The sequence below is a fragment of the Canis lupus genome, chromosome 19, assembly GCF_011100685.1.
Source record: "Canis lupus familiaris isolate Mischka breed German Shepherd chromosome 19, alternate assembly UU_Cfam_GSD_1.0, whole genome shotgun sequence".
Lineage (NCBI taxonomy): Eukaryota > Metazoa > Chordata > Mammalia > Carnivora > Canidae > Canis > Canis lupus.
Genome location: NC_049240.1, coordinates 48,249,954 through 48,322,042, shown reverse-complemented (window position 1 = coordinate 48,322,042; position 72,089 = coordinate 48,249,954). Strand labels below are relative to the sequence as shown.

General features: G+C 39.7%; 1 long non-coding RNA gene and 2 pseudogenes across 1 annotated transcript; 1 reads left to right on the top strand and 2 right to left on the bottom strand.

The window, feature by feature from the left end:
• The first annotated feature begins 7,860 nt into the window (after positions 1–7,860).
• LOC100688034 lies at positions 7,861–8,072 on the top strand (annotated as a pseudogene).
• Positions 8,073–43,676: 35,604 nt separating this feature from the next.
• On the bottom strand, positions 43,677–48,732 carry LOC111091188. The gene is made up of 3 exons (XR_005373824.1): positions 48,693–48,732; positions 44,420–44,486; positions 43,677–43,762 (listed from the first exon to the last, which is right to left on the bottom strand). It is a non-coding gene; the product is annotated as an uncharacterized LOC111091188 (long non-coding RNA).
• An 11,200-nt stretch (positions 48,733–59,932) lies between these two features.
• LOC119864399 lies at positions 59,933–60,402 on the bottom strand (annotated as a pseudogene).
• Positions 60,403–72,089: the final 11,687 nt, after the last annotated feature.

Here is a 72,089-nt window from a genome sequence, read left to right as displayed (position 1 = left end):
TCGTCCGACCACATGAACAAAATCTATAGCATAACCAGAATTATACATCGCCAGTCCTGAGATTGCAGTGGAGATGTAGCCATGCAAATACCTTCCAAAGAATCAAAAAATCATGACAACCGTTACCTAACCACTCAAACCATACATGGCTTCTGCTTACGCAATATCCAGACATCTAGTTTCCAAATCCAGTCAGTGAAAGGGACGGGGTAACCCTGTGGCTCTTTGGGTGATGATTGTGAAGGTGCTCCAGAGTCTCCTAGCTTTCTTTTTTTTCTCTTTTTTTTTTTCTCTCTCTCTCTTTTTTTTCTCCTAGCTTTCAGACCACATCCATGCACCTTGGCCATTGTCATAACTAAATGTTTCTCCTACTCAGTTATCACTGAGTCAAATTTCCATATGGCAGGATGGTAGGACTTACCTGGCTATCTCCCTATAAAACAGGTCTATAGTGCTGTGCTGCCCTTTGATTCTTGGGTTTTCTTTCAAATGCACGTGTACTCAGTTTAGTAGATGAGATCATTATTCCTTAGTCCCTTTCCCTGACAGATGACAAACGTTTGCAACCAAAACTGAGCAGTCCTTCCATGTTATTTCTGGCTTCACCAGTGACATGCTCTGGAACTTTCTTCAGGTCACTCACTCCTTCTATGGACAGAGTCCTTCAGTGCTAAACTGGAGGTTATTAATTACACTAGCTCGTATTCAGGGAACACTGAAGCCTGCACGGGCAAGTTCCTATGGACAAGGGAAAGTATTGTCATTATTGTTGTTGTTTTTGAAGAATACAGCTGCAGAACTTGAAGATTTAAGGTCTCCCTGTGGATTTCACTGTGGCCTCCAGAATCTGAGATTTAATTTTAAAAGAATTAAATTCCCAGTCTGCTTTACAGGAGTAACTGTGAGAACGTATGCTGACAGACTGTTGTCTTCAGAGGCAAAATCCAGACACACTAAGACAATGCCATAGCTTGAACAGGGGTGACCCTTTCCCATTCATCTTAATGGAGTGTTAAACTTGAAGCCTAATTAGGTCCACTTAAATGCCAACATTATTATACTTTTCTCTGCTTATCTTCATACCAGAAACAATCAACTAATGCACTCATTTAATCTGAGTGCGTGCAACGATCACATCCAGACACCCTGTCATTTTGATAGCCTCCTTTGCAGTCATAAAAGTACAAGTTTTAAACTTGCACTCGGTTGTTTTTAATTATCCACATAATTAGATTACTTTCTATTACCTTGAAATTTTAGAGGTGAGATTGTATACACATATATATGATGTTTGTAAGGCAGTGGGGCCCGATCACTATTCCCATAATGAGAAGCTGGTATCAAACTTGCTCCCAGGATAACAAACTAAGATGTGTTAAATGAAAGATCCCATTCCTGCCCTTCAGAAAAGGCCCTCAGATTTATAGTTTATCCTTTGTGTATGCGCCTGAGCTTTCTACATTCCCTTTCTGATTCATCATTGCCGTGCTGACTCTATTTTAATTTTTAATCCTATGACAAACCTTGCAAAAAACACGTATTAAAAATATGTAAATCCACGCTTGCCTATTTTGTACCTAGGAGGATCTAGATCTAGGCCCTTAATTCAAAGTCCTTGACTACCTTATAAAATATCTCGTAAAAGTGTATTTATTTACTCATGGTTATAAGGAGATTAGTCTGTTTTTCTTTAATGGTCTCTGCACCAAGATGGCACACAAGAAAATTTTTGGAAGTTCGTCATCCAGGCTTAGGGATAAAGACACCAGTGGGTGTCTTCAAAATAGGACAAATTTCTCACCTCTCTGCCTACACACCTCCCATACCTCGCGTGCCCTAAGCACCTAAACATCCAAGAATATGAGGCTTGGAGGAACATTTCCTAAAGGTGTCTGTAATAGACGTTGCTAGTGCCCACTTTGGTTTTCCAACCATTCCTAGACACACAGAAAACTAAATTTCTTAGCCCCTTTGCAGTTCAGTGGGACTATGACTAATTCTGCCCAGAGGATTGGGACATGGAAATCACTTTGGGGGGAAATACTTAAGAGCCAATGCATGATCCCTAATACTCTCTTCCTCTGCTTAGACAAACCCTAAAGCCTCATGTCGAGAGGAAAGGATCGTGAGATAGAAACTGCCCAGAATGTTCAGTTTCCCCATGGAGGACCCCTGGAGAGAGCCGTGGGCCAGCAGAAGGTTTGCATGACTAAAAATCATAGTAATATTTTGGTTAACTGGGGTACCTGGGTGACTCAGCGGCTGAGCATCTGCTTTGGGCTCAGATCATGATCCTGGGGTCCTGGGATCAAGTCCCCTATGTCTCTGCCTCTCTGTCTCTCATGAATAAATAAAATCTTTTAAAAAATAAAATAAAATTTTGGTTAGCCATTGAGATTGTGGTGTTGTTTGTTGTTACAATATTACCTAGGCTATCTGGTCTAAAACAATGTGTCAGAATTAATTTCCAAGTCAACTCTCTCTAGATGGATTGCCAGATGCAACCTTCATCATTACCTTCTTCTAGCTTCAAATACAAGACCGTGAACAAAGTTTCAAGAGTTGTTCTGGACCACCCACCAAGCTCCAGTTTCCCTCCTCATTGTTGATTCCCTTGTCTCTTATACTTTGATCTTGAAAGAAGTGAATTAAGTTACATCACAGGCTGCTCTTTTCTACCAAGGAAGAAAGGTAGGAGACTGTCGTCACTCACAATGCTCAGGGCATTTTCCAGAAACAAGAGAATGGGCATCCAAATCCAGGCTAGAGTCAAAGAGGGTTTGGGGAAAAAACCCCAGGTAAAACCTTAAAATTCAGGTTTGCATCACCCAAGTAGGCACCAGTGCAAATGCCCATTAGCCAGCTAGAGAACTAAGGCACTATCCAGAGAGCCACAGAAGGGGACTAGAAGAACCATAGTACATAATCTTCAAGGTGGGGCTTATGTTAATAAAAATATCAACTTATATCTGAACTGAGCTAACTAGCATTTTTTTTTAGATGTATTTGTTGATTCATGAGAGACACACAGAGAGAGGCAGAGACACAGTCAGAGGGAAAAGCAGGCTGCCTGCGGGGAGCCGGATGTGGCACTCGATCCCAGGACCCCGGGGTCACGCCCGGAGCTAAAGGCAGACGCTCAACCACTGAGTCATCCCTGGTGCCCCTTAGTAGCATTTTCATTGCACCTTTTAGATGGTACTTGCAAACATCTCTAAACTTTTAAAACAGTTGCTCTGAAAATTTTGAAAACTAAATAACTGACTTTTACTTTGACAGGAATGTGTATATTGTGTTTACATTAAATCAGGTCACATGGTCCCAAATGGTTTCTGATTCCAGAAGTTTATCTCCTACTTACAGACTCAGTTATGCAAACTCCCTAACGGATCCATGTATGCTGATGAGCTTGGGCAGGGACGTAAGAAGGAAAAGTGAGTCTTACAAACCTTAGTAAAGAAAGGAGTGAATGTCTGAGATGCAGATAAAGGGAAAAGCTACTGTTGGTGAGAAATGGGTGAGCCACATGATCCGGAAGCCCTGTGGGTTAACTAAACAGTAAGAGTCTGTTTGCTGGCACAGAAGATTGCAAGCCGGGAAGGTCATGTGCAAAGTGGAAGGCATACTCACACGGGAATTATTTGGGGCTGAGAAAGCAACTTAGCTCTGTGACCTTAGGAAAGCCAGTCTTCCCTTCAGGAGGCATAAACATACGTATCTCACAGGGCTAGTATGTGGATTAAAATTTGAATAAGACCGTGCATGTAATATTCCTAGTACAATGACCATATATAGTAAGTTTTCGGTTAATATCAACTCTTATTATTTGGGGTACCTGGGTGGCACAGTCATTTAAGCATGTCCAACTCTTGGTTTTAGCTCAGGTCATGACCTCAAGCTTGTGAGATCGAGCCCTGCGTGGGGCTCCATGCTGAGCAAGGCACCTGCGTAAGATTCTCTGTCCCTCTTAGGGCACAGTCGGTTGAGTGTCCAACCTCTGGTTCCTCATCAGGTTGTGATCTCAGGGCCTGATCTCCAGGTCATGAAACCCTGTGTTGGGCTTCACGCTCAGCACACAGTCTGCCCGGGGTTCACTCTCCTTCTCCCTTTGTCCTTCGTGCTTCTGTTCTCTTTCTCTCTTTAAAATAAATAAATAGGGACACCTGGGTGGCTCAGCGGTTTGGTGCCTGCCCTTGGCCCAGAGCATGATCCTGGAGTCCCCGGATCGAGTCCCACATCGAGCTCCCTGTATGGAGCCTGCTTCTCCCTCTGCCTGTGTCTCTGCCTCTCTCTGTGTCTCTCACGAATAAATAAATAAAATCTTTAAAAATAAATAAATAAATAAATAAATAAATAAATAAATAAATAAATAAATAATCTTTAAAAATAAATACATCTTTGAAAAAAAAAGTTCTCTCTCCCTTCTTCCTCTCCCCACCTTGCTCTCTCTCCAAAAATAAGTAAACTAACTCATATTAGATTTGCATACTATGCAAATTTTTAATTTTTTTATTGAGGTATCATTGACATATATATTTAACTTATATTAATAAAACCATATGTACATAGCCAAGAAGAATAATAGTATAGGTGAGGCCCCTCAATAATTGTGTTTCTCTGAGTGAGACACAAGTCTGACATTTCTTCATTTGATCCCACTACCTAGGTGGCTCTCGGGGTATGAATATTCCCATGACATATGAGTAATATAATGGAATTTTGTGAAAAATTTTCACCATTTGGAGTTTTATCCCCAAATACTACATAAGGTCCACTCTCGTGTATTAAGGAATCCTTATATCGTAATTTGTGAAGGATCACTCACAGTTTACTAAGCATAATTTGTATCTGTTCCCTCTTCCACCATGCAAAGTAACATGGTGCTACGAAGAATACAGCACTAGGGTCAGCAGACCTGAGTTCAAATTTCAGCTTCACCATTTACTGGTCCTAACACAAAAGCAAGTCCTAACCTCTTTGAACTTCCATTCTCCACGGTAAAACTGGGGTAACTTCAAAGGACTGTGGTAAGGATTGAATCAAATTAACACACACAATGTGTGTACACCGAGCATAATGCAAGCAAAAATATGAACTCTCTTCCTAACTCATACACCCCGATAATTCTGATACAGCGTTATCAGAACATTGTATTATTCATGTGCACGTCTCTCTCACTAGATTATGAGTTTCTTAAAAGCAATAGCTAGGATGTTTTGTCCTTTGTACTCCATGCAGCTAGAACAGAGTTAGAAGCTTGGCTATGGTAGAAAGAGAAACCAAGAGTGATTATTAGTTTCCAAATACAAATGAAATAAACACAACTATATTATCTCCCAGAAGCTTGAAAACCTCATCTGGAGGGGCGCCTGGGTGGCTCGGTTGGTTAAGCATCTGCCTTTGGCTCGGGTCATGATCCCAGGGTCCTGGGATTGAGCCCTGAGGCAGGCTCCCTGCTCTGCTCGCATGCTGTCTATCTCAAATAAATAAATAAAATCTTTTTTTTTTTTTTTTTTTTTTAAGTGTAGGCTTCTAAACTTTGTAGTGTTGAGCTTCTTCCTGGCTCTCTCCTCTATCTACATACTCTCCCTACTGAGCTCATCCATTCACTCATTGGATAGTGAGGACCACCCAAATGCCAACAAATCCAACATCTTTATCTCTGGCCCTAACCATTCCCCAGAAATCCAAACTTGCATAACCAACTGTTACTTGAGGTCTTCATGCATATGCCAAATAAAGCTTCCAAACTTCGCAGATATAAAAGAAAAAATATGGTTCCCTCTTCTCCTTCCCAACTGACTCCTGCCCCAGGAATCTCCATCTCGGTAGGCAGCACTAGTCTCCTCAGAGACTGAAACGAGAGTCTAGCACAGGGCTTCTCAAACTTCAATGCACATCTGAATCACCCCGGGGTCTTCTAATTCAGTAGGTTGGAGTTACAGCACACGATTCTGCATTTATAACAAATTTCAAATGATGCAGATCTGCAGCTCCTCAAATCACATTATTGAATAGCAAGGACCTTGGAGGTAACTCTTGGTGTCCCTCTTACCCTAACGTACATTCCCCATACATATTCAAACAATCGGTAATGTTTAATTAACCACATTTCTCCAGAATCTATTTTCCGACTCACAACACCGAGTCAGTGATACATCACCTTTCCCCTGTAACCACTGGCATAGGTTCCCAACTAGTCACCTGTTTCTACTTTGTCCCCTGCCCTGTAGGACGTTCTGTCCACTGCAGCCTTCAAATACCAATCACATCGGATCACCACTAGCCAATAGTTTTTTTCTATCACACCTACAATTAGATCCTATCAACGACTCTAGGTGGCCCCTACGTGTCCTTCAGCCTCGTCTGGTGCCACTGATGCTCTGTCCCAGGATGATCCAGCCACACTGATCTTTCATTCCTTGAGTTGGCCAAGCTCACTCCCACCTTGAGGCATTTGCACGAGCTGCTCCCTCTGTGTGAAAGGCTCTTTGCCCTGGGTCTTTCACGTGGCTGGCTCCTTCTTATTCAAATCACAGCTTAAATGCCATCCAGAGTGATCTTCCTGAACACCCAATCCAAAACAGCCACTCTGTAACCCATCTCTTGATATAAAATCCTTGCCTTGTTTCTTTGCATTTTACTTCTATGAAATATTTTTCTGGATTACTTATCCACTCATGTTCTGTCTCTCATCCTCCCTCCACCTCCTCTCACGCACACTAAGGGTAAGCTCCATGAAAGCAGAAACCATGTCTGTCTTGTTACCAGTTGTGATCCCTGCATCTAGGTCAATTCCTGGAATGTAGTAGGCACTCAACCACCACTTGATGTATGATTGCATGAGTAAATGATTGAATGAAAAGTTCTAGAGTCTACTGCAGAGTGAGAGGGGACATGCAGCTGCCTGGCACCTGGACCTTCCACTTTGTCCTGCGGAATCCTTCCTAATTTCTTCTCTCAGTCCATCCAATTCCACATGGTATACTTAAAAGTGAGGATGATCAACTGGGGAGGGGGGGAGTGGGTAGGTTGTCAAAGGACCTTGTGTTTCATAGTCTCTGCCACAAGCACTAGAATCAGCTTATTTCAAAATAAGCCAGCCAGGTTCCCGAAAAGAGCAGTTCCTCGGAGCATGGACTTCATTTCCATGACTCTCCACTGGTCGCTTTCAAAAGCTTTACTTAACTCTACACCCACTTATTATTTTAAAGGTTGGGGTATTGGGGGTTGGAATGGAGCTTACTCACAGTGATTTGAATATGTAGTTTGATAGGATTATTATAAAGAACATATATGGAGGGGATCCCTGGGTGGCTCAGTGGTTTGGCGCCTGCCTTCGGCCCAGGGCGTGATCCTGGAGACCTGGGATCAAGTTCCTCACTGGGCTCCCTGTGTGGAGCCTGCTTCTCCCTCTGCCTGTGTATCTGCCTCTCTCTCTCTCTCTCTCTCTCTCTCTCTCTCTCATGAATAAATAAAATCTTTAAAAACAATTTTAAACATATGGGGGAAAAAGCAACATATATGGAAATAAGGTGAGTCTAATAGATCACAAAGCATAGTCGCCCTACCAGAGGTATCTAAATTTCCTGGGAGCTTGCTAAAAATGCAAATTCTCAGGCTCTGCCCCTGACCTGAGCAGAAACTCTGGGGATGAGCCTAAGTGATCTGTGCTTTAAAGGTTCTCCAGATGACTCTGATGCATGTTAAAATTTGGGAGCTATCAATTTAACCATTCACATATACCACCATGACTTTCCATTGCTCAGGAAAGCTGGTGACCTCAAGAACACTTAGTCTATTCCTCACTCCTTGCAGCTTGCTGCACCAGCTGCATGCTCTCCTGTGACCCTCACAGCCATGCCTTGCAAAATTGATAAAGTCAAGGACTTTCTGCTCACAGCCAGGCCAAAGGATGCCAAATCCGTCAAGATCAAAAAAAAAAAAAAAAATACAGATAACGTGAAGCCTAAAGTTCAATGCAGCAGATATCTTCATCACAGACAAAGAGAAGGCAGAGAAAATGAAGCAGTCCCCTGCCCCTAGGTTTGGCAATGAAGGAGCTGAAATGAACCTGACACACTGATTTCAACTCTTTTAAATTGTAAAAATTCATTAAAAAAAGTGAATTGTTAGTGCAGGCATTAAATAAGATCCAAAAGAGTGACACAGACCTGCACAAGTTGAGTTTAGTGAGCAGATATCCTGGAATGTTTGATTGACCTTAGTTTATCCAAGAAACAGGATTCAACAAACCTCCTTTGCCCAACTTCCTTTTACCTTCTTTATCATTCTCCGTCAGTCCCTTCAATTTAGCTGATAGCACCCCAGTGAGACCACTGGTTCTTGCTATCTGGGGAAAGAACTAACTAACACCTGAGTCTTAAACTAACTCTTCTGGGTCACTATCCTGTAAACACACACACACACACACACACACACACACACACACACACCACCTATTCAGTTGCTAAAAGAAATTCCAAGTATGCAGTCATATCTGAACTATATGTCTGTCACCCAGTTGCTCAATGAACCAAATCTCAGCAACCTCAACATGTATTCAATTCAGGCAGAGTTGATATTCTTAGCATCACAACCACAGTATCTACCTGCTTTCAGTTTTGATCCTAGAAATATTTCTGTGTCAGCCATCACCAGTTTCAAGATGAGAACTTACATAAGTTAGCGGTGAGTGAATTACTTTAAAAAAAAAAATCAGCTGGTGCTTGTGTGTATTGATTCCCAGTGTTGGTGGCTAAAATCCATGGAATCACTGTGGATCCATGTTTTATTAAAACAAAAGCAGATATTGTAGATTCCATTGCAGGTCATGGTTTGCGTGAATTACTCTAGTCACATGTAGAGACAAAGCCCTTTTTCTACTACCCACCCCCAGTATATTTGTTGATTCCTATTAAATTTCCCAGTTGTCTAAAAGAGAAGACATTAGTATTAAGACGAGTCATAAATTAAGGTTGACGTTATCACAGGGGACTTGTGTACCTAAGAAAAGCATTAGTGAGGGGTGCCTGGGTGGCTCAGGAAGTTAAGTGTGTGATTCTTGATTTCATCTCAGGTCATGATCTCAGGGTCATGGGATCCAGGCCCGCATGGGGCTTCACGTTCAGGGGGGAATCTGCTTACGATTCTCTCTCCCCTTTTCCTTCTGCCCACCCCTTCTCTAAGGTAAATAAATAAATCTTTTAAAAAAAGAAAAAGAGAAAAGAAAAAACATTATTGAAAAATGAGAACATGTTGGAAAGGTGTTACTTAGATCACCCTAACATATTCTAGAATGTCATTCATTCTTACATAGATTTTGTCTTCTTATGAATCAGACTAGGCTCCCTCCCTATGTTGCAGAAAAATGAAACTCACAGAAATATTGATCTCATTCCTCAATGTCAGTACTACGAAAAGATCTACTTCGATTTAAATGTTGCCATAATTGTAATACCACCTCACAATTATATCAGACTTGATTACTGAGGCCTTCATATGCTTATAGTACATTGTTAATTTTAATAATTATTATGAACCTATGAGGAGAATGGAACAAAAATTATTCTCCCCAAAGTATCAACATGTGAGAGGCATTAAAAGTAATCAAGACCACATAACTAAGCCACATGGAGTTGAAGTGAATTCCGGATCTAGCATTTTTTCTCTCATGTAATACACACTTGACTACAGTTCCCAGGTATCCTAAGGATGGTAGAAGAAATCTCTGTTCAATAATGTAATGTCGCTCCACTCTATCCTGATTATGGGCTTTTTTTTTTTTTTTTTTTTGCCATAATGACAAATGCTGTTTTAAAAACTATATTCACTGACTGAATGAGAAATCACCTTCTGAAAACCCAGGCCCATCCCATACTTTGCAATGTGTCTTATCATGCTAATGTAAAATGTTGTGGGTGGCAACAGCAGGGAGGATAGTGAAAGACATTCATCACATGAAGAAACAGCCCATATTGATTTTTCTTCCCATCGTAAGAGACAGGTAATACAATTTCATTGCCTATTCAATATGAAAATAGGACTTAATGGAGTTATGGTTTATGATTTGGCCATTGTGTCATGCTTCCCCTCCAACAAGCTCTTCTCCATCACAAACTCTATCCCACGACTCGGGGTCACCAGATAGCAACTTCTGCCCATTTAGCACCAAATGCCATTGGTTCCTCAGAACATGAAACAGAATTTATCAGAGAGATGAGTGAGAGACCAGCATCTACAAGGTACTTATCTCAAGTCATCATGCCTGTGAAGAGCACTGGAATACATGCCCACAGGGGTCGTCCCCCAGGAGCATAAGGGAAAAGACCACACGGCCCCAGAAAATATGGTTAGCAATCTGAAGGTCATGGCAATTTGAAAATTTATTAGTTGTGGTAGAGTTTGTTCCCAGAAAGATGTAGTCTCAAAAAAGCAGAAGATATTAGGTTTTTCACTTTTTGGCTTATTTCCATGAAACCAGTTGCTAATGTTGTTGGGAGACAGTTCTCTGTAGGTCTCTCATTTTCTGCATATCTTGCAAGTAGAAGCACTGACTTCTTTTGTCCCAGATGATCCGTGCAAGGATATTTGTGTCCTGAACACTCAAGGAAGATGGAGATCTCATTGCCACCCCCAAGTAATGGGCCAGCAAGCTGGTTTCCCAGAATGGAACTTTCATATTCTCTGGGTGAAGGACTTCTATCCCATAATACAACTTAACGGTACATGTGGGAGTCACCTGGCTCCTTAGTGTCACTCAGTAAGAAGAGTAGTTTAGGACAAATATGCTGATATTGATGCTGCTAGCTGAATTGTGAATAACAAAATCCTTTATCTCTGCTCTAAATCTTTCTTGCTGACTTGGCCTTGAAATGCCAATAGTTATAGTTAAATAATAATCATCATAATAATAGTTATAGGAGTTGTGGTCATTTGCATTTGCTTTTCTAGTTGAGTTTGCTAAATTACCGATTTGTGATGTTAGTCACACTCCCTTGCGGCAGAGATGAGTACTGGCCTTTACTGTTGATCTTTGGTACTATTGGCCTAAAAAAGGGAAAAAAAATTAATGAGAAAATATTTATGGCAAAACTTGGTTCAATACCTTTAAAAATGCTAAGAACATATTCAATAATCTACACAGTTGCCTGTGCCAACAAATTAAATTTCAATCAACAATAGCCAAACTATGGAAAGAGCCCAAATGTCCATCTGTCATCAACTGATGAATGGATAAAGAAGATGGGATATGTACACACACACACACACACACACGAATATTTCTCAGCCATAAAAAATGAATGAAATCATGACATTTGCAACAGTGTGGATGGAGCTAGAGAGTATTATGCTAAGTGAAATAAGTCCGTCAGATAAAGACAAATACCATACGACTTCTCTCATATGTGGAATTTAATAAATGAAACAGATGATCATAGGGAGAAAAAAGAGGCAAACCAAAAAAAAAAAAAAAACAGACTCTTAACTCTACAGAACAAACTGAGGGTTGCTGGAGGACAGGTATTTGGGTGGATGAGTTTAATAGGTGTTGGGGATTAAGGAGGGCACTTGTCCTGAGGAGCACTGGGTGTTGTAGATAAGCGATGAATCACTCAATTCTACAAATACTGAATACTGAAATACCTGAAACTAATATTACATAGTGTAATATTATGTATGTATTTTACTCTATGTCACAACATACAATATGTCAACTAGCTGTAAATTAAATAAAAACTTGGAAAAAATAAATTTCATGCATAAGTTACTCTGACCGACCCCAACCTCCTATAAAGCATAGGAGTTCCCAAGGGATCTCTATCCCTTGTTCTCCATTACTTTGATGTCTACCTTGCTCTGCCTTATTCCATCTCTAACTTAGGATTCCTGCCACACTAACCATTTAGCTCCTCTGGCTCTCTTTTGATGAAGAACAATAATTTTCACTGGTGTCGCCCTTTACCCCCACAAGACACAAAAAGCCCCACCAGTATCCACAATCCAAGAGCCAATCGCTAGGGGCCAAGCTCCCTGGAGGGGGGATCTCATACCACAGTGGCCACTGCTTCTTCACACCTGCATCCCAAGTGGCATAGTCCTTTCTGCTGCAAGGTCTGTAGAGGAAGGGAGATGGGTCTTCCACAACTGTGACACACTCAGTGCTAACTCAGTGCCACCTGGGCAGCAAAATTCTTCCTAGACATATTTAGAATTGGCTTTAAACATGAACCATCATGTAGAATCTTCCTTTTCTCATCTTCATTGGCTCTTGGGTCAAGCTCATCATGCATTCAGCTTTCTGTTCTCTCAGAATTTGGTCTGTCTCACATACCCTGGACCCTCTTCACAAATAGTTTTGTGGAGCCAATTTTCCAAGGGACCAGACATGCCTGAACCCCCATGGATACTTGCCACAGGCATCTGCATGGCTCATTTGTTCACCTCCTTCAAGTTGGGCTCAAGAGTCATCTAGCCAGGGAGACCTTTCCTAACTACCCATTTAAAAATGTTGACATTTACTCCCATCCAAGCTATCCCCCCTCTCTCATTCCCTGCCTTATTTCACTCCGTTGCACTAATTACTTCCAAATGTGTTATAAAATAGATTTTTGCATTATTGTCTTCTCCTACAGAAATGTAACTTCCAAGAGGGCAAGAGTTTTTATCTCTTTAGCTCACTGATATGCTTAGAATGGGGCCCAGCACCCAGTTGCTCCTCAATAAATATTTAAAGAATGAATGACTGAAGCCTAGACTCAGACCACATGTGTGATGTGCTACTCTCACATAAATTCTATTGGCCACATTTCCACCCAATCTGACATCCAATAAACAGACTCTGGATGAAAAGCTAGCTGTGAATAATGATGCAAAAAAGATATGCCCCACAGGAAGGACCAGGTAGTTGGATAAATAATGCTGACCCAGTCTCTTCTTCCAGTTGTCTTTGCCCTTTGAAATCACAACAGGACAGAAAATATAGGAACCTTTAGCCTGACTCTTCTGTTCTTTCTGATGATTAGCCATTTTTAAGTCCATACAGTTCTTATAGCCAATAATAGAACTCTTTTAACCCCTTTCTTTTTTGTTGCCATTTAAAATTCCTTCAGAAATAAATTATGACTATTGAAACTTTAATGTAATTCAAGAGATGCAGTTAAATGTCATAATGAGCTAGGACAGATTTTGTCTGTGTGTTAACCATGGGGGAAATCAGTGAGAATTTGCCCATTTATTATGTAGGAGTAACAGAGCAAAATGAAAAAGAAAGTCTTGATTTGGATTTCAAGAATCTATGAGGCAATACTGATGGGCAGGTAAATTGCTACAAATTTTCAGAAAAACGTTTGGAATACCTCAAATTCTTTTAAAATACTTCTATATTTGAATGTATTCCTTATACTTTTAAATATATGTGGAAGGATGTTCATGGAAATGTTATTTATAATAAATAAAAAGTACAAGCAACCTAAGTATTCAATAATAGGGGAATATTTAAATGAGTAACATTCTTATTATTCTATATAATAGAATATTATTTAGTGACTTAAAATTGTGATTCTTGAAGATCTTCTGAAGAAATTCCTCTAGCAACATAACACTGACATCTGAAAGCTAGATATGTATTATAAGGGCCACTTTTCAAATGATAAAAACAAATCCATAGCAAAAATGAAAATGAAATCTGCAAATATGCTAATGATTATTATTTCTTCATCCATTTAGGCTGCTGTAACAAAATACCATAGACTGGGTGGTGTATAAGCCATAGACATTTATTTCTCACAGTTCTGGAGGCTAGAAGTCTGAGCTCAGGGTGTCAGCATGGTCCAGTGAGGGCCCTCTTCTGGGATGCAGACTTCTTCACAGGGCAGAAAGGAAGAGGGAGCTCTGGGTGGTGCCTCTTCATGAGGGCACTAATCCCACTCATGAAGGCTCTGCTCTCATGACCTAATCACCTCCCCAAAACCCTACCTCCTAACATCCTCACTTTGAGCATTAGTATTTCAACATATAACTTTTGGGGTACAGAAACATTCAGACTCTAGCAACTTCTGATTGTGGAAGTAGAAGTCATCTTACGAGTAGTATATAGCCTAACACATCAAAGTATTCAGTTGGCATCGCGCACCATGTTCTTAACTGACGTTGACAGATAAACAGTTTTGTGACAAAAGATTTTCTGACAGTGAAATACACTTAGATGGTGATGCAAAATAAACAAAGTAGTCATAATGAGAGCTGGCATCTCACAGGCTCTGATTTGAATGAGGTGCTATGCCCAACATTTCAATCCGCTATGAAGTACCATTATAATATATTACAGACGAGGAAACGGAGGCTTCTAAGAAACCAAATAACGATTTCAATATTACATGACCAGTTGGGGCAGTGTGAGATTTGTTACAGAATTCTCTAGCTCCATAGGTCTGCTTTGAAACACTGATCCATTAAAGACAGCTGATAATGACCCACCCACGACCCACCATGCGTGAGCTTGTAATTTACTTTTGATGGAGACCAAGAATTATTTTCAGGTAGTTTAGCATTCCTGATAGTGATTACCATTCAGATGATTATTATCTTTTAATTCTTGGTCAGATCTTCACTGCCTCTCCCTAGAGTAAATATTTCAGTGTCTTAAAAAATAGAGAATACTTAAAAAAAAAAAAATAGAGACTACTTTGTCTTAGACACTGACAGAAAAAAAATCTTTAAATCTTTATAGTATCAATCAATTGTAATTAAACCACAATTATGTAATTCTAGGAAGAGAAAAAATTCTATCAGAAAAGACACTCTTTAAACTAAAACTAGCACAAAATATGAAGCCAGAAAATGAGTTGATTTTTTTTTTCTTTTTTAAGTAAAAATTCTAGGGCAGCCTGGGTGGCTCAGTGGTTTAGCGCCGCCTTCAGCCCAGGGAGTGATCCTTGCGACCTGGGATCGAGTCCCACGTCAGGCTCCCTGCATGGAGCCTGCTTCTCCCTCTGCCTGTGTCTCTCATGAATAAACAAAATAAATAAATAAAGTAAATTCTATGCCCAACATGGGGCTTGAACTCACAACCCTGAGATCAACAGTCATTTGCTCTGCCCCTGGGCCAGTCAGGCAGCCCTAGAATTGATTTTGTGATAAATGAAAATATCAGCAAACTACACCGAATGTACCGAGCCTTTATAATGTAAGACATTTGGCTTCAAATTACCTATCCTAGAAGAAAATTCTCAATCAAAAAGTGTTCCTAGACAAAACTCCCAAATACGTAAATTAAGAGTTCTACAAATTATATTTAATATGAAACAAAATTGATCAAAATTAAGAGGTTTAGCTCAATTTTTAGGAAGGCATAATTTCTAGAAAAATGGACATAAAAAGTAAGGTCTAGAATTGCAAACTTAAATCTTAAAGACAATGCTGCCACTTTACTGCCACTTTAGTTGGTAAACATTTTAAGAACTCCACAATTTTAAACAATCCTAAAAGGACAAGTCCAGGAGTTACAAAATGTTTTATGCTAGTTTGTGCTAAGGAATCTGTATGTTTAGAACTCAGTGTTCTGAATATATGTTGTTATATTCCGCAGATACACTTTAAGAAAAAAAAATCATCTCTTGTGTCTTCAGTCTGCTATTTTGTTAACAGATAATATCCTCAAGTTAAAATATAAAGAACGTTCCTAAAATAATGACTCTTCCCCAGAGGTACCCTCTGGAAGGTAGCAGTCAGTATGCAATCAGATAGCTAGGGTTATTTCAGCTGCCTGCCAAAATATCGCTCATGACTAGTAAAGTATGCTGAAAAACACCATTACATCAATGACAGAAAGGGCACAATTGTTCTTATTTCTGGAATTCTTCTGATGTGAGTCAATTCACTGGGTGGGATTTCACTGGAAAATGGCTTTAGGAATGTTTTAAATGAAGGGAGGACAGAACCAAGCTTTCAAACACAGACATAATGGAAAATCATACAGACTTCACCCAGCAAACAACGAACGACAGAGATCAAACTCAAAATCTATAGCTACAAAAACTCCAATTTTCTGCACAATTCTGATTTTTTATGAATTTAACATTTTTTCTTCTTGACAGCCCAAATAAAAACATTTCACCCTCCATATACAGGAATATAATTAGATAACGTTGCTTTTGATTTCAGACCTGGAAATGTCAGATTAAAGGCAGAGAGAAAATAGAAGATTATTTTAAATATTGTTTTCATATTTGCCCCCAAATCTAAAAAGCCACTAGGAATTTGCATAATTTGAAGATGCAGAAATAATCCATAACAGAAAAGGACTTTCTGGCATGTTTTTAAACACCTTTAGACTCATAGGACTTTAAACCCAAACAGAATATGCCATCATCACGAAAGGCCCCTCTGCCTGGGCTGGTGATACACACTCTCTCTCCTGTAACTCCCTCCAGATGGAGACAAGGTGATCCAGTTTATGATATTGGGTACTGCCTGCTAAAATCAGTTCTTCTGTTCAGCTTTGATTCTCTTATAGGTTTGGTTTGTCCTTCCCACTAAGTTAAGCTAAAGAGCTATCTTTTAGCTGTCTTCATATTGCCCCAAAGGGAATGGATTAGAGCCTCATCCACAGTGAACATTCTCTGTTTATTTAATTCCAGATAGGTTCAAAATGTGTTTTTTTTTTTTTTAATTAAGAAGATGAGCTTTCCATGCCTACATAGACATGTTCCCTATTATCCGGGGTTAGGACTAGAAAGATACTTATTTGATAAATCTAATAAGTGTGCTAACAGTTAATAGGGTAACACTTATGGTAACATATTTTTCAGTAATTTCAAAAGTTTTTTTTTTTTTCTCCATAAAAGGAAATCTTGTTCAGAAACCAAACAAGCAACAGTGAATCTCTTCTGGTTGAAGTAAATGGAGAGGACTGGGTTAAAAAAAAAAAAAAAAAAAAAAAAGATAATTGCAGTTAAGGAGAGGTAGAGGCATAAAGGAACTGAATGAAGCCAACCAATTGGCTGTCCACCCACTCTCCACAGAGGCCACTGGGAACTTCCAGAACCGCTTTAAAGCCACTGGTTTAGTCTGTTGTGTTAAATATTTTAATAATAAAAAAATTCTCTGCTTCTCCCTCCTGCCAATTTAGTGTCAGAAATTGAATCCTATGTTTTCAAATTCTATTATAAATACATGTTGAATAAATGAACTGACCAAGTGAATGAATATTTATAATCAAACTGAACAAAATCCTTGTTATTGTTATGATATTTGCTCTAGTTGGCTTGAATGGAATATGAAAATCTAAATGTAATTGGAATTAGATAAATGAACAAAGTGAAAAGTATCAACTAAGTCTGAATGCCAACATCTGAAGTTTTTTTCAATTTATTTTATAAAGTAAAATAAAAATTTGTACACATGGCTTTCTTTCCTACCTAAAGTAATGAAATGGATTCCAAGACATAGGTATGTTTCTGCTGCCTCGAATCCATGCCTCCCTCTTTTGGTAACAACTGCTCAATTTTCCCCCCTTTGGGAACTATTCCTTCCTATACATCCAGACTTAGTAATCTTTCCATCAAAATGTTCCACATATACCCTACCCACTTACCGCATGCCCAGTCAAGGTGTGGGCACATTACCTAGGATAGGCTAGTCGGATCCTCTGACCCTGAAATATGCAGCTTTTCTGGGATGGTAAGATGTAGGAGCAATGAGTGGAGCTGTCCTGTCCACCATGGGGCTATGAGCAGACTCTCCAATAGGTTCAGTTCCTTGCATCTCTGCAGCTACGCTGGTCTGGAACATTCTGAGCCCTGATTGTTTTGCCTCTTTTCTTCTATGGGCTGCATCGTGTCTTTCCAATAACATCCTTCCTTCCTTCATTTATACATGTATTTATTTTTCTTTGTTTGTATTTAAGTTAGCCAGAGTCCACTTCTGAAATCCAAGAATGTTAAGGGAGATAGGCACTCAAAGCAGTGATAACACAGAAATTAACTTAAAGAAACTTAGGTCAGGGGTGCCTGCCTGGGTGGCTCAGCTGTTGAGCGTCTGCCTTCAGCTCAGGGCGTGATCCTGGAGTCCCAGGATCAAGTCCTGCACCGGGCTTCCCGCATGGGGCCTGCTTCTCCCTCTGCCTGTGTCTCTGCCTCTCTCTCTCTCTCTCTCTCTCTCTCTCTCTGTGTGTCTCTCATGAATAAATAAATAAAATGTTAAAAAAAAAAAAAAACACCAGACCCACCCAGGATCAGCCTATACTGTGGTATGACTTCCCTCCAGAGTTCTGCAAAATCTCTTTTTGTGATGGAAATCAGTGCTACCCTCTGTACTCACATTTTCCCTTTCCCGTTGGTCGGAAAAAAGATGAGTTATAATTAAAATCAAGAAAATACTGTAAGGATAAGTACAATGTATCCTGTTTTCATAAAAGGTCATTCTTGCAAGCTAGCAAAGCTCTTTACAACAAATACCTAATTGATGGTCACAGCCTCCTCTGTAGGAATTAAAACCCTGCTCCCGGTTTACAGACGAAGAAAGCAAAGAGTCAACAGAGTTTCAGTTGACCATCTTAAATCTGGAACAAGAAATTCCAAGCACATCCATTTTAGAACGCTGTGTGTCAGAGGGCCAAATTAGCTCAGTTAGTTGTAGATTGTTTTAATGTTGACCTAGAAATATGTGTAATACATTTATAATGAAAACAAAGTGAAAGACATATTCAAGCAGCTAAGAGTCAATCCTAAAACAAATAGCTATTACAGTGGTTTTCCGCATAAGTTCTTTGGTGACTAGTTGATGACTTCTGTGAAACTCACACGTAAGTGTGGCAAGTCTAATTTACGGCGCAATTACAGAAAACTGGAATAGAGTCTTCACTTAAGACCAAGTTATACATACTAATAAATCAAAGCTGATAAGAGATGATCAAAACGCCAACTTTATGTCACTTAAACATACTTCCCAGCATCACCCCGACCATGTTTACCAAAACAGTGTCCTAAGTGAGACTGGCCCAGAATAAGTGAGGAACCTTACACGCCTCACTCATTGGGCAATGCCTATATTTAACAGGTAATCATCCTCTCTTACTTATTCAAAAAAATAATTATTCCAGGTACCAGGCGCTGTGCTATTCACCTCATCAAGTTACTCATCCATGAAACTCTAGAACTCACTCTCTCAACTTGGACAGCCTATGGAGGCCAGGAGAATGCTGATCAATACAAGAACTGGAAGCTTCTCCCTAACTGATTTAAGGGTAAACCTTGGTGCATTTTCCCTTATTTAAGGGTAAACCTTGGTGCATTATTCCCTTATAATTATTTGGTGAAAAGAGTGAATTTCCCCCAGGAGGATATCTTCAGTCACTGGAGACAGGCTCCTATGGAAAGTGCCCACGTCATACAGGAGGTAGAAGGCCAGGGGACCTAGTAAAGTCCCAGTGATGATTTTCTAAATGCCACTGGACTTCCGAAATATCACTTAGGAGGCACAACACACATGGGTTCCCACAAACAGGGAAACCCTCTTCCCAGCCCTGAATACAAGAGACAAATACAGGCCACCCCCTCAAGTGTGCAGAGGAAAGGGAAAAGAGCATTTTTCAGCACCTTCCCTTTATCAGGCACTAAGTGAGCCCCTTTTGACGCAACATCTCAATCTTCAGCGGCTCCTCGTTCAGTGCAAGTGTGCCCGACCGCCGATCAAGAAACTGAAACCCCTGAATGATGTACCATATATTTTGTTTTCTATTTGTTTCTCTGTAGAGTCTAAATTCCCAAGGGCACAAAATCAGATTCTTGGAAAATATACCGCTAGTCTGATCATGAGCCTCTTCCCTCCCAGCGCTGAACCAGTTGAACAATGGAGAAGGCTCTGTCCACCAACAGCAAAATGGGGGCGCTACCCCTCCCCTCACCGACCCCTGAATTAAGCTCACCCACTGATGACAGACTGTAGACCTTTCCCACATGAAGGAAAAGACGAGAACATGGTAAACACACAGGGGTAGTTTGATGAAAGGGAGACAAGACTCTTGAGGACCTCACTACTCTGAGTGTGATCCATGGACCAGCAGCATTGACCCCTGGAAGCTTCTTAGAACACAAAGCCAGCCCCCCCTCTAGGCCTACTGAACTGAAATCAGCATTTTCATAAGATGCCCAGGTGATCCATATACATTTAAAAATCTAACACCTAGGAAATAAACCTCAGAGTATTAACCCCAGCACAGATACCCGGACCAATGGTTGTCATACTTATCAGCAATCAGACAAATAAATCCCTCTTCCTTCCAATTTGGTACCAAGAATGTGAAGAAACAGAGCAGTTTCCTCCTTCTGAATTCTTCCAAGAGAGGACAGAGTGACGGGTTTTAAAATATGAACTTGGGATCCCTGGGTGGCGCAGCGGTTTGACGCCTGCCTTTGGCCCAGGGCACAATCCTGGAGACCCGGGATCGAATCCCACGTCGGGCTCCCGGTGCATGGAGCCTGCTTCGCCCTCTGCCTATGTCTCTGCCTCTCTCTCTCTCTGTGTGTGTGACTATCATAAATAAATAAAAAAAAATTTAAAATATGAGCTTGTCTGTTGCTTATTAAAGGCAGCAGGAACTTGGGGAGCATGAGAAAATGAATCTCTACCTCTGCTCTTAATTTCTCTATCTTCTTCCCTCATCTGTAGGAAAGGAATAAGAACACCTGCTGTATGGGCCATTGTTAAACTTGAATAATACATATCAAAGTCTTTAGTAAATATAAAATGTTATTTTTTAAGGTTTTTTTCTTGTTACACAAGGAAACTGACAAATCAGCGGTCCCCCAGATTTTAGAAATTCAACATATCATGCCATTTTTGGATCACAGACAATTTTACAAATATTTTTCTATTTTCATGCTGGTCAAAAATGTGCAGCAGTGATGTTTGCCTGCAAATCAAATGAAAAAAAATTTTTTAAGATGTTAATAGTGAACCAGCCAGTTTCTATGAGATAAAAAAGGAAAAGCTGAGAAGGAAAAGTTTGAAGACTGGTTACTGTGTTTTGAAAAACAAACACACTGTATTTAGATGTATCCAGACTATATTTTTTTCAAAGGTAAGAGAATATATATATATTTTAGCTTTGAAAATTCAAAACTAATGTCCAACTCACTCTGCCTGCAACTTACCAAGAGGTGTCAAGTAGAAATGGTTGTCTTAAAATCTGCCCTCAGTAAAACAACTGGTTACACCTTCATTTGATTAGCTCATTACCTAATGAGCTATTTACACAGATGCATACATTTTAACTTGTCATTTGTTTCAAACTGATTAAATAGCATATTCATATTTCAAAGATTATGAAGCTTTTCCTTGGGACTGTCTTTTTATCTAAAAAAAAAAAAAAAAACAATGCTAATGGTTTCCTTTTTCCTATATTCAAACGACTATTTACTACCACTTCTTGATGTGGGCTTTCAAAATACAAAGAAAGTCTGGCAAGTTTTCAATGTCCTTTTTTAAATCTGTTCTTAAGCGCTTGTATAAACGCATAAAGAGTACTTCTTTGGAGAATTGATAATGTCCCACGTTCAGTATTTGTATATTAAGGACTGCCAGTTACATTTAGTATATTCATTCACTGGGATCTGTCCTGCATGCAACTTATTCCAGGGAAGCAAAGTGATCAGAAGAAGTCAACGTTAACATAACAATTCCTTTTCTAAAAAAAAAAAAAAAAAAAAAAAAAAAAAAAAAAAACCGGCCTAAGACATTATGGGTCCAAATTTCAAAGCAAGTTACTGTATTTGCAAGTTTTAAGTCACACTTGGCAGTTTTTCCAAACACAGTGGTCAGGAACTGAAAAAAATAAACATGTGTTTCCAGGATTTTCTTTTCACATGCCACACAAAAAGCAATGTTACAACTATGTTTTCACTCCCTTTAAAAAGGTCTCCTTAAGGAAGAAGGCTTTGCTGATTTGTGTTATTTTAAGGTAGATCTTACAAAACAACATTAAGAGGCAAGATAAATATTACTTTCGTTGCATAAATGGAAGTTTAACTTCCCCAAAGGGATTTCTTGAAAAATCTGATCTATCATTATGCAGTGATATTTTGTACTTTAAGTCTCATACTTAAACTCAGAACACTTAGCACATTCCATCTTCCAGTCGCCTTAAACAAAGAGAAAATAAAGGAATCAATCTACGTACAATTCTTAGACAGCAAGTCTAAAGCCATTCCCATTTTGCTGAAAGGATAACTGAGGTAAAGTAAATCTGTTGCTTTCCTGAGGCTCATCAAAGTCTTAGTAGCAGCAGAAGGATGAAAATTCACAGGTGTGGTTTTTACTCAAGACAGAGGAAACAATCAATCATAAAGCAAGATTTCAGCAGTCCATAAAGGCCTGCAACCCAAAAATATCTCCATTACTGGTAGACCAGGTGGCCTAAATCTCCTCTTGTTGCCTTGAAAATTCTGACCTATTAAAATGTAAATATCATATTTTGTAGAAATAACAATACCAACCATCAAGCCATTAGGAAGAATTTATTTCTCAGTTTCCCAGCTAAGATCTGGAACTACAGAAAATGGAATCCAGGACAGAAAGGGAGTTGGGTGGAGAATAAAGGATGGCAAGTACTCAGTGAAGAATCCTCTACACTGAGGATACTGGATACTAGTGCAGACCTTGGGCTGCTGTCAACAGTGAGTATGGCCCTGCTACCTAGATGAGGAAGGAGAAAATGAAAGAATGATAGGATAGACTCCGCTGAGCAGGATGGACAATATCAGGAATGTCTGCAAGGGAAAGGATGATTGGAAATGGCTATAAAACACAAGCGGTAAAAAATGTTCCACCAGTTGCACTCCTTGCTACCTAACCCAAGTGAGCTAAAGACATGTCTGCACAAAAAAACTACCCAAGGATATTTACAGCATCTTTAATCTTAAATGCTGAATTTGGAAGCAACCAAAATGTCCTTCAGTAGGTAAAGTGATAAACTGTGATATATCCAAATAATAGACTGTTCTTTGATGCCAAAAAGAAATGAGCTACTAAGCCATGAAAGACACGGAGAAAACTAAAATGCGTATGACTAAGAGAGAAGCCAATCCGAAAGGCTACATACTAGGATTCCAAGCATATGACATTCTGAAAAAGGAGAAACTATGGAGACAGCAAAAGGATCGGTGGTTGCCATGGGTCAGAGGAGAGGGAAGGATGAATTGGCAGAGCAGAGAGGACTTTAAAGGTAGTGAAACTACTCCGTGTACTATCCTGGCGGATACATGTCATTATACATACGTCCAAACCCACAGAATGTACACCACCAAGCATGAACCCTAGTGTAAACTCTGGATTTGGGGTGATAATGATGTGTCACTGTAGGTTAATTGGTTGTAACAAATGTCCACTCCAGTACAGGACGTTGATAGTGGACGAGGCTGGGATGATGTGGGGGAAAGGAGTATATGGGAACTCCCTCTACTTTCCACTCAGTTTTGCTGTAAATCTAAAACCGCCCTAAAAAAGAAATTCTATTTTTTTAAAAGCAACTGTATAATAACTTTTCTAGGACAGTCTTTCTTAATCTCTACTTTGTCTTTTGTTTGTTTTCAATCTTAATTATTGTTGTTTTTAAGTTATGGGCTCCTTCAAGACTCCAAGGCAGCCACATATTCTCTTCCCAGCAAAAATAATAGCACTTCCACACATTCTCACAACACAATGCATACAATTGCAGGTGTTCACAAATTCTCTGAAATTCATCCATAAAACTAATACTAGCTAATTTTATGCACTTACATTAAGTACCAGATACTTTGTTAAACGCTACGTCATGCTGTGCCACATTTTGTCCTGACAACAACCTTATGAGGTAGATATTACCAACCCTGTTTTCTTATGAGGAAATTTAATTGAAGAAAGTTTTTTAACACCTGCTGGGTAGCCAAGCAGGGACTCCAAACTTGGACTGACCCCCAAGGGGCATGTTCCTAACCATTCCCTACAAGCGAATCTTGCTCTGGCAAATTGTGGATCCCAGCTAAACAGCCCTCATCTAACAATGGGTCTATTTGCTTATTCCCAAGATCCTATTCTTTTGTCAATAAAATACTTATCTAGACCAGCATATGTAGATCATACAGAGCTGGACCTACATTGGAATAGAAGGTGATGATTTGCTGCCGCTCCAACTTCCACAATGAGTCCCACTCCCACTTATCCTGCCACTTACCAGGCCACAGGTGATGGGCAACAGCAATGTTTCTCTGTGTTTACCTGAGAGAAGATTTGATCATTGCCACAGAAATAAACTGGTTCAGCTCAACGTGAGGCTCAGCATTGGTGGCTGATAAAGAACATTCTATAATCAATAGAGATTCATGCTAGCTAACATGCAAACCATATATATTAGTAGAGATTTGCAAACTCTGAGTAAACTGGGTCAATGTGAATAAATGAAATAGAGGACAAAAGAAGTCCAAATCCCTTAATATGGAACAGAGGGAGCCCTCACAACTCCTTTCAACCCCAACTCTCTGGCTTTGAGGTATAGGGTCTTTCTCTTAAGCTAAACCAACAGAGTTCTCCTCTTGATGTCTCGGAAGGATAGCAAGTACAAGGTGCATAAAACGATATATCAAAAAAAAAAAAAAAAAACGATATATCATTCCCCCTTCTGAGTATGTTTCTAATTCTAATTGTAAAATCTCTGTCCACCCAGTCAAAAAGCCAGAAAAATAAATGTCACTCTGGGAGCCTTCCCCTCTGTCATCTCTATTTTTTAAATTTGCATATGTCCTGGTGATTCAACCATCAAAATATCTTTATAGGTCCCCTGTTATTTGCCAGGAGTATTACAATAGCTTCCCAACCCCATCTCCAAATCTCTTTGCAACACTGTCAAATGAGCTATTCATTCTAAAATATGAAACTATTATTCAATTACTCAAAATTTTCAGTGTTTCCTCATGTCTTTTATATGGTATCCAAACTCCTCAATATGTTATAGTGGATCCTAATCCCCACAAATCTCCACTCTGTGCTCTACCCACACCCAACCATGCACACCATTTTTTTCTCAGTGCATTTTTCACAGAGAATTCGCCTACCCATAACACACACCACCCGCAAAATCCTGTTGTCTCTCCTACACCCAGCCAGAGCATCGCACCAAATTCATTACAACTTACATAACTCCAACTTCTTCAAGATTCAACTCAAGTAGTATCTACTCTTAGAAGTCTTCGAAAAGTCCAACCTGGGTCAGGATATCATGTTTTAATGGCACCAAGTGGGAGGGGCACCCAAAAAAGAAGGGAAAAAAACTAATCTGCAATTCTTTGGCTTTTTTGAAAGCAATAAATATTTATCCCAGACAAAATAAAAACTTTGCTGGTCTTCATTGCATTAGCTCTAGTTTAACGTTATCTTTGTTTAATTACAAAGCATTCCAACATAATCTTTTCAGTGGCACACCCTGGGTACACCTCCTTAGTGCTCCCTTATGTAAGATACACTCCATAATAGCTGCTTTTCTTGAATATCACCCCAACTGGAGTGCAAATTCCTCCTGAACAGGAACTGAGGCTCTTCTTGCTTACACACAATGGTCATCGTGATGCCTGCCAACAACTAGATGTTCAAGAAATCCTTATATGCAAAAGGAAAAAAGGAGGGAGTAAGGGAGGATGATGGGAAGAAGGTAGAGAAAGAACAAAGGGGGAGGAAAGAGGACATTTCTTCTAACCCAGTATCTTGTACTTGTAACTTTGAAATTGAATTCTCAAAGCCCCTTTGGTCCTGCTAGCTTTGTTAGCAAGATACAGAAAGGCAGCTTTGAACTCGGTCAACCTTGAAGTCAGGTAAAATCAGTTCTTATCAAGCCCAGTCTTCTCTAAGGAGGAGCCTAACCTAGAAAGGCTTTTAATGTGAATCCAGTCTCAACTTGGAGTTCCCACAGATATAGAACTAGTTGCTATCTACCTCCTTCCCTGACCTGCCTACTTCCTACTATGAACCTCAAGAAACTCCCTGGACCACCAATCTCAGGTACAAACCAGCAGATCCCAAAGGCTGGGCAGCTCTACATATCAACTTTCAGAAGAATCCTAATCTGAGACAATCCAGTAAATGGTTCTAACTGCATTATGTTCTGCTCACACCAAATCTATGGGCAATGGCCTGCCCCTTCTACCCTATGTGCACAATGACAAAAGGCCACAAATTCAATAGGTCATGGGGCCCTTTTTTTCCCATTAAAAAAATAATAAAGGGCTAAACTGAGACATATGCTAAATGAGAACCAAACTATTTTGAAAAGTTATAATGAATTCTTATGATAGGAATTATATTATGCATAATATAAACATCTGTATTTAAGGAAGATAATGGTTTAGCTCCAGGAAATAATAGCTAAGCAGTGATGACTTAAGCAAATGTTTTACAATTAATGGAAATAAAAATTACATATTATTACAGTTAAGGGATATTGGGAAAATGGGACAGGAGGTAACTCATACCAATGGATCCTGATGCAAGAGAGAATTAAAGTTTCTATAAAACACTCTCCCCCAATGAGGGAAACTGCAAAAATATCAAACTTCTTGAGTTCAAAGATGCTAAATTCTACTATTTAAACCCCATTTCATATGTAGTTACAGCATAACCATGTCTACCTTCAACAGAGTCAATCTGCCTCTTAAAAATGAGATACTTAAAGACAAACTGTTGGCCTGGTGTCTTGGATGGCAGATCACAGAATTCCAAAGCCCTTAAGATGCTGTAGCACTAGTTCTTACTAAGTCATAATTAACTTCATTGGGAGTTACATGATAGCAACTTAGAACAGAATTTGGCTGAACATTTTTAGTACTCTTCCACTCGGTAATTACTACTTCAGTGGGAATCTCAAGTAAGAAACAGAGGGCAGAATTTGGCCCACAAAGAGAAGCACATCAAGGAACTGGCCCAATTTATAATGCCAATAACAGAGTGTATTAAAATCTCCCATGAAGCATCCCCATTAGCTCGTTGATTTTATCAGGAATGTAAACGCCACCAAGATGACTACTCAGATCCTTTACCAAGTCTCCAGGAAGGGCAGCGTGTAGGGAAGAACATGGCGAGGCAATGGCTCCATATACCCGATAACCACCCTAGAAGGGCAATTATGTACAAACGAAGTAAAGAGTTGGACTGCTGTTTGGCAGTTTAACCACATAATAAATTCTTATTGATGCAAGAAAAAGGAGCCATCACATCTCTAGTCTGAGCATTAAATATCTGAAGAATAAGATTTCGGCCGCTGAGACTTGGACTTGTGTTCCAAAATGAAAACCCAATACTGGGTTCAGAATGATAGCTATAATGATAGTTACACATCAGAAAACTTCAAATTATACAATATGTAATTTTTTCACTACCATTAATTGTGGAACATAACATGTCCTGAAACTCAATCGTGATTCTCCTTCAAAAGTGTTTATATAGAGCATGACCTAATTTTTATTATAAAAATGGAGGCTTTTTCTTTTTTTTTCTTGCTTGCTTGCTTGCTTGCTTGCTTGCCTGCTTTAAATTACAGTATTTACTTGGAAACTAATTTTAGGGTATTATCCATTTGACATTTGAGTTTAAAGGACACTCAAAAATCACAAACTGACGCAGAATATAAGAAGACTGTATTTTTAAAATATATCCTTGCCTTCACTACCTGAGTTCCTCTCAGTGACTCACCTGAGGCCCTGAAGAAGATAACAAATTCATTTCCTGAGGGCCAACCCACAATCCCCTTGTTGTGGTGTCTTGGCCAGACTTTCAATTGAAGGCCATTAACACCACTTCCCCAACAGCCTAACCTCTTTTTTGTTATGAAGTCCTCATTCTTTACTACCACCACCTTACCCCTCAGCAGCCACTACTTCTCAATGGCCACAGCATTGAGAAACAAAAGAAAAATCATACCAATATGTCCTACCAAGTATGGCAGACTGTTCTCCCATTGGCCAGCCCACCCGTCAATGCACCATGTTTGTTAACATTCAAAAAGACATTTGCGCGGAGAACAAATTGACGGAGCCCATGTTTATATCAGAAATTTCAGAAACGGCAAGAGATTTATTCGTGGAATCTTAACACCCATTCAGACTGTCATAAAACACAAAGGACCAGATTCAATAAAAACTCTGTCCAATTTCCACAACACAAAAGTCTGTGTGAGCCTTCAAAACAAAATCAATTTTTCCAGTTTTGCAAAGGGCTGTTCAGACTTCAGTAGCATGGAAGCCAGCTGGGGCATTTCCTTACTCATCCCCTAAATTAGTTTCAAAAGTAGTTTTGAGGACCACATTTGATCAGAAGAATTTGCATGCTTTTCTCCTCTCTCTCAGCCCCCCCCCCTCTCTCTTACATATTTCAGAGTACATCACATGGAGAACAAACAACAGAACTGCAGCATATGTCTCATGCAGTTAAGAGCTTTAAAACTGGCCCGTAAAACAGAATTCTTTGGTACACAGTGAAAAATATTTTTTGATTCCATAATCCATACTGCAGTAAAGTTGGGTATAATCATTTTTAAAAGTTGCTGTGTCCATGGACAGCTGTTCTTCATACATACTGGGAATGTTTCCTTTACATTCCTAAGGACATAAGAGTTTGACATCGAGCCAATACCTCTAGAAATGGTGAAAGCTAAACACACCCCATACTGATGCTTTTACTCTTCCAACAAACTTTCTCCCACAACTAAAATGTTAAAACTTTTACCCCACAGCCCACATTCTGAGATTAGTCCAATAACTAATGTTCTGTCCAAGTAAAATACATTTTGTCATAGCTTGAAAATGTTACCTTTCACAGAAGTATAGTATTTCTGACCAGCAGGGAACATATGTCAACATTATCTATTATTACCCAATGTCAGGACCAAAAAGGGAAGGTGGGTGGTGGATGTTAATAACGACTTAAGCGATTTCTAAAAGAGGCATTTGAGAAGTACAAAGCCAGAAGTTTCAAATGTTTTGTCTTATTTTCGCTGTGTCAGCAACCTGCCCCCCCACCCCACTCCCCCCACCCCCCAGAACAAACCTAATGCTGCCTCCGACCCAACGCCTAGTTCTCTTTTCAATTTTAGCCAACGCATTGCTAAGCTGGAAAGTTTGAAAAATACCCTAGAAAACTTCTCCACCAGAAATGAAAAACAAAAACATATGACCAGCAATGATGAAAGCAACTCCCACTCGCTAAGAAAAAGATTTTCAATCACAGAAGCACACAGCTTTTGGATTTGAAAATTTATTTTCATTTTTCAAGCTACTTGTCTGGTGTTTAGATTTGGGGGTTGGATTTCGTGTTTGACATTGGAGGAGCTGGGGGAAATGCTAGTCGAGAGTGTGATCGTATTTAAGCAATTTTCTCAAAGGTAAGCAGAAAGTGTTCCCCTCATGCAGCAAGGCTGCAGAGGAGACGATACCTATACCCAGTTGAACGTGGGTTTTCCCTGCAGGAGGAACTGAAAGGCACAATCCATGAGAGTCTAGAGGAGCAAATGTGTTTCCCACCTCTCCTAAAGTTGGATCAAGATGTGGCAATACTCTATTGTGAACTTGTGGCTCACCGTGCCCTATCCTGGGCAGCCAAAACCATTATATGAAAAATGTACTTGAAACCACCATGATGGGGAACAATCAAGTTCCCATTCTCTTTGGGGGCCATGTAGTTCTATCTAGTGTTTCTCAAGGAAAAGAGACTTGACTTCTCACCTCACTACATGAGCTTCTTGGAGAAAACTTCACTTTGGGTCCTAGAAAAAAGACGCATGTCCTCATTCAAGCCTAGAACAGGAAGTACTGGGGGAACATGTCCCCTGAATCCAGGGGATTTGTACACTTTCCCTTAGGGGCAGAGTGTCGCATTTCTAGGTCTATTGAAAAATAGGTTGTCACTCACTCATTTGCTTGCTATTAAAAACAAATCCTTGTCTTTGAAGAAATCATTCAAGAAAGATTATAAAATAAAAACATCTAAATAAATCCCTCATGATAGGAAGCTCAACTCAAGGCAGAGCACGTGTCACAAGACCGTGGAGGAAGGTGGCAACGCTTACTGTTTTGACTCTTAGAGGAAGTTATCCTAATTTGTTCTTCCTCATCTCATTCAGCTTCTGAGGACAGAAGTCATAGAACTACAGGTTCCTTCTAGATAGTGCATCGCTAAGGCAAAAGGAGATCTTAATCCTGTTAAGTATTCCACCTCACTTGTCAAACAGTATTTTAGCTGCAAAATGGCAGGAGTCCGTATGCATCCCAAACCTGAATGATAGATCTAAAACAATCGAATGATAAAGGATTTTCCGCTGTTCCTGTGACGTGATGTCGACCAGTTCACCATGTGGAGGAGAATGCTTTGATGCAGTCCTCCCAGGGCTGTAGGATACGGTTCCTCCACGCATCAGTCCTCCTCCCTCACCCACTCCTCCCGGAACCATGTTTAGAATATAGTCCATTGGGTTCAGCACTTGTGGGCACTCATGGGAGAGGATAAAGTTAACTGGCCACCTCTCATTCAGAACATGGCTTCTGAGAAGCTCCACCTAAGCTAACAAATCACAGGTATTGAACTTAGATAAATAGTGTCCTTTAGAAGAATCTTTGAATGTTGAGATGGGAAAAAAAAAACCTTAAAGTTCAACCCCCTTATTTTTAAAGATGGAAACTGGAGCCAAGAGACCATGAGCAACTTGCTGCGTCACAAAACTTAGTGGGTACTCTGATTCCACTCCATTTCAGCGTGACATCACGGGAATAGAAGTTAATGGAGTTGGATGCTGGTATCCCGGATCCTGGCCCCCTGGGGGCAAGGAAAGTTAGGTGGCAGGTTGGAAAATTGTGAGGGGATCTTCTGGGGCACTATCTCTAGATTACTGCTTACATGGGCTTCTTCATCTATGATTTGGGTCCTTTTCTGCAGCTATGTTATCAATTAAAAAAAAGAAGGAATGAAAGAAAGAGGAAAATAATTAAAGAGTCATATATATATATAATTATTATTAGTAGTAGTAGTAGTAAAAAGCTCTACTTAGAAAATTTAAGATAAAATACAAGACTACACACAAAGACTTAAGATATCATTCCATTCCCAACACTGGAAAATAAGAATTGAGCATTCCAATAAGGAAAAACACACGTCTTCAAAATAATAATAATTTTCATTTGAAATGTACTCATCAGGTTATACAATATTCTATTTCATTTCCCTTGATGTTCAAGACAATCTGTTCTCAAAGAAGAAAATTTGTGTCATCACTTTATAACTATGAAAACTTCAGTTCAAAGAGATTGATTAACTTGTCAAAGGTGACAGCTAGTCGGCTGGCACAACAGGAAGAAGCAGCTGGCTATTTTGACCCCTGCATATCTAGGTGGTCTCTCCACTAAATATGTTGCCAGTAATAGTCATATCTTGCTTTTGTGGAGACATGGGACATTTTCATTCATTCCACACACACATACCAAAGACTAGGTGCTTTAGGGATCGCAAACATGGAATAGAAACCTATCTTCACAAAATTTGTTTTTTCATAAGGAAGTGAAACAGCTTAGTTTTTAAGATGTAAGTTCAATCACCAAAAATTAATCTTATGGGACAGTTTTGTCTTCAGTTGCATTTTGAGATGGCCGGTGTCTAAGAAAAGCTGAAGAAGCACTTTAGGTTAAGACTGCCGAGAACCTAGTTCCTTCTTGAGCCTAGAAACATTTTTAGGGGTGGAAGCAGGGGAAGATAAGATATTTTAATTGTTTTGATATGCTGGTGCATGACTCATGAATAGACTTTATGACCTACAGAGAGGTTAAGATACATTAATGAAAATACCAGTACCAATTTTTTTTTTCCACAATTTGGAGTCTAAAAAATGTAAATGATGCCTAATCTCTACCACAGTCCATTTGAGATTTTTAAAAAGGAAAAATAAAAGGCTTGGAAGAGACAAGAAACAAAATTAAAAGATGAAATTATGTCTGGGCCTTCTTCCTACTGATGTCATCTGACCAGCTAACCTAGCTGAGCTTTGGAAGCTTTGCCAGTTTTAATGGTGAGCACATTAATTTGTATGATAGCCTCTTGGGTGAATAGGTTACATGTTCTGCTTCAGAGTTATCCTGGAACCTTTTCCTGGTTAATATCATCACAATTCTTGCTTCTTATATTGGCCTATGATTAACAGATGACATTTGCCTGAATTTGGATTGAGTGTTAATATGCCATATTAGACTGCAACTGACAGGCTCCCTTTTTCAATTTATTTGAGGCCTCTTGCAGAAGAATAGTAAAACATATGATGGATCCAGATACAACTAGCCAAAAGTAGACCAGAAAAAGAATCATGCCAAATTAATATAACTGAAATAATCAGGGCATTGTAGAATTTAGTCAATTATTTTTCAGTCCTCTTATATTAGCAATTTAGAGCACCACACAGTCGGTATGTTTGGTTGCCATAAAAGGAATAGCTGCATTAAAATATCAAAATAATAAGCCATAACCAAACTAGCAAATGACTTAGTGTAACATTTCTGAGGAAAGGGGTACTAATACGAACTAACAGCCTAAAATCCATACATACAGACTTAACAATTCACTTCTAGAAATATGTTCTAAGACAGCAGTCAAAACTATGGACAAATATTTGGTTACGTGGAACATTTGTGCCAATCGTATTTATAATCTTGAAAAAGACTGGCAAAAACCACCTAATACTCAACAATAGGGGATTGATTAAATAAAAGACAATATATATTCGCACATGAAAAGGCATTTAAGATAAAGAAATAAATAATAAAAAAGAAAAGAGTTTTTTTTAATTACAGTAAGAGTTACATTTTTCTTTAATGTGTATATAATCTGACATGCATAAATGAGACGTCTAGAAGCATGTGAACCAAAATACTAACAATCGGTATCTTTTCATTGTGGGATTATGGGTTGTTTCCTACTTTCTTACTTTTATATACTTACACTATCTAAATTCCCTACAATGGATATGATTTACTTTGGTTAAGAGAAAAAGATTTTTTTGAATAAAGATGAAATCACCACCACCATGCTACAGAAGCATTTGTCAGTGCAGCAATAACAAAAAAAAATGTTAAGGCACATTATTTCTCTTATGTTCTTTACCATTCAAAGTGCAAACCCCTTTCCAACAAAAATGAAAACAAAATACAATGATTGTTTTTAATTACTCTATTTTTCTGTGGCCAATCCTATAATGTGAAATATTAAAATTATCTAAGAACAATATTGAAGGTATCAGTTTAAACATAGCAGTGCTGTTCAGTGGGCTACAGCCTTGATATTTAATCTGCTATTATGAGTTTACATAATGTTTCAGTGTCTCAGTTTAATTACTAATAAAAGGGGGACAGGCTGTGAGTCATACTCAGCTCGTTGAAGAATATTAGACCAATCAAACCAAAAGAATGCTTTAATTTCATTTGGTCCTGGTTCCTGCTTTTAGCGCAGGATTAAAAATAAATATAGAGAAAGAGATGGAGAAAGTGAGTCACCTAATTTACATCTAACATAATGCAAACAAGCATTTCTTTAATAGGTGTTCAGTACCTGAAGTGCTAAATTACAGCAACTTTGAGAAGCAACTTTTTAATGGAAAATCCTAGCATTTTTAATCTTACTGCAGATTTTTTACCTTGTCAACTCAGAATTCATCTGATTTTGAAAAAGAAAAATCTTTTACTTGGAGACAAAGGTAAGCCACAGTACACCTCAAACTAATTAAAGATGAATCTCTTCTGGAACAATGGTACAAAGAAAAAAGCAAATTATATTTTATAACTCAGACAAAACAGTCATCCACCAAAAGAATATTGCCTTCTTTTAATTATTAGAATAAATCATTCCATGGAAAACTGTTTGGCACATAGTGAAGATAAGAAGATGATAAATATAATACAAAACAATAAAAGGAGATAGATTCTCTATTCAAGCAAACTCATCCTAGTTGCAACGAAACCCTGAGGGACCACATACCAAGTTACCTCAGAGGCCTCAAAATGTCAATGGTACTTCACATAAGACCTTCATATAACCTAGACTGATTAAGATTGATCCAATTTAATTTTCAATAACTAGCCCTTGGGAACATTCTAACTAACATGAAACATTGAAACTCTTTTTTCCAAAAATATTTGTAGCTGTTAGGAGAAAAGCCATAGTAGGCATGTTATTTACTAAGTATGAGATGAGTAAACATGGAGCTGGTGGTTTACGCTTGAGCAGATAGGGTAGTGAGCACTTGGTGTGGTAGGGCAGGAAGTTGGAGCACAGCCTAGGATTTGCTTGAGTTCCATTTCTGAGTAGCCTCTCTTTTTTCTAGGGCCATTCATGGTACTGAGTACTTAGGTGAATTTCTAGAAGCTCTTTATACCTTTGATTTTGAGCCCCACAGCAGGTACTTAGAAACTATATTTGCAAGAACTCTGGTTACTTTGTTTTTTTAAGGAAGAAGGGAAGGAGGGAAGAATGGAAGGAGGGAAGGAGGGAATAAAGGAAGGAGGGAAGGAGGGAATAAAGGAAGGAGGGAAGGAGGGAGCGAGGGAGCGAGGGAGGGAGGGAGGGAGGGAGGGAAGGAAGGAAGGAAGGAAATCTAATATTATTATTTATTATTCCCCCTGAATCAGCTAACCAGATTCCCTCCTGGTCTTTGGATGAGGTCTCTTTCCTTAGACAGATCTACCCAATCTATGACAAAGGTTTCCTGGCAGTGCTGAGAGGACTGCTTACTTTTCACTTTTCCTTAGGTCAAGAGACCCATGCTCTAGTTGTAAACTTACAAACTAATCTGGTGAGCCTAAGAAACTCATGCGACTTCTCTGTGACTCATAGTTCTAGTCTGTGAAGGAGGAGATTAACTTATTCAACAAATAATCATTGAGAGCCAACAATGTCCCAGGCACAGTTACATGTGTTAAAGAGCGCACACTATACCCAAAGCTTCCAATCTCCTGGAACTTACATCCTAGTAAGGGGAGCAGAGCCAGAAAATTGGAAAAGAAAATCAATAAACAAAGTCTCAGAAAGTAACATGTAGAAAACAACACAGGCAAATGTGAGAGAATATGCAGCAAGGAGATGAATTCTAGGCTCTTACTGCATCAAGGCAAGAGATGACCGTGGCTCTTGGAAGAGTACCGGACATATTTGGGATCGCAAAACGATAAGATTTGCTAACAGATTAGATATAGGGTGGTAAAGGCAACAGGAATCAAGAAGGAGTCCTAGTTTTTCTTTCCAGTACCTGCACAGATGAGGTTGGCATTTACTGAGCTGGAGAAAAATGGTGAAGACCAGGTCTGAGGGGTTCTGGGAGTTGGTTGTTAGATACTGCCCTACGTGATCTCAGGTTAATTCCACTTATAACATTCTGTGATTCTAGGTTGTGATTAGACAGACCATTCTGAGAGATGAAAGATGGTGAGAAATAAGTTATATCCATGCCAAAGAGTGACTGGGGGAGGATAGAAATATTAGCCAAGAGAATCTAAGACATATAGAAGATGTGTGTGAATCCTGTTGGTAAAATCATGAACTCGGGTGTTTAACTCATTGAGTATTTAGATTTTTTTAAAAAGGGGGCAAAGAAGAAGATTATTGATATAGAGCCAAAGTCATTGGAGACCTAGCACACTGCCTTGGAGATCCATATACGATATACAGAAGATGGCGCACACATCTGAAAGACAGGAGGACAAAGCAAAGATGGCAGAGACCTCTCTCGGCCACTGATTTGTGCAAGAGACCTTGTTGCCTCTTTATTTTTTTAAAGTTTCTATTCATTTATTTAAGTCATCTCTATGCCCAACCACCCAACGTGGGGCTTGAACTCACAACCCCGATATCAAGAGTCACACACTCTTCTGACTGTGCCCCACTTCTTTCTTCTTAAAGAATAAATGGGTTAGGAGACTATAGGAATATGCCTGGGTGGGTTTAGTGTGAAACCTGCCATTTTATTTTGTGAGGGCTGGACTTATCACTTCAGAAGTGTGAAAACAGGTGTGAAAAACATCCCCCCTTCCCACCACCATTTCTTCTAATAAATGCATTATTTTTTAAAACCCTTTACTAGGACAAAAAATGATTCTAACTATCCCATTGTCCTTATTCCCCATGCCTATGCTTCACCTTCTCTGACAGAATTGTCTAGAACTCCTGGGATCAGAAATGTGGTGTCAGAGTGATACAGGGTTAATTGCCATGTAACGCGCTTGCCTTCCACTTTGCCTCACGTTGCTATACTTAAAAAGACTGATTTGCATCATCTGTTTCAGAAGAAGATGCTCCTGAAATGTTGTGAGGAAGCATGAGGAATATTTCTGCCCCCTTAAAAGAAACCAGGTTGCCAAAGCCACCACCACTGGCTCAGGATAGATGACAAACTGTTACTCTTCCCATTTACAACCAGAACCAGATAGAGCCAAGGATCATGGGAGATGTTGCAAGCAAAAGCCTTTTGTAAATGGCAGTATAATGTGCAAATATAAGATGTGACTTCTGTGTTCTTATTCAATCATGAAGAAATGGATGTTGGCTGTCAGGGGGTGGAATTCCTTAAGGCTGGATCATAAATGTGCTATCACAACCAAAGCTAGTTTTAAACAATCTAAGTGATTGCTATTGCTGGGAAGAATGGTGGCTTGACATGTACAGCATCAATCTGACCATAATGGTTTCACTTCAGCACCAGATATTTGGCATTTAATAGCACTGGAAAAGGTAAAGGGCGGTTTTTTCACGCCTTTTTATACTTGGTAAGTGATAGGTTCCACCCAGCTAGAGTTCCAATTTATTTTAAATAATAGATTTTACCAAAAACCTCACCTAAACCCCTATCGTGATCTATTTCTATTTAATTTTAACTTCTTCTTTAGAGTACAGAGGCCGATACACCCACTAAAATGATCCCCTAGCATACTTACCCTTGCAAATACTTTTATCTCATAAATTTGTTTTATACCCTTCTTTCTTACCCACAGAAAATGCTGGCTCTGTTATTTTTTCCCTTTCCTCCTAATACCATCCATTCTCTGCTTCTATTCTAAGTTCATACACATACAGGTCTCCATTAGAACAGAAATATGCTATTCAGTACTTTAGTCTTTCCATCTCTTCCTCGATCATATTTTAAAAACACTTTCTTCTTTTCTTGCTGTGGCAGTAAAATGAGAATATAAAAAAGACATCCATCACCCACCACATATTTGTAAAGTAAAAGCAATATTTAGCATATTCAGCTTTGTTTTAACTAATGTAGTGAACACTTGTAAATGCATGTCCTCCTTTATGATTTGCCAGTGGCACATGAATTTTTTTAACATGAGTTTCTGTAAGATAAGGACCCAATCTCCATAAAGCCTTCAGCGCTGTAATTCGCTGGCCCAGGAAGCCACCACGTTGGCATTCCAATCACTGACTTCCAATGCGTTGGGGAACTTTCTTTATAGATAGCAACTCATGGGCATTTTCAAGGCTCAGTTTAAAAATATGACCAGATACATTGTGCTAAGGCCAATGCACACCATCCTGCCTCCATATCTTTATGACTAATTCAACAGCCGAAAAGTGTTAACGCTAACTTTATTTTGCATTTGCTTATTAACCATTTTCTTTATCCTGGACAAAAAAAAAAAAAAAAAAGAAAAAAAAAAACTTCTTGTACACAACTGCATATTCTTTTTCTCCTTTTAGAAATTCTTTTGAGAGACCATAGCGATTGGGAAGAAATAAGCAATTCATACCCACTTCAAGCATATGCAAGTTTTTGCCATCTTTTCCAACTCACGACTTCTGGAAGTCAAGTCTATATTGAGCTTAAAAAACAGACAGACAGATAGACAAAGACAAAAGCCAGAAAGCCATGGTCAAGACACTCAGATCAATAAGGCTTCCTAAATTCACCGCCCTTCAGAACAGAGTTAAGAAATTCCCCTCAAAGGACATTCTAGCCATTAAGTCCAAAACCTTTTCAAAATAAAAGGACCAAAACGAAATCAAAACACAAAAACTCCACGGCTTTATTTAAGAAGTGCTATTTAAGCTATAAAGGATTTCCTGTTGCTCTTGTTTTAAATAATTTCATAGGATTCTTTTGTTCTTGGGTTACTCTATATCCAAATAATCACATATGTAAATGGCTCGGTGCAACAGTGGATGCCACTGACAACGTAAACCTTATTGTTTATCCAGAAGCATTATATGCTCATGCAAAAATGGCATTAAAAGCTTGTGGTCAGATCAAAAAACCACAACTGTAATTGTTTATTTATATAGCTCACCATTATTCTGTAGCGCAAGTTTACATTTTTAAAAATCTCTAAACACTGCTGAGTTGGTCTTCCGAAGAGTGAAAAAATGCAACTCTCGCCTAAATGATTAAAGACAAACAACTTAGGTCGATGCATGCAGCAAGATGCTTTAATATGGAAATTATTTACTTTGCTCTGGCTTATAGTTTTCATTTTGATGCTGCCCTTGAAACTCCATGATAACAGGGCCATTCAGTGGAATTTCTGCATTTTTCTCTGTAGTTGAGGGCAGCTGGTTTCTTTCCTCTCTAAGCAGAAAGCTAAAGTATATTTATCACTCTAACAGTGACTCAAAACAAACAGGAAGTCTTCATCAGCCGGCTCCTGGGCATAGCTGATATTAGGTACTGGCAGAAAGGAAACAGAGACCTCATTCTCTGGAAGTCCAACAGAATGTACATGCAGATGCGGGCGATAACAAAGTTAGGGATGCTCCAAATGACCACCGTGTTCTCCCAAGATGAAGTGCTCTCTCCACGCTCGCCAGTTTTCAGAGTCTGCGAAAATTCCTCAGGAGTTTTCCTTTCCATTTCGGTTTGAAAGAGTAGTTTGAACTGGATACCACGAGCCTTGTGAACCTATGCGCCAAAGAAAACCTAGGAGGGAGCTATTCTGGGAGATTTGGCTTTGATCTGGTTGCTAGGAAAAAGCCCTGCTTTTGTCTGCAAGTATTCTGAATGGCTCCTTCAGTCAGAATGAGGCCTGCAGGTCACTGTCTGAATTAAGTGAAGAGGATTTTTTTTTTTTTTTTAATGCTAAAAATGAAGTTGTCGCTGTGTGCCATAATAAAGCTGCAGAGAGGGGACCGTGCCGCTGAGCGATGGCAGCGGCTCCTTGCTACAACTTGGACTCCAAGGTAGACTGTGAAAACCACCCAAGCGTGCTTGCAGATCAAATGCATGCAAATATTCCTCAGTGGCGCATATGTTCCTAGAGACCTTAGCCTTCACCTTCTTTTTCAAATAAGACCTGTTTCGGATTCAAAGCCCACTTTGTTTTGATTAATATAAATGTTAGCTATCAAACCATTTTTTTCACCTTATAAATAAATGGAAAGGTCAAACATTCTACACCTAACTTTTTGCAGCTAAACCAAACTCGAAAGGGGTGAGACTGCAAACTACTGATACTGAAGCAAAAATGATTAGGCAATACACTTTGGGAGGTCCTTTAAGAAAAAAAAAATTTTTTATTTGTTGACTAATCTCCCTGTTTATGATAATGCCCCTACCTTTGTAGAAGGACTTTACAGCCATTATCTAATCTTCTCAGATCCTGGTGAGGTAGAAAGGGAGCAAATCTTATCTCCATTCTCCAGATGAGGACACAGAGACGCAGGGAGGTTGGGTAACAAGCTCACATTTTAAGTGGCACATTCCGTCCAGATGCAAAAATGACAGGAGGATTCGGGTTTTGCTTTTCTAGGAATGGGGCTGGATTTTCACCCAGTCACTCACGCGTTCTCCAGTCCCCTTGAAGATTAGCGTTTCTACAGTGACTGTACTGAATCTCTACACAACCTGTTGGAAAAACACAGAGCCATCTGGCCCACATGAGGACCCAACCCTTGACCCTAGTTCCTTTGGCATCTGGTGTCCATGAACTGAACCGCAGACTGAAAGCCTAAGTGGCCCAAAGCAGAATGGGACCAATCCAAAAAGCTCCACTACTCCCTTCAAGATCATTCTGGGCTAGAAAAGAGGGCATTGTATTTCATGAAGTACTTACTTTTGCTCTTTCTCAAGTTTACATTCCAAGCAAACCCCAGCATGCGCAACGTAAACGCAAAAATAAGAGAGTTAAGACGTAAACCACGTGAATGAAAATGTAATAAGAAAATGTTTAGTAAGAAAAAACCTAAATTTACTAAATCACTAAAATTCAGTAAGAAAAAAATGAACGAGGGAAAACTGTACCGAGGCCGGGACCTTCAGGACCACAGCATCTTTATGGGTATGTAGCGTCTCCTCACTTGTATGAGTGCTATAGGCCTAGCCAGTAGAATTAAGGAAAAGTTAAAAATGAGAGAGATCCTTTTCCAATAATAATGTTAGATATCCCCTCTTTTGAGCTCTCGCTTTTTTCTTTTTTTTTTTTTTGCTTTATTGAGATATAATGGATAACCCCTTTTAAAGGATATTATTATCCTTATTATTATTAATATCCTTATTATTCCTCAGGAAAGGTCCTAGGGAAACTATAAGCAAAACGACTGGGATGTTAACCAGATGCAACCTGCACCACCAGGTGAGGGGAGATTATCTCCCGAAAACAGGCTGGGGAAGCCTCTATTCTCTCAGAGCACCTTCTGGAGGTTTCAGACACAGGAAGGCAGCCTCGCCTATCTTTTGGAATGCAAAATTCTCCGCAGAACACCAAGCAAAAAGCTCTGGAAGCTCAAAACAGACATCCCTGCCCCCCCCCAAAAAACCAGAAGTGTTTTCAGGGCAGCATATTCCCTCCCAGTCTACCTGTTTACCTACTCAAATTTCTTCTCAAACTGCATATACGGTTGTAGGTCTGTGAGTTGGGGGTCTGTGAACACTACAAAAATGTCCTTCATCTAGCTCAGAAAGCCACAAAGCTGACCTCGGTTTGGGTACGAAATGCACGGATCCTGCACCCTCTCGATACGGGATTACCAAAGGCTTTGTGCCCAACTCCGAATGTGGAGAGGGACTGAACTGTCACCCTGGATCCACCACGTGGCAGCAGGCTAGCATACAGATGGGCCAGACCACAGGACCGTTCTTGAGGCTTTGCAGAAGACCCACCCCCAAGGATCCCCTATGCAGTGGGACCCAGACCCTGGGGCTTGCACTACCCTTACTTACTCACCACCGCCTTGTACAAACATTCCGGCAACGCAGGACGACTTGACATTCATTTCTCACAGTGTCACCATGGTTAGAGCTAAGCAAAAGCCAAAAATGAATTAGGTAAATATAGGAGGTTCAGGGACAAATATCATCAGGTGAATTTATTTGCAAATTACTCTTTTGAAGCTTCTCATTTAAGATTCTCTTTAGAGACCTAGTAGAGAATTTTATCATTCTTAAAGGAAAGCAAAGCAGTATTTGATTTCAATATTTGGTGCATAGCCAATCATACAAAAAATACTTAATAAAAGAATCCTTTTTGAAGTTATTATGCATTTATTACAGGATTATCGATTTCAGTAATGAGAATTTTATTGTTAGTATTGGGTTGACATGAGACAATTTTTTTCCTGGAGATTTCTCTATCATTTAATTGAGTCACCTTATTCCTTCTGCCCCAATACACAACTGTTCCTGTTATTCTTTGAATTAATTTGGATAAAAGCCTTCTGCAAAAGCCATCTTTCTGGATCCAGAACCTCGTCTCTGAGCATTTGTTAACACATTATATTATACTAAAGTGAATCCACCCACAAGAAATTAGACAATCTATCCTGGTTTTAATATTTTTTGAAGGCTTACAAAGTGCTAATCACTAGAGCAGTGATTCCCTGCCCTGGTCTTGCAGTAGCCTGGGGTATCTCCAATTACCTCATAGATCTTAAAAAAACAAAATTCCAAAAATTTTTCAGAAGAGAATTAATCATAGTTGTATTTAATTTGAAATATAAATATCTGCCACTGCAGATAGGAAGTGTGTGTCACAGTAGGATTTGGTGGGCTGGAGCCTTGGTAAAAGAAAAAAAAAAAAAGCAACAATAACCCATTGAAACTCCTCAAAGCTCCAAATCATAATGCTTCCCCCCAAAAAAGAAATACTATTCTTATTCCAAGGAACATAAATTCCAACACACACCTTCTTACAGGCACAAAAAGGAGCTAGGACAAAACCCATTCCAGGACATTTCCTCAAAAAGAATACAAATAAGGTGTGTCACACATTTTCATGAATAAAATAAACATGATAATATCTAATAATACCATTGCACTATTATATGTGCCTAAATTACAGTTGTACTAAGAAATGAGAAAATCCCTGGAATAGGACCAGGATTGCTTTTTAATTGTCCATTAGAAAAAGCAAAGAATAAAATCGCCTGCAATGATTTCCTTTTGAGATCATTCACCTTATTTTTTAAATACGAAATCAAAAACATATTGAGACGCATGGTGAGGCTGAGCAATAAAACCGAAGCAAACTGTCTCCTCTCCTCAGCTCAGACTCAGCAGCTACAGCAAGCCCACAGTGCCAGCTTGAGACTGGCAAGGCAACTAGCATTGCACAAAACAAAATCTTAATTTTTCAGTTCCAAGCTGATTCCACTGAGAACATCTCTCTCACCTCACCTCTTGCTTGCTTGCTTTCCCTCTTTCTTTCTTTTTTTCTGAATTGAGATCTTTCCATTGAAGGATGTTCTTTCATTATGTGAGATGCCCCCTAAGCCAAGGAAAAATGATGACACTTTTATTTCACAGGAAGACTCCTCTCCCAGGGCCATATTCCGTGAATGAATGGCTTGTAGGACACACCACTAATAATAAACTCCACCACTGTGCCAACACAAGTGTGAGAAATGCACAGGGAGGCAAAGGCTGGCCAAAGGGATCCTCTCATACCTGCAGCGGCTGACTCCTTCCAAGAAAGCTGTTGAGTCTGCTTGCTTATGTACTCACTTATTTGCCAGGAAGGTATTCCTTTTAAAAAGTAAAAATAAATAGTTCCTACAACCTCCTTCTTGTCTTGAAATCACTATTTCTACCAGAAAATAAACTCGTAAACTCCATCTGTTAAGATACTGGAGAACTCTACTGGACAAAACATACCAATATTTGTTGAAGGAGCAATCCTATGCTGGCTAGAAAAGGAGCTGGGAACAAGGAGGTCATTTCCCATTCAAATTTAAATGTCACCATGAAATACTGTTGAAAAATCAAACACATCAAGAGTGATTGCACATGTCACAGACTCATCTCCTCTGACCTCCCTAACACTTGTAGGAGAGTGTTACTGTCACTGAATTGTCTGGATTCCAAAGAGCATTCTGGTTGAGCTCTCACCCACCCTGTGGATTAACTAAGACCATTTTTTTCTCCTTGTAAATCTCAGACTCATTCCCCCTTCTCACCTCCCCACCCTATAACACAAAAGTCTTTCCGTCCACCTATCCACCCTCAATTACATGGTATGCAAAGAAGAAAGCAACTTGCTTAATTGTTGAAAGGGAACCTAATTAGAAAATATAGTCACATAACATATCCCACAATCTACCTCATTTACTGGATAAAACATAAGCTTCTACACATTACTCAAGCCACCTTCACTCCCATTCTTTTCATGCATTCTTCATCCATTTAACAAATATTTATTGAGCACCTACTACATTCAACGCACTTTGCTGGGAACTGAAGCTTGCAGCCCTGGAGAAGACAAAGCCAGTCCTGTCCTCTGAAGCCAAAATTCTCCTGGAGAGAGACGGACAAAAATAGAGATTGTTTTAAATAACGTTGGGAAATTATAAGTACTACAACGAAAATAAAATTGGGTAGAGAGATCAAGACTAACTTGAATAAAATTTTCTAAATATGAAAATAGTAACCTTCTTAACAAGTGAGGGAAGAAAAATAGTCAGAGTTATAATATTTCAGGCTGGTGGTCCAGACAAGGGCTCTCAAAGGCTGAGATATTTGAGCTGATTTTCTGCTGGTAGAGCCAGTCAAAAAAGAAAAACACAAAAAAAGAGTAAAATGCACTAGAGTGAGAATGAGCTTGGTGGATCCAAGAGACAGAAAGGAAGCAAGAAGGCTGAAGCATAATGAAAAACCAAGTAAGGTAAGCCTGGAAAGTTGAAGGACTTGGAGGCTGGAATTTGTTCCAAGTGCAGCAGGCAGGATATCAGAAGAGGAAGTGACTTGATCTAATTGAGGCTTTCAAACAGCAGAGTGTCTGCACTCTGTAGAGCCTGAGGAAGGATCCAAGCAGGGCAGATTCGATATATTTTAGAGTAAGAACAAGAAAAGGGATAAAAAATAAATAAATTACTCATGTTTTGTGTTGAGTTGATGGTAAGCCCTAACGGATGGAGATGATTGACGGGGGTTGGGGAGGTGGGGAATACTTACTTCTATATTCTTTCTTCTAGGTGTGGAAGGTGGAGATGCACTGATTCAACTTCATCCCTCAGCGGTCCTTGAACACATGAAGAAGTGGGCTTGTAGCAGCTTTCCTTATGTTCTAGTATCCTATTTGAATCACAATATTCTAGATTGCTGACATGCTGTTCTACTCCATTTTACATCAGTTTCAAATCCTATTTTAATATCTAAGATTTTGCTGATTAAAACTCTCTTCCTAATGATTATGCCTTATTAATATCCATCCCTTCCATTTTTGTTGATCTTTTACTCTATTTGATACTTAGCTCCTATAGGATTGAGACCAGACTCCTCGGCCCTCCTCTCTTTTTCAGCCCCCACATGCCTGCCTCCCAATGCAACGCATTCCCATGGCCCCCTGGGCCCTGTGTCACCCAAGTCTGAGTTCTGCCTCCACTTCCCCCCCAACCCACCCTCACAACTGTTTTCTAACAGACTTTCCTTCTCCATATCTCTACTTGCCACACAATCCGGCCAATCTTTTAAGGCCTAGATCAGGGACATCTCTTCAAGGACCCACTGTTGACCCCTCCCCAATCAGAGGTGATGTCTCTGTCCGATCCCCTAGGAGGCAGTGGAGTATAATGGTTGACTTGTCCAACTCCGGGGTCGGACTCTCAGTTCACAGGCCCACTTCTGCCTGCATCCTGGCTGCGTGTCCCCAGGGAACACATTAATACGTATAGATCTCTGCTGATTCATCTGGAAAGTGTATGTGGGGCCAGGGGTGAAGTAAGAGTACCTGTAACTCAAAGTTGTGAGGATTGAAACAACACACCCAAACTGTATCATAGAGCACCCCCCCCCCACCCCCCGACACATAGTAAGGACTACCTGGTGCTAGATGGTTTTGTTATTTTCATTTCAGCATTCTTCAGCTCTCTTGTAAAAATAAGTCTACCTTGGGTTGTGGTTGCCTTTAACCCATCAGATTAAAAATTGATGCTTAGAAGATATCTTATGAATATTTATTGATGAAGGAAGGTGGAACATAAAATTAAAAATTCTAAGGATTTTCATCTTTTTTTTTTAATTTTCATTTCTTTTCCCCAAACACTTTGATTTTTTTTTAAAGTAGAAATGACATCTTTTATTTTAAAACTCCGTATCACTCATACTGTGCATGTATACGCATATACACATACTACATACACCATGAATATATAGTACACGGTCTATATTTTAAATATTTTTGAACTTTCTGAATTCATGAACTCTTGTGCTCAATACAAGTAATGCATATATCATGCTAAATTCACCAGGAATGCCGCCTTTAAAATGAAAAACTTTCTCCTCATTTATCCTAAACAGAAGGAATTACAACGGGGCATCACTCCAGCTCACAAAAATCTTTAGGCCTCTGAAGACCCAGAGTTAGGCAGGAGGTTCTTGTAAGTGACATGTGCTCTCTCATCTACATCAATTAATGTTTATTGGACAAAGCACGCGTGCTGTGTGCTTTGTACACATTTTCTAAATGTGAAGACACTACGTCTGCTGTCTTACACATCAAGAAAGACATCACTCATGGCCATAGTAAATATTAAAACACACCCAGATCTCCATAGGTTTATGAATAGTATTGTATCTCATCTCACATGAGAAGAAAAGCCTTCAATGGGTAGGTAGACCTTGACGGGCTTTGTGACATAACAAAGAAAGTCTAGTGGAGAAATAAAAGTAAAGAGTGTGGATTTGAAACGAAATTAAGGATCAGTTGTGGCTTACTTTTTTTAAAAAACTAAACACCACATGCCAAATATGGGGTAAAAATGATTAAAAGATAAACTTGGAGTCTCTACCTCTTTCTCCACAAAGCATCACTTCATCTAGCAAGGATTTCCTATAGTTTCTAGTAAGCATAATGTTATTGTACTTTGTGCCTAGATTATTCCATATCCAAATAATTATAGATGTAAGTCATACAACCCTACCTGCCGATCATATTTCCCTAGTAATGAGCTAGTATCAAAGCTCCAGAAAAATGATGCCTTAATACACACCCATTGTAGTTTTTGTCTGTTCATTTTCTTCTTTTCTCTTTGTTCACCCTTCTGTCCTTCATTTCTTCCTTCCTTTCTCTCCTTTTTTTCTTCTGAATTTTCCAGCATTTGTGAATAATTTGGTCAACCCTTCCAGTTGACAGTCTGCACCTCAGTCACTAGTCAGCAGCTATATTCTATTTCACAGATTGAGTTATTTAACTGTGCAACTTATTTAACTGTGCAAGTTCTTGTCTCCAATACACGCTCTTCTTTTCTCGGTTGAGTTATAACACATACTTTTTTCATCAACCTCTAAAAAAAGTAACAAAGACTCCATTCTTACACATGAACTCAAGAATCCAGGATAATTTTTCACGGAGCATCCATTTAAACTCTCGATATTTTCATGTCCCAATCTAACTGCCTATAGCATATCCTGAATTCTGATTAAAACAAAATAAAACTTGTCCGATCCCATCGGTAGAATTCCTGTCTCTAGGTGCCTGGTTGACAAACTACCTGAAACATACTCGAACTGAAACAAGCGGGTAAGAAAAACCAAGATAACTATCGTCTGTTCTGTTTCTTAGTTTCTACATACTTCTGTATACGTTCAGTGACTCCCATCCAGTAGAATCTCCATGGATTATACATTTCAATTAAATAAAATGTTGGCCTATGTCTTTCTGTCTCGTGCATTATTTCTCTGCTTAGCTACTAACTGCTCATTTTCCATTAGTGTTCAAGTTAACTACATGGCAGAACCATAATCTCAAATATATAACTATTCACCTTTATCTGAAAGTGAAGGACCTCTTCTAATTTTGCATTCCACATTTACTCCTCAAAATAGTTTTAAGAACATACCCACTCTTAGCTCTCCTTTTTGATTATTTTTTTTAAATCTCCCTCCTCAATAAAACATCATATATTTAAATGAAGGACATTTATTTTAATTCATCAAAATTGATGTTGGCCACTACATTTGTTTGCCTTTTGTCTACCACAAAACTGGAACTTGGAGAGTCATAAGAGATTTCTGGAAGGAAAGACATTATTTGATATAGTAATATTGTAATAATAGAGCTCGTTCTCCACCTGCTTCAAAATTGACTCAGAATTTAGAAAATGAAGTGCAATTACTTTAAGTGGAAATTTAAATAGAAAATAAAGAAGTTCAACCACTTGATTTCTAAGTAGTAAGCTCTGACAAAGCTGGATTTTGCCTGTTTTATTTACTGCTGAATCTCCATGCCTACAACAGTGCCTGCCACATGAAGTTACTTCAATAAATAAATGTTAAATAAGTGAGCTTCTTTACCCAGAAAAATGTTGAAACTTGTTTACTAGCTGTCAAAAGTAGGTTCCTTCATGCATAAAATAGCATCAACTGTGTAATTTGCCCCCACTTCCTCCTTTTGCAGAAAGCCAACAAAAGAACTGTAACTTTTTACCTAAGGATCAAAGGTGTCAACCTATTGGCTCACACGACTTTAAAGTCTTGGATAACAGTCTTCAGTTATTTTTAGATAATTTCTTTTGTTTCAAGCTTGAAAAGAAGTATTAACAAAGATCAAAAAATAAATCACTGATTCAGAGCAGGAAAATGCATATTAAGAAGTTCAAAATATAGTATGTAGAGGCTGTGAGCTAACCTTCCCAGAATACAAGTCAGATCCAGCTTTAGATACTAAAGTACTATATTGGTCCCAATTGGGACCCATCAACATAAAAGGAATGAGGAGAACTTTGAGAGTTGAAAGTCTGAAAAGGAAAGACAATTTAAGAATTACAGAGGGACCCAGGCATTCTCAATATCTAAACCAATAAGCCAAGAGGTAGAAAGATACAACCAAATCGTAATAACAGATAACTTTTAGCTTGCGGAATTTTGGATGAGTTTATTCTCACCCATAATTTTCTGTATTTCCAAACATTGTACAATAAATATGTAAGACTAGTGCAGTCAGAAAAAATAATAATAATACATATACTTTTAAAACTAATAAAAAAAAATCCAAGGGTAAAAAATCCTGTGACCGATGAAAAACTTAAAAAACTAGGATTATATAGGCAAAGAGGACAACACATATTGACAACAGTCTACATTGTTTAAAACAACATTAACCTAAATTTATGGCAATACACAGAGAATGGGCTTATTTCTTGCTAAAATAGTAATTATATACACACGTGTGTGTGCATAAACATACACATACAACATATATACATGCTCATATATCATACATACTTACAGGGAGGGAGGCTCCTAGAGAAAGAGTGAAGGCCCACAAACTGTGTGAAAAAGAGAAAGCTCCTATAATTAGGAGGTCATTTAAGGCAGTGACACACTGATGCGATACAAAATATGGGAGAACAGAACAAAGGAAAAGGAGTGAGCCTTCCCAAGAGGACACAGAAGAATGTCAGGACAAGGAGACCAGGTTAAAAGGAAGCTTGAAGTACAAGGCCTATTGTGTCCCAAGCAAGGTAAACCCATGGAAGTGCCCGACGTGTGAACGTACGCTCTGGGGTAGAAAAATGTTTGCGAATCCGTAACCCACCATCTTCCAGGCGAAGGATTCTGGACAGCCCGAGGCAAGGTGGGATCAAGCAGTTTCTCTCCTAGGGTGATCAGAAATGAAAGGACTTGTCAAAAGGAAAGCAAGGATGCCAGATTAAGCTCTTTTTGTTCCACAAAGCTGACTAGAAGCCCTCCTACCGTCTATATCTCGACCCAAAATCATCTGAAGGAATACAAACCCCAACCTCGTGTAGCCTCCTTGGCCCACCCTGTGGCTGAGGAGTGTGGTATTATTCTCAACAAAACTGCTGTTTGTAGCCAGCTTCTCCCTTGCCAGGGGTCACAGGGATAGTAAATAAGAAATCAACATTATCCACACGATAAAAGGTGGCCTCGCTCAGGGATCACAACTGCAACGTAAAGAGGTGTATCGAGAAAACATGCGTTTCCTCAGAGGCCTTGCCCTCCCAGCAGAAATATCAGGATGTTAGCAGGTGCCATGGTTAATCAGGGAGATACTTGGAGGACATATGGGGTTTCCCGGGCTCTTGAAATCACATGGTGGAGGTAGTTGTCTCCCTTTGACCTCAGGACAATTGACTACATATGTCTAGGATTAGGATGTTTCAGGTCAGTTCAAACTTTCACACTGGCTCTAGACCAAGCAGATAGAAAACACAACCAAATCCAAACCTTTCATTTAGGACAGGAGCCCCTTCTGAGCTCTCCAATTTCCTCAGGCAGCGCTACAACCGAAAACACATCCAGAGAGCGTTGAACAATACGTTCAACCGGCTCCAGTCTCTCTAGGGGAATAGGGAGGATTTACCCCCACACCTACTACGTGTCAGTGACTGTACTGAACGCTTCACACCCTCTATATCTTTGAGGTCCTCTGGGAAGCTGTTCAGTCCTGACTACTCCCTCTAAAGTTAGATCTGGGGAGATTCAAAACTCCTAGGAAGTCCCCCGCCGGAAGTAGCCGGAGACGTATATCTAGAATGAATCCAGGAGTCACCTAACCCCAACCACTTAAAGACAAATGAAGCCTACGGAGTACAATCGGATAAGGAAGACTGGAAAACTGTTCTATTACGGAAGGCCTGGCACCACCACTTTGCATCAGAGCAAAATCTGATGGAGTTCCAAACCTGAATCATTCTCCTCGGGGTTACTGACTCATCATATCTGGCTCCCACACGGCTCGCTCACTCATACTCTCTCTCCACCTCTCTCAGCCTCACCCTCTGCCCTCCTGAGACAGAATGCGTGCACGGAATTGGTAAGAGGTGACAGATCAGAGGGCAGCATCACCCCTGCTTGTCCCAAGGTGTCAGCCCCAGGGCCGAACTGCTACTCTCACTTCCACCCACAACCCTTTAGTTTTCTGATACGTACTGAACCTTGACCAGAAACCTTGCCCCATGCCCATGCCCTTATGTCCCACCCCGTCTCGCTTTTCCGATCCCTGCCCCCCTAGCACAGGTGCCCTTGCACTGGCGCACACGCACACACTCTCACGTGCACCTCGGTTGCTTCTAAGGGCACCGAGCACTCACCAGGGAGAAAAAGGAGCATCCAGGCCTCACTGAAGCCAATGGGTACGTACACCCCAAGTCAGAATAGGGATTTGGCCTGGGGGCAGTTTCAATGCCTTAGTTTCGCAGTCACTACTCGATACCACGCGGAGATCAATTTTGGGCAACTTTTCTTTGAGTGGGGCCTGGAGGGCCCAGGCTTACGCAGGGCGGGCACCGAGGCCACCAGCACGGTCTCCTGCATCGCTGGCAGACAATTATTAGAGCAGCTCGGGCTGCCAGTTTCTCTTTGTTTTCCACATCTCGGGAAGCTGCAGAGCTGACCTGCACGGGCAACAGCGCTGGAGCGCTGGGGTGTGAGCAGCGGGGCGGCCTGGGTGTGCGGAGCCCCACCAGCCCTGGAGAGGCCCCCCTGGAACAGCCAGTTGCCTCCCACCTGCATCCTCCCTGGTCTCTAGCACCCCCCCTCATGCTAGTCACGGCCAGGGATGCAGGGGGGCTGCTCACCCTGCACCCCTCCTGCTGGGCGCTCAAGGGATGCCAGGGGACAAGCCTCTAAGTGGGGAGTAGCTGCAAGTCTCCATGCGGCCATATCCTCCTGCTTCCCCCATGAAAATCAAGCATCACCTTATCGTTTCCTCACCAAGATTAACTCCTGCTTCCTGAAGAGTATTTCTGAGGTAGAAGGCAGAGGTGGTGAAAAAAAAAGGGGGGGGGGGGGAGCTGCAAAGTCCAATCTGTCAAGCTCCATTTTAGAAGAAAGGAAAACTGAAAAGTGAACGTATTTAACATGAGCCATTTCCTGCACTCAGGAGGGAAGAAAGCGCGCTAGGAACTGTGTGCAGGAGGAGATCCGCACTGGTGTTATCTCTGACCTGCAGCTTAGCCCCAGTGTCTCAGCTGCCAAAAAGCTCCCATTCAACGTTGTGCTGAGTTCATCAATGCTCCACGTGTCAGGATCCTAACAGGAAAAAGCAGGACAGACAGTGTCTCCATTCAACCGCCTGGGGACCCCATGACAACTAAAATCCCCTCGCAGGCCGTCCCTATCAACCTTAGGCAGGTCAGAGCACGCAACCCCTTCAGAACCACAGGCCCGGGCCCACACCCTTTCCCCTTGTCAACATTGTCACTTTAAACAGAACATCGAGCCTTATCACGAAACCTGAAGTAAGTATGACAATTAAGATGGATTGCAAAGCCTGCTTGTGCTTCACAATTAACAATCACTTGGCAGCGGGTTCCACGCAACTGTTGGGGGGTATGGCAAGAACTTTATCCCTGCTTAGTGTTGCATTAGCATATTTAGTAGGCTGCAAGACATAATTCCTAAGATATGAACATATTTTTGTCTTTTGTAAAAATCTGCAATTAAGCCGTACTACGTAGCAACTCTGCACCAGGCAACCAACGTGCAAGCACCAAGGTGGAGGTGGGGAGAAGGCGGCGGGCCAGGGCAAGGAAGGCGCCCCCGGCGCTGATGCTGAGCTGGTGGCGCGGGCGCCTGGAAAACGGTGGCGAAATTTAGGGGGAGCTGGTTCTGGCCCGGGGGGTGAGGGGGGCGGCACCAGGTGATTGCTCAGTAAGAGCAGAGCTACCTGCTTTAATCCCACATATAAGAAAAAAAAAAAAAAAAAAAAAACCACCACCAACAAAACAGACCCTGAGATGACCCTAGTGGTTACGCAGCCAACTATGCAATTTTCCAGAAAAAGCACTTCTTGATTCTCAGTCTCGGAGTAATAAGCCATGCTGATAAAAATCACAAAGGCACTTTATTTGACAACTGTAAGGCCTCTGCCTCAAACTCGCCGTTTTTCTCCCTTACTCGCTGGCCCGTCTGCCACGCCGATGAGAAGGGTCGGGGTTCGAACACCCAGACCGGACCAGCGGGGCCGAAAGCCCAACCCCAGCTGCCGCCCCCAACTTCTCTGGCCTGTTTGTTATACGTGTTCAGCCCTCGAGTCCGTCCAAGCGTGCCCTGGGCGGGGGCTGGGGAGGGAAAGAAACAGAGCCAGATCTTTCTGAGATAGCCAGGACTTTGTCTCTCTTGACATCTGGGTTGCAAGAAGGCAGGATATCCTGCCAAATACATTACAGCTGTGGGACCCACCTTGTGATTTAAGACACCGCAGGATCCGAGGAGCACGGAGGACATAGGTGTGTTTTCTGGGGGAAGAAACCTCACCCTTTCCCTCCTCTGCAAACGAAAACACACGCGCACACACACATGCACGTGCCTGCGCGCCAGCCACGCGTCTAGGTGAGCAGCTCTCCAGTTGCACGAGAGAAAGCATATGAAAGAAACAAATGCAATTTAGCACACACAGTCTTTCTTTACAAAACCGGTAGAGTAGCAGATTAAAGCACCTGGCAGTGTTGGCGAGCCAAAAGAAAATCTAAGCTGTGACAAAACAAAACAGGTGTACAGGTATAAAACTTTTGCTTTCCAATAATGCCCCTCTTCCCTGGAATGCTTTGACAGGTGCAGAAGTTCAAGTTACAGTGGGGAAATGGCAAATAAATACACAGCATTAGCGTCTGACGTGCTTGCTGAGCACCGGGGATGTTAATAACTGGCAAGGTACACTAATCTCTGATTGCAACATTTGGTTTACCTTAATCTGGAGGGACAGCTGTATTAAAGAGGGAATTATACTAATCAGTTCAAGGCCCTTGCATATAAAACTTCCCATTAGGCTTAAAGTACACCAGCTTATGTTCATTCTCTAGGAGCCTTACATCTGGTTCTGAATAAGGCTGCCTCTCATTTGCAAGGTACAAACTGAAAACAAGGGGGAGGGGGGCTGACAGTTGCTGGAGGATGGGTGATAGAAGAGTAAGCTACTAATTCTTTGAAATGTTTAACAGCACAAAACTAGCTTCTAGGCATCTTAATACTAAAAGAAAAAAAAAAAAAAAAGCATGTGTTATCAACCCTAGGCCATTTTTTCCTGTTACCGGAGGTGACCAACATAAAATAAAATTGATGATGTCAGTCAAAAACAGCTAAGCACAAAGCTTGGCTTTGTTATCTTAAGTCAGAAGGTATGATAGGCCATGCCATATGGCTCTAATCCGCCTCTATCTCCCATCACCTAACAGGAAACCTTCATGTAGCATGACCTTATTTGGCTGGTTCCAGGTTAGGGCTGCCCAAAGGGGATTTTTCTGTTTCTGCTATATCCAAAGGTTTATGTTGATTTTTTTCTGAGCCCTGCAAACTATAAATCCGACTGATTACTCTGCACTCTTTTGCTTGACTGAGCCTTTACAATCAGACATCCCCGTTAACAATAAGCTCCTAATGAATCAAACATCTATGGCATTAGTTTCACCTAGCTGCCTCTTTCCCATGCACTGTGCTGCTTTGTCAGACCTGGTTTGATGAGAAAAGCTAGTGACACTTGCTGCACCTATTGATAAACAATTCAGTAATGAGGGGCATAACAAAAATTACCTAAAACAACCTGATTAAAAATGACAGGCAAGGCTTACTCCGTTGCTCTATAGCGAAGGTAACTCCCGCTCTGCGTAGGGAAAATAATGAGGCAAAATAAAATTTCCTTCTTTACCAAGGAGCTCACTTCTGAGTGTGTGTCTTTGAAGAGACTAAATTTTTCCAGTGATGTTTTAAATTCTTTCAGGTTATGTGATATCAATAACGTTGGGACTCATAGACTTCAGGATGCTCGCCTCTCAACTTTCTGAGAGGAACTCCCTGCTTTCTCTACTTAAACTCTCAGAATAACCAAACTAACTTGCTTTCTTAAAATGTGAGGTTAGTCATTGAGAAACTCAATAGCATCATGCTAATAATTGGGTGAGTGCAGTGTGGGCACCAAAAGAGAAATCCTATGATGCAAAAGAAAAGTTTTGGAACAAAGTAGGAGATACTCCATGGACAAAATCATCCCCTGAAAAGGAATAATTTCACCTCACCACGGACATTGGAAGCTCCTTTTATTGGGGTCACCCGGCAGACCTTTGCAACTTCGAAACAAGCTTATACCCAGAGGAGGCCAGGCTCTTGTGAAAGCTTGATTCAAAGACAGAAATGTGTGGGTTTTGCAATTGTGTGGCAGCATGTTGGGAGGGTTTCCATCAGTGCACAGATGCACTTGAAAATCAAATATGGACATGGGGAATGTTTTTTGGAGATGGAAAATGAGTGCTGATGACATGTTTATACTTCGCAGATGGATCCAGTACAGAACCATTTTTTGTAAAGAAACAATATCCACCATTTGCTGAAAAAAAATTTTTTTTTTTTGAGCAGCTACAAAATGGTGGCACAAAAAGTGAATATTCCCATCATACACGCTCCACCTGTTCCTCGGTCTTACAACTGTCTTCCAACCTGACTGTAATCAATGACTGTTGTAGTCTTATTTTCTTTTCAAATGTTATCCAAAAGAATATGAAAAAAGAAACACAATACACAAAGGCATTTGGAAGAGCAAAACGATTTGAAATTAATTTGCTGCATATGAAAAATTGGAAAATGACAAATGCTATTAAGTAACAAATGCTGAGTTGAATCCTAAAACCTGCATTTTTAATTGGCATATTTTCTCCTTAAATTTGATATCAAATCAATTTTTGAATGTTTTCTATCTGGAGTCTAGAATGGCTCCTTTATTCCTTCTTTTGGCCCTACCTTAGATCCTGTAGGTATCTGAACCTCTGGAAATTACAAATGCTTAGCATGGTATTAATGCAGTTTGTTGCCTTATTATCGATACATTATAAGGATAAGTAGTTCCTAGTTATAAATACCAATTATAATAACATGGAAAGGCACAATGTATAGGATATAGGCTTATAAGAAGATAACTGAGAGCACTGAAGTGCTGAAAAACATCATTAATAATACTGTAAACTGTGCTCAAGAGAAGATACCAGAATAATCAGATCTTAACTTATTGACACCATCAATAATATTGAAACTTGCCACCCTAGGTGTGAAATATTGACAAAAGTGACCCACTTCAAAGATACAGTGATTATAAAACAGAAAAGAGGCTGTGGATCTGAGATGAAAAAATTAAGAGTTCAATAATTTAAAATAAATTCTGAACACATTTCCAGGACCTGATAAATGAGTATGTTTTTCAAGTATTTCAAATAATGCATGGCACTAAAATTACTTTTTTTTTTTTCTTAGTTTTGGTCTGATTAACTTTTCCTGATGTTTTACCTTTCCTGTCATCTGCATTCATAACCTATTGAATTCCACAGATAACCTTTAATCAATCATATTCCTATTCTCAGTATTAGTCTGAGCTTAAGAATTAGAAATAGAACATGAGCCGCAGCAAATGGTCAAACAGCCTAACACTGGATAACAAAATCTTGAGAACATACATAAATCGACATGTTCTTTCAACCCTGTAGTTTCTGGCAGGGTACCAAACATAAATCTGTAGTTCTACGTCCTATGACTCTACACCTTGTTATCATCCTGAAACTAACAAAACCCTGTGCACATTTCTCTAAATGAAGCAAGTATTCATTTTTATTGCTGGATTTTTGACACGTGTGAAAAAAAGCCAAAACATTTATAAATTCTTAATTATTTCTTGCTTCTTCATCAAAAAATGAAAGTTTTAGTCATACGCTTTAGGTATTCTTAGAATTCTACAGAAAATGTTAGTGCTCGGCCTAAATTAAGCTTATTAAACTTTGAAACAGTCAAGAAAAATAAAAGTATATCCTTCCAGTTATAGTATTTATGATGTCATTATATTCTCAGTCCTCATTCAACAAATGCATAGACCTTAGAACTGGGAAAATATAAAAGATCATCTGTTTCTATTTCTTTATCCAAAATATTAGGGAAAGGAGATCTGAGAGGTAACAGGACTATGCAAGTCTACCTAACTAGATTGCTGGGAAATCATATTTCCTGAGGTCTGCTTTGTTCTACCAAACCATTCTGTTTGCAAATCCTGTAATAAGTTAGTTATAGTGGACTAATGTTATTGGCCACCTGTTCTCTAAGCACTATATTAAATATCATCTAACAATACAGTGTTCAGACTATCACACTTAGAGAATACTTGTATAAGGATATTAAAATTAATAAACTAGTTTTGCCAGTTCCTAAATGGTTGCCTAGACGTAAAGTCAGCACCTCTTTAAGACAACTAAACTATTAATCAATAAGTTAATTATGTGATAATATAATCAGGTCCCTGGTGACAAGCAGAATTTATATAAAGATGCTGTTGACCGAAGGACGGCTTGACTACAGGGACCCTGTATATTGGTCTGGCCTCTAGACCAGGGAGAGAGCCGGGGACAAAACACTGACTTTGTAACCCTAACCATGCTGCTTAAGGAAGAACTAGAGAGCTTTTAAGGAAGAACTAGAGAGCTTTTCTACATCAGAGTTAATACTGCCTTGCAAAGTAGTTAAAAAGAGCTTTTTGAAGCTTCAAGTTCGTTAGGGTCCACTATGATCTTCTTGGTGTCTTCTAAGTAGAAAGAACAGCCAATATTCCCAAGTAAAGTTGTCTTTACCTAACAAAGTTGAAGCAATTTTTCTGAGTCCTAGGTTTAAAGGTGAGAAAGCCTGGCTACCACATAAGTACGCTGGGCTCCTTCTCAACATGCTCACTGGTATCTGCATGGCAGCTGGTGGATAGCCAGGGCTTGTCACTTCTATCTCTAACTTCTGGTAGTAGTCCCAACTCTGCCAACAATTATAGGTAATATATGTGTAAGAAAAAAATAATGTGTTTCTTTTTGCTGTGAAAGGGTATGGGTTCATCAGACCTTTAAACTTCAAGGATCAGAAAGAGTTCTGAATCAAAAAATGCTTGGCATTAGTACAGAGAAAGGAAAGCTTCCATCAGTAAAATTCACAAATATCTGCCTAATGATGATACAAGTAGTTCTTAGTTCACATATACAGCTTTACAGTCTACGATACTTATCTAACACCTGTAAGTTAGTTGGGTGCTATTTGCCAAAGAACAATTTAAATATAGAGACTGAATATCAGATTTGGTTTTAGGCATTGTGAGAGAAGATGCCCTCGACTTTCCGAAATTGGGTGTAAGGAATATTCTGGATGAAATCTGTTCCCACTGTTAGCATTAGTTATGTAAAGGTGTGTATGAGTCTAATTTTTCTACCTGGGTCAACTGTGTCATTTATGTTTATTAGCTGCACTAATTCATATATCCTCATCTTAATTAGCATTTAGACATAGTAATTGGTCTATAACTAAACATATAATAATCATATTCTTTTCTGTTACTTACATTTTAAATGATCCATTAAAATTCAGCCAATTGAAATCACTTAATCTGTAGGCAAGGAGAAGTTTGTTTCTGCTGTACAAAAAACTTAAAAAACTTAAACATTTCTTTGAGATCACCTGGCTCAGTCAGCAGAGCATGTGACTCTTGATCTTAGAGTCATGAGTATAATCCCTATCTTGGGCCTGGAGCTTACTTTTTTAAAAAAATATATCCTTTGAGTAGAATTTTAAGCATTTATACACATTAGTTTCTATGGAATCTGTCTGAAAGTATTCCCATCCCACATGTTGAATGGAAGAACACTAGACTTCTCTTCCATAGTCTGTGGTCCAATAGACAAAAACCTACTCTTGCTTCTTATATAGCCTCCATTAGTACCCATGGAAAGATCGAGCACATCTGATGTTATTTTTCATTGGTGTAGCTAATGCTGCCAGAGAAGATGGCCCTGAGACTGTGGTAATTTCCACTTTCACTCTTGAGGGCCCATCAGTTACTAAAGTTGCCACAAGAAACTAACAGTAACCTACAAGCACAAATAGAAATTGCATATGCATATCTCTTTGATTGTTCTAAACTAACAACCTCATGAAGTTTTTAGAAACTGCCATACAGTTGGATTCCTAACTACATGGCAACTGGAAGAGAATCTGAAATTCTACCAATAAAAAGTCAGGAAGATTTGCATGAGTAAATCCCTACCTCTACATCAAGGGATGCAATAGGAGAGAGGTGATAGGTTTATAGAACTGAGCCCAAAATGTAGTCAGTTTGTAAGGGGTTCAAGATTCTAAGACTTGGGCAACCCAGGTGGCTCAGCAGTTTAGCACCGCCTTCAGCCCAAGGTGTGATCCTGGAGACCCCAGATCGAGTCCCATGTCAGGCTCCCTGCATGGGGCCTGCTTCTCCCTCTGCCTGTGTGTCTGCCTCTCTCTCTCTCTCTGTGTCTCCTGAATAAATAAATAAAATCCTAAAAAAAAAAAAAAAAAAAAAAAAGATTCTAAGAGTTATGAAATAGCTTAATTTTGAGAAGATTGGGAGGGTCAGACAGAGGAAAGCTGCCAGGAACCATTTCCCCCAACCTAATTCGTAAAGACGGGCTACTAACTCTTTCATCCTTTCCTAAGTGGAGAACACATCTTCTTTCTCATGGTTCTTCTGAGGAGCCTCTCCCTGTCTCCACAGAGGTTCATGTTTACTCTCTCTGACCTTTGCACTCTAGCACACCCAGGCCTCTCTAAACACGTGCCTATTGTAATATCAGATGAAATCTTCCCACTTCTCTTTGCCTCCAAGAGGTTTAAATTAACCGAAGTCACCATATTTCATTGGGAACCACGTTATTACATTGTTCTAGACACTGTCTTAAATTACATGAAGTCTTAGAATTTTAACTTTTTTCAAGTGACAAATCTTAAAAGATGCTAAGGTTAATTGTTTAGTAAAGCAGAACACCAAAAATTTGCATTTACTGAAGTCAACTTAAACTGTGTTCCACAATATTCCAATGAATTCATTCAGTGTATATTTATCAGGTCCTACCATGTGTAAGGCTTGGTGAGCCAGAAAAGACACAGATTCATGGAGCTCCAGGTCTCAAGGAAACCAATACTTCAAATTTTTGTTCTATCATAAGTTGATATAGGAAGCTCTTTGGGTTTTTTTTTTTTTTTTTTTTTCAGCATACGAAAATTCATTACTACTGTATTTCATGAACAAAACTTCTGATTTTTTTTTTTTTTAGGATTTTATTTATTTATTCATGAGAGATACAGAGAGAGAGGCAAAGACACAGGCAGAGGGAGAAGCAGGCTCCATGCAGGGAGCCTGATGTGGGACTTGATCCCAGGTGTCTAGGATCACGCCCTGGGCTGAAGGCGGTGCTAAACCACCAAGCCACCCGGGCTGCCCCAAAATTTCTGATCTTAAGGGGCATCTGAGTGGTTCATGACTCAGTCAGTTAAGCATCCCAACTCTTGATTTCAGCTCAGGTTAAGATCTGAGGGTCGTGGAATCAAGCCCCCTGTTTGTCTCCCCACTCAGCACAGAATCTACTCCCTCTCCCTCCTCTCTCTCAAATAAATAAATAAATAAATAAATAAATAAATAAATAAATAAATAATAAATAAAATCTAACGAATTAAATTTTTTTTAAAAAAAACCTATGATCTCGGTCTTTCCTTCTTGCCTTCATATAAGGCCAAAAGAGAGCAAGATTGACTACCTAACCACAAAGCAGACTACAGGAATGTCACCAAAAGCATGACCTTTGTGACCAAATCTAGTAACCAGAACTCCCTATTTTCCTCAATAAAATTCAAGAATTCAAGCAACCATCATTCAAGAAAAAGGCTATTTTGTTGTTGTTGTTTGTGTATTGCTGTTCTTGATAGGCTGGACCCTAACACACTTTCTGATAGCTGAATTTGACTGTTTGGCTTCAACCCTTACTTCTTCCAGAATAATTTTCCAGTATAATTCCCTTTGCAATGGGAAGTACCTCCAAGAGAGTTGGCCTTCAGGGCTGTGCCCAAATGGGCTTTTTGATACTTTCATCACGCCACTTCTAATCTCATCAGTAGTGACAGAGCTTCCTGGCAGGGTGAAGACCACTACACTTTCCCATCTTGCTGGCATCACAGGCCTGAGGGAAAGAACAGAAGCCTTAAAAAAAAAAAAATTTATTTGAGACGTGTGGGGCAGAAGGAAAGGGAGAAAAAGTATTAAGTAGACTCCATGCTGAGTGCATAGCCCAATGTGGGACTCGGTCTCACAACCCCAAGATCACAACCAGAGCCAAAAACAAGAGTCAGAGGCTTAATCAACTGAGCCATCCAGGCACCCAAGAGCAAAAGCTTTTTTAAAATAAAAATATTTCCCTTATTTGATGTAAACCAATCCTTGTCCCTACTCCCTACCCAATCACCTCTTTAACTGTTCATATTAGTATCTGATAAAGAAATTTTAATTTCTAAGAGCTTTATATGGTGGGCTCTATAGAATAATTTTAAAAATGGGCTTTGGAGTCAGACAGGTCAGAACACAATGCTTGCACTACCGGTCACTAGCTTTGTGGTCTCGAAAGAAATCTCTTCATCTTTCTGAGCCTCAGTTTTTTCATCTGTGAAACAGAAATACTGAATCTTTCTTGGTGACATGCTGAGGACCAAACGAAACATTATTCATGGATCCCCGAGCATCTGCCCTCACATGGAGTGCGTGTCCAATAAAAAGTGGGTTTCACTGTAATAGAGTCTGGGTGAAGTGAATGTGCATGATGTGCCTGTTAAATAGCATGACTCAGTTTTCCTAGTAGGGACAGGGCATAGTAGGGCAAAACTATCTTCCTCTGGTAATGAGGGAAGTAAACTTTGATGAAACCAAAGGAAGCAAAGTATCTTGACCCAGAGCAAGAAGAGGGCCATAGGTGCTGAGAAGAAGATTGCATCAGGGATGTCTTATCTTAGTTGGGGTTGCCCTGAAATGGAGCCTGAACTGGATGCATGTTTGTTATCCCGAGAAATAGGTTCAAGAAAATGTACAGAATGAAGTAGGGTTGGTGGAAAATCCGAATAATGGACATAAGACCCCCGCATAAGACAAGATCCCTACATAAGCATGTGGAGTGCTTCGCAGAACTGCCCGGCTAAAAGGGAGGGGGCTGAAAGGTTTGTCCACAAGCTCCGGCCTCCCATGGATTGAGGGCTGCCCTTGAGGAGATCAACTATCTCCCACGGTTCCATGCCAGACTTGAGCAAGCACTGAGCAGGCTTCTGCACTTCTGGAAAAGGCTCTGAGGCAGAAATTAGGAAGACTCAAACAATGTTCTGGAGGACTCAGCTTGTGAAGAACCATCCACTGAAGCTACAACCGAAATCAGAAGGGGGTTTAGAGGATAAGAAGCAAGAGTCCAAACTTTTCTGCACAAAAGAGTCTTTCTGACAGACCATTGAAAGCACCAAGACAGGGAAAAATTGTTGCGGCCTGAATGTTTGCATACCCTACCCTTACCCCTACCCCCAAATTCAGATGTCAAGACCCCAATCTTTAATGTGAGGGTATTAGGAGGGAGGGCCTTTGGGACATGACAATTGGGTTATGAGGCTAGAGTGCCCCCGAATGGGATTAGTGCCCTTATCAGGGACTGAAGAGCTCAGAGTTCCCTGCTCTCCGCCATATGAAGAGACAAGAAGATGGCCATTTGCAAGCATGAAAGAGGGCTCCCACTACAACCCGGCCATGTCGGCGCTCTGATCGCAGACTCCCAGCTTCCAGGACTGTGAGAAATGCATTTCTGTGTTTATAAACCACACAGTCTATGATATTTTGTGATAGCAGCTCAAACTGACTATGGACAGAATTGAATGCTGGTTTCAAAGATAAACCAGATATGGTTTTCTCTTAGATTCTAGCTTAGCTTCTTTCATGGCAACTAGATTATAGGAAACAAAGTTAAATGCAATAAAATAAAAGTATAGGGACACAGGATCTTTCCTTTCCCAGAAGCTCCTACCTGGATCAGAATTATTGGGGTTTCGAACTTGGTTACCTGAGTAGTCATAGTACTGCCAAAAGGAAAGATGTGGCTTCGCAGAGATAATATATTCTCACTGCACCATCCGGCTGTCTGTCCCCATAGCCAGGAACCACTCCAGTCAGAGCTTGATCAGTGTGGGTAAGCCAGACAGACTGCTCAGCCACCTTCTCTGAAGTCTCCATTATCTTAGGCAGAAATTACTATATACTTGAAATGACGAGTCACAGCTTGTGCAGGGAACGTGATGGAGGAAATTAAACTCAGCATTAATGAGTTAAAAAGCCTTTTGGTTTCTGTTTGAAGGGGGCAAGCTCGTTGGCCTATCTAATCTGACAGTGAAAGGTAAAATGATTTATAAGTGACAATTTATAATTTATAAATAATTAGATTGTCCATTCCATGCATGGTTGCAATTTCTCTCCAATCAGAGTGCCACCTAGGGTTCCCTGATAAAATGTGAACACTGTATGGGACATCCCTATATGAAAAAATATTCGTTATGAATCAGAAATTCAAATTTAACTAGGAATTGTTTATTTTTATTTGCTGTATCTGGCAATTCTGCTGCCACCTCCAAATAACTACAAAGAGAGAGCTACTCATGAAAACAAGACTGTAAATGTTCTGGAATTGTTGTGCTGAAGGTCTCTGGACTTTTCGGTAGTAGCAACATTTCAATAAATTGACGTGTGAATTTTTTAACAATTTACATATTGTTTCCTTGGGCACATTTCTAAAAACTTTTCAAAGCATTTCAATAATTTATTTTGTCACAACACGGCAATTTGCGTATTGAAAGAACAGTGTGATAATAATAGGAAAACTCTTTTCAAATAATTCCAAATGAGCCTTCAAAAGACTCCCACTTACTTGGTAAGAATCAAATATGCGTACCCTACAATGTTTTCATGGGATTCACCTAAATACTCTCTCATAAATAAAAATCTAAGTCAACTTCTAAGTCCCGGAGCGGGTCTGCAGAATTCTTTGATGAAGAGAAACATCCCAAAACCACATGCAGAGTCACTTCATTTTAGTTGCAAGATTCTTGTTCCAGCTCACCTTCCAAAACAATTTCAGTCAAGTAGAAATGTTCTGACAATCCCAGCTCTTAGAATGGCAAATAATCCCTGCCTTTTCATTCATTCGCTCATTACCTCTCTAAAAAGAGAATGTGCAGTTACCAGAATTTTATACAATTAGTGCTCCAAGAGTGTTTTAAATGCAAACCTATAAGAGGAAAGTAAAAACAAATCAAAGTTAATTGTGACTGGCTGGAACAAAATGCTTAAATCGATACAAGGATGGCTCATCTGCTCATCATTTACCCATTACCTGGGAGACGAACACCTCCTGCTGTGCCTGATTTTTGATACAGATTTACCGTTGCCTGGTTCTGCAGCCGCTCGCTAGGGACGCCCAGGCCTTCCCTGACTCCCTCTCATTATCCTCTTTGCACTTGCTAACCTATTCATTCTTCTTTTTTTTCCCCCCTTACTTGTGTGTTCTTCTTTGCAAGGGGGGCGTGCACACAAGGAAAACTAGAATTTAAAAAACTTTATAAAGGAGTTCAGGGCCTTCCTGCCAAGCGGTCAGACGTGGCACCAGTATCTGTGAATTACTGACTTCTCTCAATCAGCTCCACGCGGACTATTGTGATTTTTCAGAAACCTCCATGCAAGTCCTTTTGTAAGACATCCCTTGGGGAGGAAAAAAAAAATGTTGTGGTTGTTAAGGTATCAGACGTAAAATGACGAGAAATAAAGCCCTTTTTATCTGTGGAAGCGTTCATGTCTTTGATGGAAAGGTGGCCTTAAAACCCGACACCCACCATCGACAGATGAATGGATAAAGAAGCTGTGGCCCATGTATACAATGGAATATTCCTCAGCCATTAGAGACGCCAAATACCCACCATTTGCTTCAACGTGGATGGACCTGGAGGGTATTATGCTGAGTGAAGTAAGTCAATCAGAGAAAAACAATATATGGTCTCATTCATTTGGGAAATAAAAAAAATAGTGAAAGGGAATAAAGGGGAAAGGAGAAAAAATGTGTGGGAAATATCAGAAAGGGAGACAGAACGTGAGAGACTCCTAACTCTGGGAAACGAACTAGGGGTGGTGGAAGGGGAGATGGGTGAGGGTGGGGGTGAATGGGTGACAGGCACTGAGGGGGGCACTTGACGGGATGAGCACTGGGTGTTATTCTATATGTTGGCAAATTGAACACCAATAAAAAATAAATTAAAAAAAAAAAAAACCAACACCCACTATCCAGTATCCAGAAGAGCTTGAGGAACAGCAATGTGCCCTCAGAAGATCTGGCTTTTGAAGGCCATGCGTGCTCTTAGCTCTCATCAGTAAGGCCTGGTGCTTTAGGATGAAGACGTTTCTAACCTTCTGCAGATGCCCATCACCATAGCCAAGCATCCAAAAAATGGAATATAAAACGTATCCTGGGCGGCTCAGTGGTTGGGCGCCCGCCTTTGGCTCAGGTCGTGACCCCGGGGTCCTGGGATCGAGTCCCACGTCAGGCTCCCCGCATGGAGCCTCCTTCTCCCTCTGCCTGCGTCTCTGTGTCTCTCACGAATAAACAAATAAAATCTTTAAAAGTATATAAGTAAATAAAAATAAAATTTGAAATTTTATTGAAAGTTAATAATGTGTCTCTGAATTAAATACACCAGATCTGAGTATGTCCTGTCCAGACACCGTTGTGTGGATGCATTAAATTCATATATGGATAACTTTCCAGTTGAAAAGCTTGCAACTACATGTTATTCGTTACTATTATGATGATATTACCATCATTAGTGATTTCTGGGGTGAGACTCAAAAATTCCTGAAATAACTGATTCTTCTTATTCAACTTGACAATTAAATAGATGACGTGTGACTGCCTTCGCCATATATTTACTGGCAATTATCCTCTTTTCACTTTCTAGCTATTTTTTTTTTTTTTTGACTTTTGCGTATGGATTACCCAACAGAGAAGTACAGAGATGACCACCTGCCAAGAGCAGGTCATGACTGAAGGTGCATTTCCTTTTTTAGCCAAGTGGCCCCAAACAGGCTAAGCAGGTGAAGGTTAGAAATCCAGTTCCCACTTTAAAATCAGAGTAGGAATAAACAGGAGAAAACTGAGGGGCGCGCTGCTACCTTGGGGGGAAAGAGCGTGTAAAGGATCGAGGGGGGGGACCGTGCAGCGTACAAAGGGAGGGAGGCGATGGCCAGCGTGGCCCTCCAACCCCACGCTGGCCTGTGCTCCACTGCCTTCCACCTGCCACCTCCTCCGTGCATCCTTTATTATTATTTTCTTAGGAAAGGACATTCAGGACCAATAACAATGTTATAAGGATAGTAAGTATCGGATTTAAGATCCTTTTTTTTAAAAAAAAAAAAAAAAAAAGCACCTTTAACCAACATGAAAAAGCCAGCAGGGGTGGGGGCCAGGGGGGTTTTTTACCTAGCTCAAGGTTTTATTTAGTGATGGTTCCACTTTTTCACTCACTGCCTGCAAATCAGCATTTTTAGTGGACAAAGGGCTCAGCAGCGGCCTTATGATTGCTTCTTTTCAAATGGTAATGGCTATCCTAACTCCTCTGCCAGGTTTTTCTTACCAGAGCACAAATTGCAGTTTACAAGGCTCTGAGGAGAAAAAAAAAAAAAAATCTTAGCTGAATATCTTTTTTTTTTTTATTCGACAAACTGACATGTAAATTACCCTTTAAGTGCTCCACTCTAGGGCTCTGATCATCTCCTAATTGTCACAGTCAATTGTAGCCAACAGTCTCTTCAATCCCAAGCGCTTTGACAACAAGCACAAGGATCAAAGCAGAATCAGCTCCCTTCAATATCCTTCTGTTTAGGATGCTACAAAATGCCTGAAAAAGAAAGGTGTAAGGGCATTGCTGTAGAGGAAACTGAGAGTAGCAAGTATTACAATAGTCATTTTCTCCATCTCTAAAATTATGCTGTATAAGCTGCCGTGATCTTTAATCACATGTGCAGAACAAATACATAAACCTCCCGGGCAATTAATATGCTCTTAAGATTATACTAATATGCGAGCTTTACAAACAACACCGTTTCCATGGCTTAGGAAAACTATGACACAGCGAGGGGACAGTGATCATTTCGTAGCCGCTTGAGCATCAAAAACTATTATCAAACATATTCTGTGTTTGAGCACAAATTCCAAAGCATAGTTTTTATTACTTAGTTTGGTGTCAGGATTCACTGCTCCCCCCAACTAAATAGCCCATTGAAGATTCTTGAGTTTTTTTTTTTTTAATTAACCTAGAAATGTCCAACTGAAAATGTGCCCCCGAATAAATAAAAAAATGTGACACCAAAACTAATTTCAGAAGATGCTGTTTTCCTTACTAGGGGTAACTCTTACTGCTTTACTGGGAACAAACTAATTAAAAGTCATTGCATGATCTACAAACATGATTCTTAAATAAGATGCACTTACCAGTAAGGATCACTACTTAACAAAATATGACCATTCTTTCTACCTAAAGTAGTTATTATATATGTCATTGGCTTTTTAAAAAGATTATCTGTGCTCTTCTCAAAAGACGCAAAGATCACTCTATCAAATAGAACAATTATAAATGATTTGGTGGAAAGAGAAACTCTATACAATAAATCTGTATAAAATAGCCAGTTTAAAAATACCCTGGAAACTGTCAGGGAAAAAAAAAAAATGACAAATGGAAAGAAATCAAAGACACCCATGACAGCACCTCTATGAGCACCTCTACAGCTCACCTCCTTGCACCCAGGTATTACACGCATACATACAGCTCGGAAGGTCACACGTTGATTGACAGCCTTCCTGCGCTCAAGAGAAAAAAAGGGAAAAAAGATGCAGCAAATACCCCGGGTTCCTTTCTCAGCTAGTCCACTCAAATCCCCCTGTAGGGGTTTCCCATCCTCCCCTCAATTTCACCTTGAATTCTCAGGTTTGATTGAAGAGCTTCACAGAAGGGTCTATTACAGATTGAGGAATGATCCATTTCACATCTGAAGCTCCAAAGAGCTACTTGTGAGGAGTCTTTGAGTGCATTTATCTCACATGTGAAGCTTTCTGCAAAATCAATATGGGTATTTTTCAGTTTGACAAGTCAACGTGAAATATCACATAATAATAGAAAAACAGAGTTGTACATTTAAACACACCCGATACAGTTATCTATGACAAAGCTTATAGTTATTACTCATGGATATCCTTGAGTACGCCTAATCTAAATTCATCCTGCGAGCTGGGCCAAAGCACATAGAAAGAGGAACTGACTGGCACCATACTTTTGGCTCCTTGGTCCTAATTAATCCAGGTTTTGTGGTGAGAGCAGAGAATGGGCAGGAATCATGGCTTAGGAAAATACGACACAGTGAGGGGATAGTTGCTACCAATTCGGGAGTGGTATCAGAAGTGGGAAGAAAATGACCAGAGGTGAGAAAGAAGAGGGAAGGAGAACAAATGAGAAACAAACTTTAAATTTAACTAACTGGCAATAATTAGGCAAAATGGTCACCCAAAGAACAGCATAACCATGTCTGTCCTAAATCCCCACCACCATGGTAGCAAGCACTAGTAAAATAATTAACATATTTGTTTTGGGGTCTGACAATCTTTGGGCTCCAGCTCTATTTTACCGGCTGCATAAGCTTGAGGAACATGTTTTTCTCTAAGTCTCTGTGTGTGTGGTTTTTTTTTTTTAATCTTGAAATGGATTAATCAAAAGATTTACCTTATAAGGTTTGGTAAGGATTGAACAAGATGATGCATATAGCACCTGGCACATGAAAAATATTCAATTAATGGTAAATACCGATGACATTATCATAGTGTCCTTACACCTATCCACAAGGACTCTAGGGTCCTAACCTGGGTACTTTCCACATTGTTTAGGGTCCCCAAGGTAGAGATGATCATTTGGGTGAAAGAGTGTGCTCGCTGTATTAACTCTGGTGTCAGTCGTAGTAGAGGAGTGCAGCCACCCATATTCTCTTGCCTTAAACCTCCTTAGGGTCCTCCCTCTAACCATAAAGGCTATCCCCACCAACCAAGAGAGAGAAAGAATCAAATGGGACTTTGAGAAAGGAAAAAAAACCAGGCTTGGAGGCCACATCAGCTGGTCAAATCAAGTAAGGAATGAGGTAAGAGATCTAACATATAGTTTTCCTTCATATGCCAATATGCTATCATTGCTACTGGGGTTATCTCTATATAATCCACCACAGGAAGAACCGTAAAATTAAAACAAAACAAAACAACAACAACAACAACAAAAAAAACACTCTCAATAGCATATTGGCAATCCAGACTTGGTTAAGTGTCTCACTCACTATAACCCCTTGTTCCTCTCTATCACATTTTCCTGTGGCTTATCACTACCTAAGTAGTATTAACACCATCTATACTTCATTATCTATGCTTGGATTTGTAGATTGCTTGAAGCAAATTTATAATTTTAGGTTAACTCTCCCCACTCCTCAGAATAAGTAGTGGCCAAATAGAAAAAAGGCCAAAGTAGGCAAAACATGTGAGTTCAGAGATGTGAAAATTCACATTCATATAAAAATTTAAAAAGTATCATTATAAAATTAAATTGAAGTTTAAAAACACTTACCCTATATTTCAAAGTCAAATGACTAAATATAAATGATTGTGTATTTAATTAATTCTAAGAATTATGTATCAAGAACTTAATATATGTAATATTGTTCATTTTTTAGCTACCCTACTATTCCCCTCCATTATCAAAATTAAACTATAGCTTTCATTCCAAAGCCAAATTAAAATATTAAATGCTGATATAGAATTGCAAGAACAAATTGAAACAATTTCCTACTTAAAAAGGGTCTTTTCCTTAAAATTTTTAATTTATTTGTTTTGGACTCCAAGTACATTTTTAGCGAGGAAACAAGTTTAGAAATGATAATTAAGTTCCCAAACTGACACAGAAAAACTTATTTAATGTAAAATGTACCTGAAACACACTAGAACCAAATCTTAAACAACTCTGGGTCATGAGATCTGTAAATTTAATCCTTTAGAGGTTTAAGGAATATCATCAAACACTGAGTTTCCAAAATCTGAGACATATTGGGCAAGATACCTGAGGTAAGAATAGAGCATCCATGGGGCACCTGGGTGGCTCAGTGGTTGAGCGTCTGCCTTCGACTCAGGTCGTGATCCCGGGGTCCTGGGATCGAGTCCAGCATTGGGCTCCCCACAGGGGGCCTGCTTCTCCCTCTACCTCTGTCTCTGCCTCTCTCTGTGTGTCTCTCATGAATAAATAAATGAAATCTTAAAAAAAAAAAAAAAAAAAGAATAGAGCATCCATGAATTTGGGTGACCACTATTCTGAGGATCACCATCACATCAACACCATCATCATCATCATCATCATCTTGCCATATTTTGCCCATTGTATTAGAGCATAGAGGCTATGAAGAGGCTGCCAGTAGGTAGCCAATAAGATGACATCTCATCACCTTGACTTTTTAAAGAAGTGGAGGAGAATTGCACCAGGATGTCAGGGCCTCACTCTGTCTGGCACTTAAGCCTCTTCCATCAGATTCATTTCTCAACCAGGATGCTGAGCATTTAAAAAATGGTTCAGTTAAGCAAATGAGGGCTCTGAGCTAACAACCCACATCCCAGCATCCCCTTCTTCTAGATTTTGCCTTGTACTATGGCCACAACAGACTCCTTAGGCCTAGGTTTGAAAAGTCCAGGAAGGGGGATAGCTCAGGACCTGTTAGCATATTCCTTGGCATGCTGGTAGTACCTTAATAAAACCACAATATTAAAATGAACGTTTGCCTTTCTAGAGATCTCAACAGAAAATAATAGCACAAACTTCTCAATTATTTTTATATTTCAAAAGTTACCCTCCTTCGTTATCAGGATTTTCTGACTTATTTCAGTTTGGGTTTTGATTTTGATTGTAATCTTTACTACTTAAAATTATGAGTGATGGCCAAAGTAGTAGTAGAGGAGTGCAGCCACCCATATTCTCTTGCCTTAAAAACAGTCTTTTGCAAGTACTTCATATGTGCCATTAGGTAGTATCCTACAGTTCAACTAATAAAAGTGGTAACTATGAACATTCATTTCCTGCCATTTGTCCAAACTTTCAAGTAAAAGCACTATACCCTATAGTTTGCAACCCACCTAAATGACCTCTGGTCTCATCAAATTGTAACCACAAAACATATACATACCTCACTTAAAAGCTGAATTTGGCAGGGTGTGGGGGAGGAGAAAATGGAGAGTTCTTGTTTAATGAGTATACAGTTTCAGTTTTGCAAGATGAGAAAGTTCTGGAGTTCTGTTGCACAACAATGTGAATCTACTTAACACTGCAGAACTGCAGTTAACTCAAAATGGTTAAGGTGACAAATTTCATGTTACTTTCTTAGCATAATTTTAAAAATGTTTAAATTAAAAAAATAATATTGTAAAACTGTTTGAAAAAACTAATGCATTCATTCAATAATAAACAAATAACTATGGAGCATCTTGAAAACTGAATTAATTAAAGATATCCTGATTTTTAACTGTTAGGCAGCTAGGATCTTGGGTTTCAGTCCTAATTTCTTTTCTATGAAAATACTATGTACAAAATTATCTATACAATTTTCTTTTCTTTTTTTTTTGAGATTATTTATTTATTTATTCATGAAAGACACAGGGAGGGAGAGAGAGAGAGAGAGGCAGAGACACAGGCAGAGGGAGAAGCAGGCTCCATGCAGGGAGCCTGACGTGGGACTTGATCCGGGGTCTCCAGGATCACGCCCTGGGCCGAAGGCAGCGCTAAACCGCTGAGCCACCCAGGCTGCCCCATCTGTACAGTTTCCAAATCTAAATGGACTAATATATGGCTTGACATAGGAGAAATTGCTCATCAAAATGTAGGTCAAAACTAAATAAATCAATGAAATTTGGACTATAGAATTTCACTTCTCTTCTGAAAGATTCAAACAGTGAAACACAAGAAAACCACCACTCCCAGGTGCTGTGTTCTGAGGCTGTAACTACCACACACTGTTACCATTTCAAATCTCAAAATTTCCCTGAATTCAGTGAATTTCAGTGGACCAAGCAAAAGTTGAGGCTCATCGAGACAAAAATACTTGAACCCAAACCAGACTAGTTTTCAGTGGTTTCTCTGTTTTTGTAATAATAATTCCACAGTATCTTAACACTCAATGTCTTCGGGGGTTGTGTTTTGTTTTAACATTTTACACTGGTTAATTTTTTTTACCATTTTTTAAAAGTTATGTTATAAAGTAAACCTTTTTTCAGGATTCAGGGTCATAATGCTTTGCCTTTGAACAAGGTGAGCAAATTTAAATTTATCCCACAGAAAGGAAGGAGACAGAAACTTCTCAAGAAGTAGGCAAAATGGGACTACAGAGTAATGAGGGAAGTTTATAGAAACTAGTGTCTTTAATTTATAATCTCACTTCATATGCAAAGAATGAAATCAATCAAAAGCACAAGTAGATAGCTACCTTTCAAAAGTAAGATCCCAGGGATAAAATGATTGGATAAAAAACTAATGGACATAATGCACTGACTCAAACTTTTTTTTAGAACTTTTTTCTCTGCATATGCACTCTACTCCAACCATGTGATCATCCAATGCTATTCTTTAGGATTTATTTATTTATTTTAGAAAGACAGAGAGAGAGCGAGAGTGAGAGAGTAGAGAAAGTAGCAGAGGGAAAGAATCCTCAAGTAGACTCCCCACTGAGCAT